At 36.3% G+C, this 72,089-nt stretch overlaps 2 protein-coding genes across 7 annotated transcripts in view; one reads left to right on the forward strand and one right to left on the reverse strand.

Moving 5' to 3' along the window:
- Positions 1–5,000: 5,000 nt before the first annotated feature.
- ODF2L (outer dense fiber of sperm tails 2 like) lies at positions 5,001–38,423 on the reverse strand. 6 transcript variants are annotated; one of them, XM_036890307.2, is made up of 17 exons: positions 38,240–38,423; positions 36,012–36,071; positions 31,226–31,398; positions 29,276–29,408; positions 27,089–27,148; positions 26,898–26,969; positions 26,275–26,391; positions 22,670–22,855; positions 20,143–20,252; positions 19,077–19,212; positions 15,087–15,197; positions 13,716–13,820; positions 11,601–11,759; positions 10,214–10,299; positions 9,969–10,131; positions 7,898–8,023; positions 5,001–5,569 (listed from the first exon to the last, which is right to left on the reverse strand). In XM_036890307.2, the coding sequence occupies exons 3-17, from the start codon at positions 31,336–31,338 to the stop codon at positions 5,441–5,443; spliced, it is 1,806 nt and encodes a 601-aa protein (XP_036746202.1). In that variant the 5' UTR covers positions 31,339–31,398; positions 36,012–36,071; positions 38,240–38,423; the 3' UTR covers positions 5,001–5,440. The 6 variants fall into 6 exon arrangements, with proteins under 6 accessions (XP_036746202.1, XP_036746200.1, XP_057356373.1 ...); XM_036890305.2 differs by lacking the exon at positions 36,012–36,071; XM_057500390.1 differs by lacking the exons at positions 36,012–36,071; positions 38,240–38,423 and adding an exon at positions 36,753–38,211.
- Positions 38,424–65,901: 27,478 nt separating this feature from the next.
- The window catches only part of CLCA2 (chloride channel accessory 2), a 47,615-nt gene continuing 41,427 nt past the window's right edge, over positions 65,902–72,089 (forward strand). Inside the window, exons 1-2 of the mRNA XM_036890299.2 lie at positions 65,902–66,205; positions 67,071–67,208. Coding sequence (XP_036746194.2) covers positions 66,020–66,205; positions 67,071–67,208 — 324 coding nt within the window. The 5' untranslated portion in view covers positions 65,902–66,019. The remainder of the gene's footprint in view (positions 66,206–67,070; positions 67,209–72,089) is intronic.

A 72,089-nucleotide genomic window follows, 5' to 3' on the forward strand; every position in this document is an offset into this window, starting at 1 on the left:
TAACTTGACTTTTAACAACAATTTTAACACAATCAAATAAATAGAGATGTAAGGGAACAGACACAAGCTTCAGGAATTACTTGCACTGTCATCAACTAAATATTAATAAGGAATAAAAACACAGCCCTTCTCAAATTGTGAACTGTTAATATTCACAACCTCAGAATTCCTTATAATCTTCAAAGCATGCTCACAGTCCTACTTCATAGTTATAACTAAAATTGACAGATGCCTTGGCCAAACTGATATTCATTTTTGATTGTCAAATGACAAGATTTACTTGTTCTTATAGGTGTCAAGCATTGGGTAGGCAATGGAATGGCATAATAGACATAGTTCCTACAAGCATTTAATTACTTTAGGATAAATACCTATGTTGCAAATTATTGTAACAAATGGCATGAATAATTCTGTGTTCCAAGAACCTTGAAATCTGTCATGGCATTTGATACAGTAATTTACATCTAGACATTTATCCTAAAGTAAATACTTAGATATGGATAAGAAATTGTACATGATATTCTATGCAAATATATTTATAATAGAAAACATGTTAATAACTATCCAACAATGGAGAAATAATTAATGTATTATCACGTATCCAAAGATAATGGAACAGTAAGTCCCTTTGGTAGTATGTGAGAATTCTCATTTTATCCTATCTTTCAATACTAGGAATCACCTCTTTAAAATTATTGTAGGAAGAAGAGAAATTAGTTTTAAGTTAAGACTTTTAGCATGGAAATAAAAATTTATTGTTTTAAGATAATTATGCTTATCTCTTAAAGTTAAAACAAATCTTTTAGAAATAAACAAGTTTTCAATAGTATTATATTCAGGTGACATTCAAGGAGTTTTTATCATTAATTATTGAAATGAAATTACTATTTTTTCTTAAAGATCAACACAAATGCACCTTACATTCTTGGGTTTTGATGATTTTTGATGACCTTTATATTTAGTTACATTTTTTAAATTGAGCTCTTTTTTTTAAATGATAAGAAAAGATACCTACTTCACAAAAAAGTTGCAAAAATAAACTTTAAGCTCACAAAATGCAGTGTGTAATTAAAATGTTTCTAATCAAATAATGTATGATAGTTAAACATAGGTTTAATTTTTAGCTTTAACCATAATTTGTTATCAATATTAACTTCATCTACTAACAGCAAACTAGAGATAGAATGCTCCTAACAGTTCTTTCTCCCTCCAAACCCATCCCAAACTATGCCAAAGGAGAAAACAAGATGCTTCAGTCATTTTTAGAAATAAGACTAAACCTCACAATTTTAAGGAAATATTAAATTTTAAGGAAAAAAGTTATGTTTAATATTTATTTTTCCTTTTGTGGAAGTGTTACCTGAAGCTTGTACAACTAGTTATGTTATATAAATTAAAAATGCTGAATTATACTTGGGATTTAAGCAACTTTTCCAATTCAATAGTATCAAAAGAAAAGACAACACATATAAGTTTTATTAATTCTTAGTCAAGAAAAAAAAAAGTAGGGAATTCCTCCTAAACTACCTGAAACAAGCAGCTATAAGGGCACCCATTCACCTCCCTGATTCACTCCCAGTGCCAACTCCTGCCAATTTTCCACTGTGGCTTCTAGAACATGTATGATGATAAACGAGGGTTCCTACACTGGGATCACCTCACTTTCCACCTCTTTCTGAAAGGAAACCTGACCCCTCACCCAGGAAACTGCTTCCCTTGAAGCCTTCAGGAGTAAAAGTCACTCATTGTTCCAGACTCAGTATAATTTCTCTTCTTTTTTAGACAATTCCTTCCTCCTATTTTGAAGCTCAGAACTAACAACAATATCACCATCCCTTCATCTACCTATGCATCCAGCAAGTATGTACTCAGTACCTACTGTGTGCCAGGTACTTTGGTGGATATAGGCTACAGGACAGCAAACCCTCAGAGTGGTTAAAATCTAGTGAGACACATATGAAACAATTCATCACACAAATAAATAACTGCCAATCATGAAAAAAAAGGAAGCTATTTGAAAGAATAGGATTTAGTCAGGCAGGAGTGGGGAAAGAGCATTTCAAGATGAGAGAAAGGAATGAATGAAATGACCTTGGTTTTCAAGGAAACCAAGTGCAATTGGGCACAGTGGGTGAGAATAGTGGTACAGAGGGTGAGAAGGTAGGCACGGCCTTCAGGCCATGAACATGAGGGCCAGAATGTGCAGGGCCTTGAGGATCATGCTGGGCTTTGGATTTTATTCTACATGTAATCAGAAACCATTGATAACAGTTTAAGAACTTCATTCCTTATCATAGTCACCTACTCATTGGCTCACATTTAGCCAAGACACTTGTTCTTCAGCTCTAAGTGCTTCCACATCCTAGACAGCTTCAACATCCAAGGCTTCTCAGTAACTCAGCATCCTGCACTCCAGTGACCTCCACCTCCACCTCAGGCAGACACCTCTTCACATTTTCCTTGTTCCAAACTACTCTGTCTCTGAAAATCCAGTTCCAATATTTAATTTTTAGGCTATGACCTCTCACCAGTCCTACTCTTCCACTCCTTAACACCTATCATTACTGTCCTCCTATCTTAACAATTTTTTATTATCTGATGAGGAAAAAATTGGAAGTAATACAATCTCATGAGAATAAGTGAAAAATTATTACTATTTCCTCCATCTCTACCAAGGCATGTAGGCTTCTCCATGATCAGATCAACATGTGTGAACTTACATGCACAAACAGAGACATACCAGTTTAGATTACAAAAAGTGAATCATACTGAACACATATTTGGTGACTTTTAACCTAAAAATAAAAATCATGAACAAATCTCAAGGCAGCAAATACAGATAGAATTCATTCCTTAAACTGCTGCACACTATTTCCCCGTACAGATGCCGTCTGTGGTTCGCTTCCAAAGACGACGTCACTTGCCTGCTGCAACAAACTTGTAGACCCCAGAGGACCTCAAAGCAGGCTCTTCAGTGGAGCTAAGTGCTTCTAATATTGGTAGTTGGAAAAGAACTGATGCTTGTGACTGAAAAAATCTGGGAACAGAACAGTTTCTCAGAGCACTTCAGCAGAACTCTCAGGTCCATGAGAACTGAAGCCATCGGCCTTGCAACTCTTGGCTTGCTACTGCCCAAGAAATGTGCGAGGCAGACGGCTGGCAGGTAGTGATGGGACCACAGCCAGGGGCAGGCCAAGGAAAACTCAGGCTTTCCCAGGGGACTCAGACAGAAAGGTGGTCCCCAGACAGAAATAGGAGAGGCCTTCTGAAGCAGGATCCATGGAAGAAGCAGAAGAGAATTTTAATGAAAATATAATGGAATTACAGCACTGAAAACAAAAAAGCAAATCCCAACACTTTCAGGAACTAAAAAATGTGATTTCTTAGTTAGAAATTCATATCCAACAGAAAAAGGGAATGACTGCCCTTCAGAACTATATTAGTGGTCAGAAAAATCAGGTGGAAGAAATACTTCACAAGAAACCCAGTGGGAAAAGGCAACTTGGGCAAAGTCAGACCCAGGAGACAAAACGAGGAAAAGGAACACGTGAAAAGGTAATAATCACACAAATAACGGAAGAAAACTTTCAGAACTTAACAAAGTCGTGAGGCCCTGCTATCAGGGATAAAGACAAAATTCTGCTAGACCGTTAGTGCCATGGGACAAGGGCTTTCTGGGGTGGTGGGAAGCTGCAGACAGAGACACTGCTTAGGGACCCCAGGGCACTGACTCCAGGCACCCCTGACACTTAGTGTGTTTCACACATCAGCTTCACATGGGAACAGTAAGCACACAGATGGTTAAAGTTCTAGGGTCTGGCAAATTTTCTTCGTTGTTCTGTGTCACTAGCATGTGAGTACCAACCTTAGGGACTTTGTGGTAGTCATTTCCTTCCAGTCTACCTTACACATAGCAGGTACTGATTTTAAATGCTATATGCACAAATTACTTTATTAAAAATAAAAAATATAAAAAAAGAACATATTCATAGATGAGGTAAATGCACAAGTGTCAAAAGAAACTCATCTTTATTTACGAAATGTACATAAAAGTAGTATGGTCATAGTTAAAAGTAGAGACTCTAGGTGCCTGACACCTACTAGCTGGGTGGCCTTGGGCAAATTACAGTAAATGGGATAAACAGCACCTATCCCATCAGGCACATGTGCCCGCACAGAACTCTGTCTGGCAGAAAGCAAGTTCTCAGTAAATAACAGCAGTGTCGCCTATGCCTGTGCTTTTAACGAGAAAACAACACTGTACACAGAACTTACATCATGGAATCAGGAGACTTAAGTTCAAATGCTGAGTTTAAAACTTAAGGAGCTTTATATAATAGCCCCAGTAGTTAATTCCCCTATGCTTACATTTTTTTATATCTAGAATAGAAATATGAATACCTGCCTCTTTCAACATCCATCCATCTATCCACAAACATCAACTGAGTATCTATTATATACCAGATATTGTGTTTGGCTAAAATAGAAATATGAATACAATACAGGTTTGTCCTTAAGGAGCTCATGGTCTAGTGAGCAACCCTCAAGACCCTTAGTTTCCTTTTGTGTGAATATTTCTTGAGGCTCCCTTTCCCATAGGAGACAAGACAGGACCACAAGCATCAAGCATATGTTTTAGTACCACATGCATTATCATTTTTTTACAAAGACAATGCTAATATTCTTAGAAATTGTTGAGCAAAAATTGGGGCCAGTTTCTGAAATAACTATATTTTGCTATTTTAAGAAAAATACTTTTAAGCAGTTGGGTCATTGGGAATATGCCCTTATAAAGAAACAATGCACGCCAACATGTTCTTTTTTTTTTTTACCTATTACTATCACTTGGCATTTAACAGCTATGACTTAAAATTCTGTATTTAAAACCTCACAGAAATTATAATGGCATCTGAGCATATACTTGCAACAATATTAAGTACATTGAGACATTTGGTATCTTTAGAAGGTATGTAATTATACCATTATTAAAAATTAATATGCAGAATATTTTCCTTTATTAAATATTATATGTATGTATGTATAAATGTAAAGCAATTATAAACATTATTTAAAAATCATGTATTTGGCTCATAACTGGCCTAAATTTATTATAAATTATCTTGAATGGTGGCTTACAGACAGTCATAAAGAATGGATCTGGTTTCTTTTGTGTGGGTGTGTGAAAAATATTCTAAAAACTGATACAACTTAAATAGGAATTAAATCAGAGCTAAGTGAAAATTATCCAGCAATATGGAATACTAACATCTATCTTCTTTGAAAGTTCAATTGTATAAAAAATTGTTTCGAATGTATTTACATAAAAACTCTAATACTACCACCCATAAATCATTTAATATAACAAATAATAGTTATTTTTTACCTAATAATTTTTTATACTCATAGTAAAAGCCTATTGCCTATAGCAAATAAAGACAATTTATCCAAACATTGTTACATAAGAAGTTTTAAGAAACTGTAAATAATTCTTAATACTCTCATTCTGATTCTCTGACTTTTCAAGACTATGTTGTATTTCTTTCAAACATACTTCCTGATGTTGTGCTTTCTAAATAAAAAAAAGAAAGAAAGACAATCAATAAGGACATTCATATCAAAGAGTAAAATAATAGAAAAATGTATATATATAATAAGTGAATATATGATTTTTAATTTTTTAAAAGAAAGAATCCTAATATCTGATGTGTTCATTAACTTACCTTAGAGCTCACTTTTCTTTAAAATCCACAATAGCTAAGGCATATAATGGTTGATCTCTACTATGATATGGTTTCTTATAATACACATTCACTTAGCACCACATTATATTTAGCATGATTAGCTTAATAAATTAGTTTTACTTAAAACTGTTATAATTAACTTCCATTATATTTAACATTCCATATTTTAATACTAGTTTACCATTTTTTCTGCCTAAAAATTTGTATTTTATGCCATAGGAATGACTTTTCCTGTCTTGAAAATTGACAAAATTCTAGTCTTGAAAATACGAACATTTTACATTTAGAATCCTGTAAAAAAAATAAACTCATACTATTAATAGAGCACTCTTAAGTAGGTGTTCTCTGAGGAAAAAAATTTTAAATCCAATATTTTTTAAAAATACTCAGCCACATATAAATTCCCAAGTAGATCTGTTCACTGAAAATACTTTAAATAGGCTGTAAATATCATCTAGCTTCCAGTTAAAATGTAGTAATGTTAAGAAAAAATATCTTATTTCCTTCCCATCAGGTGTTCAGTGGTATCTGATACCTTCTGAGACTGAGTGATGCCCCTCAGGGGAAGTGGAATGGTATGGAGCAATGTGGCAGGCTAGAGTACACAGTCACAGAATGGATATAGGGACTCTTTATGGAATTTCTTGCTCAACAATTTTGTACTCAATTTTACTCAACAATTTGGAGGGAAAAACATTAATACAAACACACTTGTAGGGTGGGATGCAAAATGTGCTTAGATTTTAGTATAATAGAGAAACTCCAAAGACATTCCAGGCTTTAGGAAGGTTGGCCTCGGTTAGCTGCTGAGGTCCCCTTGGATCTGTTCATCCATTCCACCCCACCACTGGAGCACCTAGGCAGAAAATCTAAAGAGGCCTGCTACTGTGGGCAGGGCACTCTGGAAGACATGGGGATACAGTCAAGTGGGAGACAGGCCCTCAGGACGCTTACAATTCAAATAGAGCTAAGGCATGAATTCAAAATAAATACTGAGCCACCCACTTAACTGTCCCCTGAAAGAGACAGAACACAAATTCATTTTTCAGCAATGTCTAAATCTATACTTAGAACTCTAGATTGTTACTACTGTAAAAATTATAAGGTTTAATAACACATCAAATCTTAACCCTATTTATTTTGGCAGCTCTAGCCAAGTATGGGAATATAATAGCAAAACTCATCTTGGTATACCCATTTAATTATTTCAGCAGCTTCAATTACACAAAGAATATCACAAATATGTTACAATACCAGAAACTCTTACGGTGAGTTAAAAAAAGTTTAGAATAATGGGAAAGTCTGTGCTTTTTAAATAAATCGCTCTGGAACTTTTGTTAGTGTGTTTTATTCTAACTAAATCAACCTGGAACTTTTGTTAGTGATAAAATTGAACTAAATCAATGCCTAAAATCAGTTCACTTTGGAAATTTTCAGGTTTTCAACTGTTTAGACACTTCAGAATGAAAAAATAGTTTTCATGGAGTCTCCAACTCCTGGAAAAAATTAACTATCATTATTTTCTATGTCACTGCTAAGTAGATAGTAGATAGTTTTCAAGTAATTTAATCATGACTAGTGCCAACATTTCATAGATATTTAGGAAAAAAAATTAAAAGACTAATTAAACAAAGCCAATTTGGTATTCTCATTTCATGGCCAAGCAGACCAAAGCATCCATCTTATATGCAGATGTAACAATGCTGAATATTTACTTACTGCCAACTTGTAACTTTCTAAAATTTAGTATTCATTATTCAAGACAGATATCAAAATCTAATTCATAATAACAGTTCAGAATATATATCTTGCAAGAATAAAAAATTTATACCAGAAAGAAAATAAGCAGATTATATCTTAAACTTTCTTTAAGCAGCTGTCATGCAAGAGCAATATGCAGGGGAAGAGCCCGATGAGACTTTGGGGGAAATGGTACAGAAACTACCAAGGACACAGAATAATAATTCTTTGGCATAATCCTGACATTTTTATTTTTTATGATTTACATTGTTATTTTAATATTATCAGTAAAGCAATAGGCCTGATTTCCCTCACTTAGTACTTTAACTGTTTAACTGTGTAACTGTTTAACATGGTAAAAATGTTAATTGCTAATTAATTTTTATGAAAACTTATTAAGCCATACTAATACTTACATTGTTCATTTTGCAAACAAGTTGATTTTGTTCTTCATTTTTCTTTCTAAGCTCAGTTTCCAGATCTAATATTTTAATCTGTAAAGCCCTTTCTCTAGATGACATTTTCTCTATTTCTTCAGAAACCTGTAATTTTCATTAAAAGAGCAAAATAATCAAATATGCATTCTTTAAAGTATGATTTAAAGCCTTGACATAGTTATACTATACCTCTTTTTTCAAGGAGATATTAATTAGATGTTAATTAGAAAATGTTTAAACATGTTCTACCTTGAAGCATACACAGCATAAATATGTATACTTTATTACACATATAAATATGTGAGTATCTGTAAAATTCACTTAAGATGAAGAGGTATCTGAGGGGTATTATGTTTAGTACACATGGTGTGGGGGATCACAGGAAGAACAGTGTATCACAGAGAAGGGACATAGTGGATCTCTGGCAACTTGCTGCACTGATGGACAGTTTTGGACACTTTTGAAAAGACATCTGGGAGCACCTGGCATTTCCAAAGTTCACTTAGGCTGTACCCAGGATAAAATCACTTTTTTTCCTCCCAAAGTTTGGTGGGGCTGAGAAATTTGGATTACATTTCTACCACTGGTAGTAGATTTTATTATACTATTTTGCTTTTGTTCAATGATGTGTTTTTAAAACTGAACTAAATTGGCTTCCCAAAGTTAAAAAAAAATTAAAAAAATAAAAGTCTAGACTGTAGATTTATATCTGAGAGTCATTAGTGAACAATTTGTTTTTAGCATCATTCAATTCTGTGAGGAAATTTATCATCCCCATTTTACCAATTAAGAAACTCAAGTTTAGAGAAGTCAGGATATAAAGTGTTAGTGCTAGAATTCAAATCTAGTTCTTGCTGGACTCCACAGGCCACCTCATATCCTTTCAATACATTTTCAAATCATTTGATAAATGCACCTCTTCTTTGAGATCTTCCTGAATCATTTCCCCTCACACTCAGGTGGAACTAACCATGCTCTTCAATGTATTTTGTACCCTCCCTCTATTGTAGCCCTTACAGCTGGATGGCATTTGTTTGTTCACACAAATCAAATTGAGAGGAAAATAAGTGATGATCTCCTACTGAACTGTGAGTGTCCTGAGAACAGAGGCCAAGTCTGTTGGAGGAGGTCATCAAAAAGACATGACTGCCAGGTGACCCATGAGCTGGACAAAGGCAACTGGAGGCTCCCCACCCCTCCCTTGTCCTTGCAATGTGCATTCTACTTAGCTTCCTCACTCCCAGAAGCTGCTGTGAGGATACAGCTGTGAGATAAAAATATGGTGTTGAGACCATCTGGACTGGGTATGTGGCTGAACCCCATTAAGGCCTCTATATAAACTTTTAAGATTTGGCAGGAGGGTGCAGAAATTTACCCATCTTACAGCTACCAAGACAAGCCTCATAAATATCCTTACTTATTAAACCTACCACTTACCAACCTGGAGTGGTCTGACTCTTTCTTGCTTCTTTCCCTGCCTTTTGCACATGGGGGCCAGTTTCAGAGTACACTAGGGAAGCTCCCAGAGAGGATGCACACCAACAAGGTCTTATTCATCTTTGCAGCTCAAGCACCAGCAGAGTGCCTGCTGCACAGTGAGACATTAAATGCTAACCAAGTGGATTTAACTGGAATTTAATTCTTGCATGTTTTTTTTTAATGCAACAGTATTTGCCAAAAGAGGGTTGAGCTTTACAGCTCAACAGATCCTGATCAAACCAAAATGTTTAATAATTTGCACGTTTGCTTTGGTTTTATTTTTTTTTAAGTGGGGGTAGGGGGATAAGTCCTGCAAACTGTTTTCCATCTCTACTCTTTACCCTGCCACATCATCATTTATTTAGAGAAGTAACTAACTCTGGACTAGCAATATATCTGTTTAGCTCCAAAAGGGAAAATAAGGTAAAAAACTAAAGGTAATTGCTCCCTTCATCCTGACATCAGAATGAAAACAGTAACTGTAGGTTTGGAAAGATGAGATATTGTCTGTTTAAAAAGACGACTCTTTGGTAAACTAATTAAAAAGTTTCTAAATAAAGGCCATCTGTACCTTTTGTCTTCCTTCTTCCAAAGCAGCTTCCAGCTGTCTGGCCAATGCTGTATATTCTGCAGATTTCTCTTTAAATTTAAGATTGCTATGCTTAAGACATTCTTCTTGGTTTGCCAGCTTCTTTTCAAGCTCTTTGTTTTCTGCATCCATCTGTTCTAATTTTCTTTTTACAGAAAACATATATTTTAAAATTATAGTGTGTGGAGAAAAATGCAACACCAATTTAAAGTCAATTTACTACATACTGTTTAAGGTTTTCACACTTCAACTGAATAAGATAATTTTCCTCTTCCAAAGAAAGCTTCATCAGAAGATTGTGATTTCCATCAACCTAAAAGAGAAAACAAAAAGTTTTTAAATTATTTTCTTTATAATTAACTTTCAAAGAAATCTATATACTTTGTTAGAACAATCACAGGTATACCAGATGGTATAAATATTATTACTACTCTTACATAGAAGGACACGTTCCATTATTAGAACACAAGTTCTTAAATTCCTAAGTTTTAAAAAGCTATGTTGCCTCGTGGAAAATCATCTACTAAAATTTTTTCTGAAAGATGGCAATTAAAAAATCCTGAACAGTGTTTTATTGAAAAAGGATATTTATTTTATTAAGTAAATGTTAAGATATTAAACAGATTAATCATCTATTGTTGGATACTTAGTTATTCTTATAGTTTTGTTTCACCTAAAGTGACTGATAACTATCTGTGAAGTTGTAACTATAAGTAAAAACCATATTTGTGAAAAGCAAAATAGAATAAACAAGCAAATCAACCAAAGACACACCTGTCCATGCCAAAACAGAATATTCTCCCCATTGCTTCAGAAGCTCTATTTGGTTTAAGAAGCTCTGAAATAAAATTTTTTCTCATAATTTCAATTAATAATTTAGGTTATCTATGCAATTTGGTTATTTTCTTAGAAATAACCTCTGCTCAGGAATTCGAATTCAGCAGTTTTGTTTGCATGTTTTTAAAAAACTAGATGTGTTTCAAAATTGAAATCCAGATTACTTTTGGAAGACAGGAAATCATTCCTAAAATTCTTTTGCAAATACAGAAAAAGACTTGCTACCATCCTTAGACATACTTCTTTTTAAGAAAAATTAATTTTTAAGTGTTTAATAAGTTTTTACTATGTGCTAGGAAATGAATTAGTAGATGTAGATGGCTATGTGGTGACTAACAGGGCACCTATGATCCTGTTCTGATGTAGCAAAAAGTTTATGTTGAAAAAAATAATAGAGAATAATACAAATAAACTTGATGCACAATTCTAGTTAAACTAAATTCTAAGTTTTGCAAGGTAAATTACAATAATTTACCTTATTCTGACATCAAAAAAATATATGTAAACATAGCATTGCTCTTTCTCTCATGCTATTACCATGTCCTCAAATGTCTAAATAAAGATTTGTACAAATAAACTAAATCAGCCATTTTTAGTTACCAATTTTTCACCATAAAATGCTGAAAGAATACCATGAAAAGTAATATTACAGTATCTGCAGGAAACTGAGATGGGAATAAAAAAATCAACCCCTGACATGAGTGCCCTCAACTGGTGAAATGGGTCTAAAGCGTTTCTTTAACACATCTAGCAAAAAGCAGAAAAACAGCTAGACACCTGGCCCTGAAGCTCCCTAATGGTGTGTGTCTGGTCTGCACATTTCCCCTTGTAGTGCTGCAGACTCTCCTGACACTTGTGAAGCCTCCGTTCCACCGCCGTCAAGGAATCGCGGGCGCATTCTAACTCCTTCAGATGAGACTCCATCTGGCCTCTCATCTGAGATGTAGCATTAGGGAAATAAGTGCAAGATCACACATTCAGCATTAATGTTTTTACTATTTAAATATTAGATATGCTTTTAATATAATAAATACTCGAGGTATGATGGTTTTAAACAAAAAGACCAACCAAATAAATGTGAATAAACATTTAGACTCTGCTAAGTAAGAATAAGACTCAAAATTGGGCTTGACTTTAATTGGTTTTCAAAATGTTTGTTGAGTAAATGAATATAGTAATATTAGCTTGAGGGGAGAAGGTTTAACCTACTTAGGAAAGCAAACTTTTTGAATCTTGTCATTTATATTCTAGCAGAATTATTACTAAGAATGCTAGCATGGTAGTTCTCTACTGTCCAGCCATCAGTCCAAAGTAATCGCCACTTTCTGTCATTCAATCTTGTATCCCAGATATTTCAATTAAAGCAGCCTTGGTGCACTTATTTGGTTCAAGTACGTGGGGAGTGCTGTATATTATTTCAAGATAGCTAATACCATCAGTCCTCAGTAGGCTGTAATTGTTCATTAATGTTACTATGAACAATAACTTTATCTATATTCTGTAATTTTAACTATATTCATAACTTTGGCTACTGCAGTTCCTCACTGTGGCACTTGTGGAGATGTGACAAAAAGCAACCCTAAGAAATGCTTGTACTGTTAATTAGGAAAAAATGGCAAGACATGGCATTTAGGACGCTCCTAAGGAAGAAAAACAAGGCGCTAGACTCTTCCTGAGGTAGGGAACGTCTAGAGCTACTGTGCAAAATCTGGCATTCTGAACCACAAAAGAGAAAATGGAAATAAAGCATACACCTCTGGGTCTCCAAACATCTGAGAGCCCATGAGAAAACCAAGAGACTTAGAACAGTGGGAAAAGAAAAGGAATTTCATTTTTAAAAATGACTTTTCTGGTTTAATACTACTTAGAAAACATTGTGACCTCACAATATTTCTGAAAATCACAGGCTCCTGCCCCATCTGCCTTTTGAACAGATTTTTTAATAGGCCTTGGTGTTTGTTTTTCTACAGTGCTAACAAAAGAAAAGACATTTGCATTGGTGTGTCTCATGACAAAAAGAGACCAAGACACACGAAATGATTTCTTCTCTGGTCTGCTTAAAATAGGTAAAAAGTAATTCTAAGAAAGCAGTTAAGTTGCACATTTGGTGGGCTATCTTTATTTCTCTTTAGCCAGCAGAAGCCTGCTCTGGCTGACCTTCTTTCACACTGGTGCCTCACTCTGCCTTCTCAATCCTAAAATAAGGGGCCAATCCAGAGACAGTCACCTTATTCCACTCAGTTGGAACTAACCAGTAATATCCCATGACCTCTCCAGCAGGGAGTCAACATCCGATGACTTTCACTGCTTTCTTACCAAAACAACATGAAAAGACCGAAAGAAGGATGCAGTTTCATTGAAAAACTTAAAAACATTCGCAAAAACACTGGAACTTGCCAATACCAGCCTTCCCCTCATTCTGTTGCAACAGGGTGAACAAAGGGGAAATGATGCTTTTTTTAAATGATATTATCTTTCTTCCCAAAAAGCATTTAGCAGAGAGAATATTTACTTCACTTTTTCAGAACCAAAAGATTTACTACCAGAAAAAAATATGAGATTAAAAACGAGATTCAAATTTGCATACTTAGTTAATGAAGCTCAGTATCAACTATTTTTTTCAAGCTATTCAAATCTGCTTTTGTATCAGAAAAATTAAACTTTATGCTATTTTCTGAATATTAAGGAAAAAGTGAAAAAACATTCACACAACCAAACATCTCAAGCCTGGGAGATACATTATTTTCTCAGAAAACAAACTCCTACAGAGATTGAGAACAGATACTCTTAGGTCTAAACTAGAGAAAATAACAAAAATGAGAGAATTTGTACAATATTTACATAGTATAAAATACATAAATGTTATTTTATTACTTATAATGTCACATTTACCTTCTCTAGTTTTTTATTTTTGTTTTTTGTTATTAGGTTATTTTCATGTAGCAAATTTTCACATCTACTTTTCACCATTTCAGCTGCTTCTTGCAACTCTTCTATCTGAAAGTAAAATGTGTTAAAGTAAGATGTATTACTTTATTATTAGGACCATAAAGTGAAATAAAAAGCTGAAAATCTTAATTTTCAACTTAAATCATTATTTTCCTAATACCCTCAGTATGTTTATTTAATGCTATTGCTTCTTTAAATATGGGAGTCACTCAGTGCTCTATGCCAATCCACAATCCTTTTATGATTCACCTGTCCTTTCCCATCAATACTTCCAGACTCTTCACCTGAGCTCTGATTATTAGAGAGATTTCCATATGCAGGTCAGTGTTATTACTTTGAAAAATCTCCTCTGGTCCAAAGTAGTTCCCATACCAATTATTTTACCCTCCAAATCAAAATCTACTCAAAAATATCTGAGTAGTTTATACAAGGCCCAGAACCTAGAACAGAGTAACTTATCCACAGTATTCTTACTGAGGGATGAAACAGAACAACTAGCTGGAAAATCCAGATGACAATCTCAATAACATGTCCCATAGTCCACCACAGCCCACATTCCGACCTCCGGCATGGATGACTGCAATATTCTATCTGGATGTCTCAATTCCATTTTCCCATCTAAACCACCTAGATGTAGCCTCTTCTTACTTACCTGTTCTATTGCCCCCCTCAAGCTTTTTCCTTTAGTTCATTATTCTCTAATTAAAATGCTCTCTTCCAATAAAATCAAGTTCTTTATTGACCAGTGTGTTGCCCATCATTTCAGGACCTGCTTAAGTCTCACCTTCCTCGTGAAGTTTTTCTTGAATACTACATTTGTGAAACATAAGCTTTTCTATAAATTACTGTTGAATACACCCTCTATTCCACATGTATGGTCATGTGTTCTTTTTTTGTCTTTCCTTTGAGTAAATCTGAATAACATTTTCTTTATTTGGAAAGAGGGCTACTGGACTTAAAGATCCTACAAGGGGGTTATCATCTTAAATCAATACCATTGAATATACAAAAATGACAAATATAACCAAGATTAACAAGATAAACATATTGTTTATGTTACACCTATGTAATTAATTTTAGATCTACTTTTAGAAATATCCAATACATATACAGTCAATGTTTGAATCAAGAATCAGTACAATTATCTATTTATAAAAGTATTTGGGACCATAAGAAATATTTGGAAGACAACATATTCTATCACAAAATAATAGCTCCACCTTTCTTCAGTTTGCTTGTTTAGATTGCAAACAAATGCAGTGTTTTAAATTGCCTACCAGTTTTAACAAAAATTAAAATAAATACAATGGTCACCTGAGTTTTATATACTTCAGTAAGGGTTTTCTGTTGTTTTTGTACTTCTTGCAATTCTAGGAGTTCATTTTCAACAGAAATAACCTCATCCTTCAAAGCAGCAAGTGTAGTCTAGCAAGGAACATATAAATGGTTTTATAAATCATTAGAATTCATTTGTACTCCAGTGCAATAGGATTATAAAAACATAACCCGTTTATCAACAAAATTAATAAAATAACTATTTTTGACTGCAGCATACAATTACCATCTAAAGTTAAGGAATTTAAAAATGAGTAATGCTTATGAGAACTTTAGTAAGGCTTACACAAAATATATATTTTTAAAACTTTTAAAATGTACTGACAAAAGAAGAATTGGAAGCTAGAAAGACCATGTTCCTGGACGGGAAGACTCAGTATTACTGATATATCAGTTTTTTCCAAATCAATAAAACTTTAATGCAATTTCAACTGGAAGTATAACAGTTGGGAGGGGGAATATGACAAAATTAATTCAAAAGTCTTATGGAAAAATAAAAAGACATAAAATTTTGAAAGTACTAAGTGGAGAATCTCAGTACTTATTAGATATTAAAATGTAGAAAGAACTAAAATTATTAAGATACATAAGAATTTGCAGGTCAATGGAATAAAAAAAGAAAAAACACTAAAATTACATTTAGTATATGACAAAGATTGTACATTTTTAACCAATGGGGAAAATATGGATCACTAAATAATGGTAGTAACTGTTTAACTATTAGGAAAAAAAAACAGGTGAACTATTTGACCTTATCCAACACTATTTTTTGTATTTATTTAATATAAAAATTAAAGCTTTAAAGTTTTTCACAGAAGATTCAGGTAAAATTTTATTTGATTTTAGGATGGATAAAACCCTATAAGTATAAAATCAAAAGAAGACATCAAGAACTGCAAGGGTCTAAGATTTTACCCTCCAAGTTTACAAGTTAGCCAAGCACAGTTTGTGGATGCTCACAGAAGGCACGAGCCTGCTGGTCAGAGATGCAGGACATTATTACTTACAGCAATAGCAGTAGATATCAGCATTTGTGTTAGTTTCCTCAGCCCCAATTCCCATAGGGCAACATAAAGAGGCCCGGATGACAACTGTACATGCAGTGGGATGCAACAAAGAGGAGCAACCCTGCATTTTAGGGAACCCAATTCTCTTATAACAGGTAGTAAGCATGCTTACCCTTTAAAAAAATAGTGTAGCTCATAGGCAGTCAGTGTCTCTGCTTGCAAGATGTGCAGAAATGTGAGACACACCCAAGAGGAACCAAAAAGAAAAACAAATTATAACAAAAGAAGGCCCATGTGGAGCAAGGGAGAAAACAGGGGAGTGGATAGAGAGGAGGTCAGAGAAGTATCTGAAAGTCGGATGTTTACTCTAGCAACCAAGGTATCATTGGAGGGTTTTGCGCAGAGCAGTGACATGGTCTGACTGACATTTTTATAGGAACCACTCTACTGCGACACTGAATGTTAACTGCAGGAATAAGGGCAAAATCAAGGAAAAGAGGAAGTCACTGTAACAACAAGAGTCAATGATGGCTTGACCCAGGAATTAATGACAGTGGTGCTAGTGAGAAGTCAAATTCTAGATATATTTGAAGTAGATTTACTGACAGACTGGAAGCAGGTGTGAGAGAAAGAAGTCAAAGATGACACCAAGTAATATAAAGAATGATTTCCATTAACTGCGATGAGGAAACTGTAGAACAAATTATTTAGGGGCATACGGGACTTCTGTTTTTGACATGATAACTCTGAGACATCTATTAAGTATCCAAGTGGATATTTCAAGTAGGCAACAGAATTCAGAGGCAAGGTCTAGGTGAGAAATAGAAACTTGACTGCCCCCAGTATATTTATGTTATTTAATGCCCCAACATTATATGAGCTCCCCATCAAATGTGGAGAGATTTATTTTAAAACTGAATAATACTGGAAAGGTATAGGGACCAAGTTATGCTGGGTAATTTGGAAATATATAACACCAACATTAAAAATAGCCTCTCTTTTGATTGTATAATTCCACTTCTAGAAATTTATCCTAAGAAAACAGATATACAAAAAGACTCCAAGAAACTATCCACATTTTTATTTATAATAGCAAATAACTGGAAGTAGTCCAAAATTCCAAAAACCATATATACACCTAAACTATAACTTTAGTTATCTTTCAGTCATGAGATTACAGGTGATTTAAAAATTTTTTCCTTTTGTGCTTCTCTGTATTTCCAACTTGCTATAATGAACAAATAGGACTTTATAAACCTCCAGATAAACTTCTGGTTTTTTTATAGAGGAAGTCATTAGGCCTCAGAAGCAGGATCAGCAAGCTTCTTTTTCATTTGAAACTTTGAAATCTAAAATTATTCTAAAGTAATTAAAAGTAACAAAATACAACATCTAGACAATGTTACATTGTAAATAACATGCCAACCATGCCTAGATTTTCTCCTTTAAAAAAATCCAGAGAATGTTAAAAATACATGTTTCTGAATTATTAATAGAATGTAAGTTGTAAACTTTTAACTCATTGCTTTTATACCTATGTAAATTAATTCCACTACCATGTGATTAAAAAATACATTTATAATTAATGGAATATACTTCTAAACCTTTCTTTCTGCAGTGTATCAAGGGAATTCAGAAAATAAGCATAATAAATAAATTTGCTTCCTCTTCCCAGATAAAACATTGTAAGTATTAATTCAAGAAATATTCATTAAGAGCTAAGTAGTCACACCTTCTCTGGGTACCCTGTGCATACAAAGATGGGAGTTTATGAAGAGAGATTCATCCTAATTGTAAAGATTTGAGGGGGCAGTAGCATTTGAGCTGAACTTTAAAGGAAAGACAGGATTCAGATAATGAGAAGAATAGCATTCCAAACTGTTGGACTAGTAAAACTATATGGATAGATGCAGGAAAACATGAGCAAATTGCAGGAAATAATGAGTATTCATATTTGGCCAGAGCTCAGGATAACTAGAAAACCATATTCCCTCGTCTCCCTTGCAGCTAGGTGGGGTAGAGTTGAATGGTATGGAACTTTCAGGAAGTCCCCTTAAAGGGGAAGAGATGGGGGAGAAAAGGGAGATAATTTGTCTTTGTTCCCTCCATCCTATTACTTGAAAGTTGTCTAAAACGACTGGAGCGCCAGCAGCCATTTTTGATCATGAGGATGAGGGTCACAACCTAGGAACAGCAGAGTTGACAGCTAAAAGAGGCTACATCCTCTGATGCCATAGCACCTTTGAACAGCCAACTCTGGCCTTCTTTTATATAAACAGATTTTCTTCTATTTACTATCTTCCAAAAATAGTATTATGGAACTGCAAATGATGGCATCATCTTTAGTAAAGTGTCATCTGATTAGATGTATCTTTGATTCAGAACTCAAGTATCTTTTTTCTCAGAAAGTATAAAATCTTCTTTCCCATCTTTTCTCTGATACAAATACAAACCAATCACCGCTTGGATTTGATGAAGTTGGGAAGTTCTTCCCAGTTATAAAGCAGCCAAGAACATACTTTCTGGTTTCAAACAAACCAGGCCTGAAGTTATATTCTATTGTAACCATGATACCTAGAAATAATCTTATGCATTAAAGTTAATATAATTTTAGATGTTCACTTAACTGTTGAAACTAGAGAGTAAAATTTTTTAAGTTAGACAAAGAGACAGAGACAGTTATTCAACTTCATAAATCTTAATACTACTGGTACCAATTTTAACATGTATCTGTGCATATAACCATAAACTTAAAAATTTATATACAAATGTGTGCATACATGTATATATACAGATATATAGATATGGTTTTAGGAGTAATCTATTATAATAGATAACATGAAGATAAAGGACGAAATGATACAAGAGTACTATTTTAAACATCCTATTATTTCAAGCTACTTCCACTAAATGAACTAAGTTGTCATTACACAATACATAGACACACACAAACACATAGTACCTTTAACTTTGCATTTTCAAGATTCAGAGTTTCATTTTCATATTCAGTTGAATGAACTTTTCTAAGAATTTCTTCACATGCATTTTTTCCATGGTCTTCCACTTTCTTCAGGTCTTCCAAAAGATTAATGATTTGCCTTTAAAAAATAAATTATATGGTTTACAGAAGTCATAGAAGTTTTTACTCAAATAATAAATTTTTAGTGTGTTCCTGATGTTATTTTGGTAGGGTGCACTGTTTCAAAAGTTAACCGAATCATAGAAGAGGGAAATAGGAAGAGTAATATAAGGTTACTATCTGAGTACTCTTGATTAGAAATAACATTGATGATGATGCCAATGAAAAACTGCACAGCATTCTCTTTGCTATTCAATAAAACATCTAAACTATCAGCTACAGGTATGTCTGTCTGTCTGTCTCTCATTCACACATATCCACACACATATACACAATTTCAGGGACATGGTTAAACAAAAGGATTAAGGGAGGCAATAACTAATCTTCAGAAGCAAATTATATATGTGAGTTTTCAATGATAAAATGGAAGAGAATATGTGAAAATAAAATATTTAAAAGCAAATATTCAGGGTTATTGTTAGCTTATAAATAATAAATTTCAAAGCATAAAATGTATGTACATTTACTCACTGATTATCTTTGATATGCATTTAAGGCACTTTAAGGAACAATAATTTTGAAAACATCTATGCTTTTATTACAAACTGTTATATAGTCTTACACATTCTTATTAGTATAGAAATATCACTTCTATTTTAAAACATAGTCAGTGTGAACATTTACTGAAAATAAAAGATGACACACAAACACCAAATACTAACCTGTAAGTTCAAATTTTCAAAATGTGAACAAACACCAATGCACTTTTAATGGGTCATCATTTTTAGAGTAAGAAAAGTTTATGGAATTATAAGTAGAAAAATATCAAATCATACAGATGACACCTTTTCTACATATAATCTGTAAGAACCAAAATACAAACCACTCAAAAAGGAAAGAAATGAAAATACTTCTCATTAAACAGTGAAAAGATTCTAATTTTTCTTACTTTTTCATTGTTTCAATCTGAACTTCCAATTCAGTTTTTTCTATTACAATTTTCTCATAATGACTTTTCCAGGCATTGGAAGCTGAAATTGTTTCAGACAACTTGGCTTCCTAAAAAATACATAAAGTACTCATCTTGTGATTTAATGACACTTTGGTTTTGTTCAGGGCCCTAAACAGATTGTAAACAAGGAAACACTCATCCTATAAAATATGGAACTTTTATTACTGAAAATTTCAGTGCACAACTCTGACATAGGAAAGTTTTAAAGTAAACTTTAATAGTATCTTTACATTATTTTATGCCACATATTAGCAGTTCCAACTTAACATTTTAAGGATGTTGATATAACTATTTTGAAACAAAATTTCATAATTAATGAAGATCATTTCCTTTCTACTTACTGAACTTTTCATTTTGCTTTCTATATACAGATGCTAACAATCACATAAGCATCCGAGGAGAAAGAAGCCCTCTATGGTGTACACAGTAGAAACTACCTTCAACTCCATAATCCCACAGCACTTAATAATGCAGCCTTACTTATTTTTGTTATGATGCCAAGTCATTTTGTAGAGGTCAACCCACTGGCCTTCAAAGGGGTGCTGCTGTTAATAGTCAGAAAAAGAGACTGAAGTGGCAGCTTATCCACTTTGAATGTGAGCTCCCAGGGGTAGAGACTTCTGTCTGTTTTTTTCATTGCTAGGGCCTTGAATTGTACCTGGCAGACAGAAGGCTCTCAATAAATGTCAAATAAATCTACTCTTTACAATTTCACCTAGTGAGCTGTAGCCACTGTGCCTCTTTCTGCATTCTACAAAAAAAACTCACTGGAATGACAACAGTGTCAATAATTACTAATCAGATGACTCAGAAGCAGTATTGATAACAGCAAACATTTATTGGTTGCTTCCTTCTTTCCTTCCACCATCATCCAGTCACTGAACATGTATTTTTTGAGCATTTACTACATGCAAGATATTTTCTGTTTACATTTATAGGAATATTGTTGATATACTGAAGACTAATATTCTATTTCCACATTTTATGTACAATGAATTTTAATATGCACTACGAACTGTAAGTTGGGCAATTATAAAGGTATTGAGAAAATTTACATATAAAATGCTATGAAGAAAATTTAAAAATTTATGATATGAAGTGGAACTACTTCAAAGGAATGATCAAGAAAGGTCCCTCTGAACTGATGTCTATTAAAAAGAAACCTGAATGATTAAAAAAAGAACCAGCTACTATGAACCTGAGAAGAGCATTCAGCCAGAGGCAACAGCAAACAAAACAAGGAAATAAATTCCATGCATTAGAGGAATAGAAATGAGGTCAAAATGGAAAAAATGTCATATGGCCAGACACTGTGTTTTAACATATATTTTCTCATCTATTTCTCCCTACAATCATATGGGATAGGCAGTATTATTAGCCCCTCTTTACAGACAAGGAAACCGAAGCTTAGAGAAGTGCCTTACCCAAAGTTAGAAAGTGAACAAGTGGAGGAGCCTTCCTATACTATGGTTGGGGGATGCGTGGCATGATGTAACACTATTTAAATAGGAAAATCCCAAGAAGGTTAATGATTCAACTAGCTTTTACCACTCAAGAATATTTCAGGCACTCAACTAGGTCTACAACCTTCTATATTTTGAACTTGTCTTCATTTCTTTTATCTGGTTAAATCCTTCTGAATGTAGGTTAAATATTAGAGTCTTAAGATGTTAACACTTGAGCTTATAATATATTGTTTTGTTTAACAAGCATTTATGGAAGTCTGTTTTCATTTCTAAAACCTCTAATAATTCTATGAACCTTAACATAAGTACTTAACAGGTGGGATACTAGAGAGACATTAAAAAGATAAAATATTTTATTAATTGGTAGTTAAATAAACATAGTAATTCATCAAAACAACAAAGCACAAGTCCATTTTTCAACTTTGTACTACACCCAGAGATAACTTTCACATGGTGCGTTTACGTCAGTGACTGGTTTTAAGTGGTTACAGAGCTTAAATGAAGTGAATTATTGAATAAAGTCATATGGTCTAATAACATAAATCAGCATTTCCCAAACTGGTGCTCCTCAGAACCAGTTCCAAGAGTTGCTTTGTGGGTAAAAGAGCTCTGTGGTTTAATTAAGTGATGGGAAACTCTGAGTTCAATACTCTTCACTACACTGCTTTTTTACTGAAGGCCTTCTCAGGGCCTTTAATATGTTAATGACACTGTAAATTTCCAAGGGGGACTATGTATGAAGTGTTACCCTTAGTTGGCCTTAGATACAGTGGAATACACTTATCATATCCTTCAAGTAAAGTTCCAAAGAAATGTTGATATAATATGCAAAGTTGACATTTTACATAATCTTTCAAAATAAAGACTAAAGCAAAAAAGTTATGAGTAAAGTTTTTCTATCATTAGCATTGAGAATAAATTATATTAAACATTTTGATGTTATTTACATGAACTAAGAACACAAAATAGGTCTTTCAGAAAGAATATTATATACTTACCTGATCTCTAATTTGGGAAGTAAGATTTTCCATGTCTCCAGTAAAATATTCAAGCCTTTGTTTGTAAATTTTAGATGCCTTTTTTAGAGCTATAGTTTTTTGCCTGTTTAATTCTTTCATTGCTACAGCCTCATCCTTATTCTTTCTCAATTGCAAGTTCCATTCAGCTCTCTCACTTTCTAATCTCTAGAAAAATATTAGAAGTAAATATTTTAGAATTCCAATGTTTATACAAATATTGTAAAAATATGTAATCTTCCACACAGATTTCATCAAAAGGGTTAATCATAAAATTAATAAAAGCAAAACAATGAAAAAGGTGATTTCACCAAAGTTCATTCGTAACCATTTATAGAATGACAATTTAAAAATATAAGCCTGCATGAAACTGGTGCTACTCTTATTAAATATACTAATATTGCTGAGTATGGTACAAACACTAGTTTCCTTAAAACTTCTGTAATTAATTAGAATTTTAAAAAATTTCACATTTAGAATACTATACGTAGTACGAGTTATCATGAATCAAAAAAACTAATTGAGCTAGACACAATTCAAACAACAGGTACACAAAGCTCAAAGGAACTAGGTAGCTCTCCAAATATATTAGGACTCTAGTTTGAATGATACAGGTCTAAAGGATATATGATTAAAATCAATAGGTCATGAATGGGCTAGATGAGATCAACAGACATACTTACCCAAATTTAGCTTACTAGAATTAAGGGGCATGCCTTGACACTTGAAAGAATTACATCAAGGACAATAAATAAAAGTACTGCTTCATCCAATGAGTATTAAGTTTAAGGAAGTTAGTATTCTAAGACCAAATAGGTTTCAATAAAGAAATGACCACCAGATCCCTAAGAGTTAGTAAGGGTAAAAAGATGTTTGAGGGCATATTTACAACCATTGAGTTTAATGGTGTTAATTGGCGTGACTGTTTTCTTACATATCTCTTGGTAACATAACCAAAGACAAAATATTAATTAAGCTTAGTAGATAATGGATATAATTAAGTGTGTTAACTCTTATGTTTCATTTCAAATTACTTTAAAACTCTGTATTTAAAATTTGAGTACTAAATATGTAAGAATTTAAAGACAAGATTTTAATGCTTTTACTTTTTTTGGAAGTTGTATAATAATGGAAAAGAATGTAAAATTATTACAGCATTTACATTTTAGTATCCTATTCCTTTAATAGTCACTTAAAAAGAATAATCAAAGGAGTCACAGTAAAAGATGGGGCTTTTCTACTTAACCCTATAATCAACAAAAACTGTGCTTAACTTCCAGTAAAACTGAGATTAAGAAATACATAAGAAAAAAGATTTGGAACACTGAAAAAGTGGCTAGGTAGACTAAGAAACAAAATACTATTAAACTGTCTTTAGAAACCTGTTTAAACAAAAAAATCCCATGAAACATTTTAGTTAAATAGCTGTGGAGAAACAAATAAGAGCAGTCTAAGTGTACTTAAGAGCAACAGACCACACACACACACACACACACACACACACACCAGTCATTCCTCTAAGAAAACACACACACACACACACACACACACACACACACACACACACACACACACACACACACACACACACACACACACACACACACACACACACACACACACACACACACACACACACACACACCAGTCATTCCACTAAGAAACCACAGGGTGTCGTCATCATACCGTGAATAATTGCCACACACTTAAAAAACTTTTTCATTACCAAAGGTAAAGTAAGATTGTTTTGAACAGGGCTCCAGTCAAGACTTTCTCACTAGATTAATCAAATCCCACAGTTGAGAGTGCATTGAAACTGTCAAATTGTTTTTATAGTTTCAAAATAACCACTCCACAGTGATTTGCCAAATAAATGGACACATATTTAGTTAACTATTTGACCTTTTCCTATCTCCAAAGTAAATAGTAAATACACATACTGCATATTATAAAGATAATTATTCTCTCTTCTAAAATGTGAAAATATTCCTACTCTAATTGCTATAAACATCTAGAAAAAATGGGTTCAAAGTATCTATGAGGTAGTTCTCAGAGAACTATAATTCAAAATTTTTAAAGACACAATACAATGAATTGACTCAAAAATACTACAAAACTGAAGTTTATGTTGTCAAGCTGATTTCATTGTGTTTACACTTAAAAAAAAACCCAGAACTTGTTAAACCTACAGCAAAGAACTAAATTCTGACTCCCAATTACTTAATACCTTAAATTCCAAACGTATGCATGTTAAAGGAATGTAGAAAAATCAGTAACCTAACACACTTCTTCTAATCATTTCTAAACAGTAGCATTTTTGTAAACTCAAGAGTGTTAGGCATGGGAATGCAATGGCAAAACTCTTAGGTTTTTAGCCTATTTATATTCTTGGTCTCTAAATTATCACAGATATATTACAAGTAACTGTTCCGCTCACTTTGAAAAATAATTTAGTATTTCATTTTTAAATTAAAGAACACTTTCAAAAACTTCCCCAACTGCTGTTTGAGGACATAATTAAAATTGTGTATATAAGAGAAATTGTAGTTGGTGATCATCTGAAATGTTAAATCACACATAATCTCCTATTTACCATGACAGAGGAATGGAGTACCAAGTCTAGTTCATCTGTAGTGTCCTAGGTGGTTGATGCAAATACACAAGGAATCTACAAGGGAAAAGTGTTAAAGTACATGTAGGAAAACACAGGACATCTGCATAAGCCTCTTAATGTCCCCTTGATGGGCAAAAGCTTTTTGTCATTAAAAAAAACAAATCCAAGTACAGCCTTGAAACATGTGACACAGATTGCAGACATCTGCCATGACTCAAGAGTGCAAAGGAAAACAGAAATTTAACACAGACGTCCTCACATTCACTTTGTACACTTCCCTTGTGAAAGTGGTAACACAGCTTCTTTCTTTTGGCAAAAATAATGACATTAGATCCAGTTCGCTTGTGTCATATCATACATAGCAAACTCAAATTCTTATCTCAAAGTGACCATGAACCTTCCAAAAGAATAGTTAACCAAACAACTTACACCAAAAAAATTCCCCTTGATTATACTGCTAAAAATCTTCACAAGGAGGTTAACCAATTTTAAAGTTATTACCATTAGAAACAAAAACAAAAATGATAAACATTTATTGACTGCTTACTAAATGTATGTGAGAGTATATATTTATGTAGAGAAGTAGAAAAAAAACTGGAATATTGTATACATAAATGTTAAAAAGTTTCAATGTCTTAAAAACAGTTTCGATGTCTTATTTTCTCTTTTACTTTTACAAAATCTCCACAATAAACATAAACTACATAATAAGAAAGATTTTTGAGTAATTCAAGCTATACAAATCCTTCCTAGATAGGTACTAAAGACACAGCATTTTATATTGGGATTTGGAGCCAAATCTTTAGAAGGGCCAGGTAACTTAAGATTCAAATTTGCCTCACATATGTATTTCCAATGGCAACACTTAAATTGAATCATTTCAAAACCACTATATTCCAAAATTAAGGAAATGTTTTATATTCATATGTTAGCTTTATCACTTTAGCTATAAAAATGGATGAATATTTATAACCTTTATATATTCTTTTAATTTATCATTCTCTGCTTCTTTTTTTTGAATTTGGAGCTGTAGTCGTTCATGCACTACTTTTACTGATTGTGAAAAACGGTTTGCTTTCAAAGCATTTGCCTGTAACAGAAAAAACAAAAAAAAATCTGTTATTTAATATATTTCTTCACAATCTTTAGCTCCACCCACATTTAGACATAATCTAAAAAGTTGATAGTAAGCGAAATACCACTTCACAAAAAAATAACCTTCCACCCCATTACAAATGTAGTTTATATAAAACTACTTAACAGGTCCTAACAATTACCTCTTTTAAAAAATCCCTATAAACATCAAAATTGCTTAACTTGTACTAAAATCAAAATACAAATTTATACACAGTTCCTAATATACAGTGATTTACACCAAGTACAAAGTACCCTGACTGAAACACCATAAAAATCTAAAGAAAAAAAAACCCTTTAAAAAATGAAGATGCTATATTTGACGCATAAAAACTTGTAAACTATCCAAATAATCTAAAAAACTATTTCTGAGGATACGGGGGCCAGGATAGAAAGAAACAAAGAGGTAGTCGATATTAGAAATTAAGAAAATATGATGAATTAAGCTCAAAATTTGCTTACCTTTTCATTCTGAAACAAACAAGACAGTTCTTGGATATACGCCTCCTTCTCAAAGACCTTCTTCTTAAGATTCTTCAGCAAATATAAGAGTTAGAAATATCACAACTTGGATAATGGTGCTAACTTTATAAAGCCAAACAGCATAGAAAAAAATGTCAGAAGAATAGACATAAAAATCTAAAAAGACTTACAATATTCTCACTTTCATTATCAGTTAGCTTCTCTAACATGCTGGATGAACTGTCCTCTGTCTGTGAAAAAAAGATGTTATAAATCAGTGGTCATGAACTATACTTTTCTACATAAAAAAGTAGAAATTGGATTAAGCATCACTCAAGAAATTAATATGGACAACTACTATGCAGTTCAGATTTTTTAAAAAGCTAACCATCAAAAGGATTTTTGCCTAAGTGCCCCAAATCATTTTTTGTCCAAATGCATGAAATTAGTTCATTTACTAATCACTAAATATTTCAGTAACTACAATTAACACAAAAAATCTTATATGCAAACAAAGCTCACAGTGGTATTTATAAGTAGGTAAAAATTATAAACAACTTGCCTTCTAACAATAAGAAAATCTTTAAAGAATTACAGCAAATTAGTAACAGAATTCTATGTAGACATTTAAAATGAAAACAAAGAAGAATGTTTGAGGGTCATACTCCTGATTTAGAATGTGAAAAAGCTATGAATTCCTTTCACCCAAAAGCACATATGCACATATATATAATGCAAAATTTACACACAATTTCAGAGGTTCAAGGCTGCATGAAGTCAATCCTTGGACTCTGTAAATATACATGGTGGAACTACTTGGCATACATGTATCTTTTAGTTTCCTTTGTGTATATATGACTTGTAAATGAATGTTCACAGCAGCTTTATTGGTAACAGCCAAAAAGCAGAAGCAACCCAAATGTCCACCAACTGAAATACAGATCAATACGACTGATATACCCATAAAACAAAATATTATTCAGCAATAAGGAGAAACAAAGCACTGATACATACTGTAAAATATTATGTTGCATAAAAGATGGCACAGTTAGGAACATTATACATGATTCCATTTATACGAAATGTCCAAAATCAGCGAATCCATAGAGACAAAAGTAGACAATAGGCTAATGAGGGTAGGTGGAATTAGGAGGTGAACTTCTAAGGAGCATGGGGTTTCTTTTGTAATGATGAAAATGCTTTAAAATTGTAGTGAGGGCTACACAACTGTGTGAATATAATAAAAATCACGGCACTGTACACTTTAAATGGCTGAATTGTGTGGGATACAAATTAAATCTCAACAAAACAGTTACCAAAATAAGGATACATGAATGTATGAATATAAGATACACATAAGCTTAAGTTTTAAGAGTATTTCATTTTAATCGGCTGAAATGAATATAACAAATGACTACATTTTCTATAAAAATATGCTGCTTTCATATAGAAATATTTATGAAACAGTAGTGGAGGTTTGGTGATTGCCATTTCAAACAAAAATTTGAGAATTATTTTTTTAAATATACCAATATTTTAATTTCCCTAGTTTGAGAAATAATATATCCTTCTAGCAAGCAATGTCATTATTAAATTGGTGCTTAGTGTTTCTTACTTGTTGGTATTGTTTCTCTAAGAAGATTTTCTAAAGCTTGTTTTACATATTTAAAAGTGTCTAATTTTTTTGTTAACATTTCCTTCTGTTTAGAAAATGTCCTCAAATTGGATACAGAAAGATTAGCCTGACAAGATATAAAAACCACACATACATTATAAGACAGAGTATTATGATACTCTAAAATATAATTTGACTATTATCAAAGAATACTTTTGTTTCTGACAAGTCATTCTTTTGCACATAGTAATAGTAAACTTTGCCAGGTTTATTAATAGTAAATAGGATCTATTACATAGTACATTAAAGTAAAATGAAATCAAAATAAGGATTTAAACCCTAAAGTATTCCAGGCATTTATTTTAATAAAAACTAATAGAACAAAATCTATTTTTCCCTAACTCAAACTTTAGTTTGAAATTTCAGAGTAGAGACTTCTATTCTATAAAACACTATAGAAAACAGATATATTTCATCTCTCAGAATATTTTAGTTTTAAATTCACTTGAGAAAAGTTGACTCTCAACTCCAGGTAAGTCAAGCACCAAGGCATAGTTTCTAGCTTAGCCTCTTATCAAGTCCATGTCTGAGATCATCTCTGAGGAAAAGAATTGCAATTAATGACACAGGAATAAAGAACACTGATAAATCAAATACCAGTATGTGAGTATAAGTACTTTAAAGATATAAGTCCTCAGCTAATGCATTCTGAGTACTATGCAAACTTTTCATTTTATTAGATGTTCACAAGTTAAGTACTCACATTTTCAAAATTAATCTTTTCAACGGTGTCCTTAAATAATGGCATAAGTAACTCTATAGAACTGGTTGCCTCCTCAGCTTCCTTAAATGTTGCTTCCAATTCAGTCTTTCCATATAGAATGTCCTGGTTTTGACTAATTAGATAGGCACAAATAAAATTTAAGTTTAATCTATCACTTAAACTAGTTACTTTTTGTGCACATACAGCCTAACTACTACAGTTCCATAAATTGCTCTGCAAAATGTAACAGTAAGTGTTGAAATTTTGTCTGTATTTCCTTATTTTTTACTACACTTATACACAGAAAGAGTTATTAAAATGTTAAGATATGTAAAACACAAATACCACCAACAGCCCTGTTTCATTCACTGTGTTGTCTGACAAATTATTCAACATCCCTTTTCTGGTTTGCAAAATCATTTGGATGCATGTGTTTGACTTTTTTTTCCTCCCTTTCTTCTCCCTTACTCCAAAAAGATGTTTTTCTAGGCCTTATTCACAAACTCTTTCTTGAAGCTTATTGTTCTTCGCAAAAAAATCTCTTCCAGAAGAATGAATGGGCTAAACACAATGGAGCACAAAAAACTAAACCTCTCCACATTCTTCACATTTGGCTTTATATCATTTTCATTCAAAACACAACTGGTAGTATTTACCTTTTGATTATGTTTTACTTAGACATTACTGTGTATCACTGTAAGATATATATTTGGACACAATTTTTACATCCTGAAATCAGGACACTTCTTACAATCTTTGCCTGTCAGGAGGTAGTCTTGAGCTTTCCTGCACACGCCCAAAACTTACAGAATAAGTATTCAATTCTTTGGAGAATATCTCAGAGATGGGGTGCAGATCTTTTTTAACCCCTAAGAACTAAGGGTCATAGAGAGGGGTTGAGGCAGCTGGTGAATAGGAATGTTTAGTGACATCCCAGAATCAAAACTCCAATGAAGGCTTACTATATAGCATAATTAAGAGCCCAGTGCAAAATTACACTTTATTTCAGTTAAGATGGTCCAAAGAAATGCTTTATCATCAATGCTCTTAAAAGCAAGGACAAAATTCGTTGAAATGAAAAGTGACTCAGAAGAGCTGGACTTTGAGCATGAAGAAGTTTTGAAAATACCTGACCACACTTACATTTTAGTTTTATACAAACAGTTATTTGGATTAAAAGTTGATGTATAATTAAGCTTGAAGAAGCTTTTCAATATTTAGAAATAAAATTCTAAGTGACAAGAAAGCATTACATTTTTTCTTATTGGCAACAGTTTTCTTTTTTTATGGAAAAAACATAATGGTTTATCAATAATTAATGGAAGCTTAGAGGCTATGTCAAAATGTAGAGTGTTCTTAAGCACCACTAACCTAAAGTGATGGGCCTAAAGTGTGGCTCTAAATAACAACTGTCCATTATTAAAAACCTTAGGAAGAAAAATCAAGAATTATTATATATGACCAAATATCATCTCATTTATAACAAGCTAAACTAGAAGAAGCTGGACTATACTATCATAGTGATAATAATGTTATTTTAAGATTGTCATTTTGAGCAGCAGTGAGTCATATAAATAACAAGTATATTATACATTCCAAAGAGACAAAATATGACAGGTACTTGTTATATAATAATATTCCAAATGACAGTGAATTAGTACTCATTAACTACATTTCCAATATTCCATAGTACTGATATTTTCATTTACCTTCATGAAAGAAGCTTTATACTTCACAAATTCTTAATAGAAGCCATCAAGTTACTAAAAAACTAGCCAAATTCTGCTAAATTAGTACATTTGTAATCAGATTAAACAACTATATGCATTACTAAATTGAAGAAGTTATTCTTGAAAGAATACCGTATTTGATCTAAGTCATTTACAATATGGACAAAACATGAAACCCTGAAATCAGAAACTTAGATATCCCCACAATTGTTGAGAATACCAGCTAAGATGACATTCACTGTCACGCTGTGGCAAATGTTCCCTTTCTGGTCTGCTCTGAAAATGGTGAAATGGTTCTTCTGAATGACTTCCACCATTTGCAGGCTTTTCCATAAATTCAGTAAATGGATTTATAGGTGGCTTCCACAGTAACTTCTCCACATAAGCTGAAAACTAAGAAATATTTTAATTATTAAATAATTTCAGTAGATTCTTTTTTTCTGTCATTACCTTATTAGCTAAAAATCATGAAGATGCGTAAAACAATAACACTGCACAGTCAAAACTTAAATTATAATTCTTATTCATTGGGATACTAATTCAAAATAATATCATAACTGCATGGTACAGCCATTGAGCAATTGCCAGTTTCCATACCCAGTTTCTGAAAGTTTCCACTATTCTCTAAATAACTACAAGAATATAGAAATTTCTATTAGTTTAGTTCTTAAAGCATTACAATAATCTTAATCCACTCAGACTAGAAAACAGATATAAAAACCATGGACTAAGCACGGTCCTGTTTCATTAGATCCATCCAGTAGGAAATGTATGTTATTTATGCCTTAAACAGCAGAAATTTAACATGCTTTTGAAAGTATCTGGCAACAACAGCTGCAAAAAAAGATGTTATTCTTTTGAAAACAGACCTTTCCAAATTAAATTCATTTATTCCTATTCCCAGCTCAACCTAGGATAGTCTTTGGTGATAATGAATAGACAGATTACATTACTTCTGTGTTTTACCAAAGAATCCAATAGTTTTCACTCAAACTTGGAGATGTCATTCTTTAAATGTGAATATTTATGAAATTCTTCCAAGCTGTTCTATTTTAAATAATGAGTTAGTGCTTTAGAAATCATTAAAACTGTGTTTTCACAATGCTAACATATGGTAATACGTCTCCCTGACTTCATTTTATACTTTCATAAAATCAATGTTATAAAGTCTTCTGCATTTTTTAAAAAATAATTTACCTCTTTGTAACTCATTTTTATATAGTATTATAAAACATATGTTCAGGAATTTTTAATACTTTAATACTATAGGTTGAAAATTATTCACAATATTTAGTTAGCAATTCAAAAACCTTCCAAAGTGTCTGTAAAAGCCTTTTATCTATTTTTGATGAAGGTTCTATATACCACAGAGACAAATATTTAGGTCCTAGGTCAATTTAATGTTCATATTTTTTAAATAACAGCAACTCATGCCCAAATGGAATTGCAGAATAACCTACAGATAGTCTAAGATGACTTACTAGAAGGCTACAAACACACAACCTTTGTACTAGAGCATAATAATATTTGAGCTGTCTGTGGTCTAGAATAATTAAAAACATACAGATACACAAAATCAAATGAAAACCCAAACATAAGGGTACAGAAGAATATGCTCTGGGTAAGTCACTGCAATAAAGAGAACTATCATCTACTAATTTGTGATTGCCACCCCACTCAGAGAGGAACTGGGATTCATCTTTCATCCATTCACTTCTTGGAGTATTTGTTTTTCTGCACACTGGAATCTCAAGAAAGAACGTCTTATTTATATTTGAATCCTCTGCACCTGTAAGCCTTGTAAAAACTAAGCTATAATTAAAGGAGAGGACTCAAGTCACAGAGCAATTAATGAATGTAATGCATAAAGACTTCCTTTTACTTATTCACCCCTTTTTTTCATCTTTTTTGGGATCATTAAAAAAAAAAGATTCCTATATTTGGAATAAAAGTTTAAAAATCAATATAAGAGGATATGGATGACCCCAAAAATGAACTAAGATACGATATGAAAAAGAACTTCCAACATCAGCACCCTCGGGAAAACTCATGACAGAAGATGATCAGAAAAAAAAAAAAACCCCAACAAAGATCCACGCACTGCCACAGGTGTAGATGCACTCATCCCACCAGTTCCTGGACTTGCCATGGGAATGAGGAAGGAGATATCTAAGCTGGCCTGTGCATACAGTAAAACAACAAATTTGACTGGATCTATACTGTTGGAACTCAAACAAGAATTAGGAGAAGTGCAAATTGTAGCACTCCAAAATCTTACAACCACAGACTATTTACTGTTAAAAGAACATATGGGATGTGAACATTCCCCAGGAATGGGTTGTTTTAATTTGTCTGATTTCTCTCAGACTGTTCAAGTTCAGTTGGACAATATCCACCATATCATAGATAAGTTTTCACAAATGCCTAAGGTGCCTAACTGGTTTTCTTGGTTTCACTGGAGATGGCTGGTAATTACAGGTATGCGTTGGTTATGTAACTATATTCCTATTATGTTAATGTGTGCGCACAATTTAATTAGTAGTTTAAAACCTACCCATGCTGAAGTTACTCTACAAGAAGATATGTCAAAGAAATAATCAATCTTCCCAGGTTTTCTTCTGCCTGCTACTTCTATAGCTTTTCTTCTTCCTACCTAATCACAACCTTTAAATAGAACTCATGCCACATGTCGAATTTACCGAGTATCATAATTCTTCCAAGTGGTAAAGACACCGCAAGACAAATGCTGGGCATAGAATCCACAGGGCATAAATATGCAAAGAAGTAAAAAGCTAACCTTTTCAAACAATAAGGCTTCTCTCTCACTTACCAACTTAACATTTCCCTGTATGGCCCCGGAAGATGACTGGTTAGCCAGAGACGGGTAAGATTCCTCAAGGGAGGAACAACCTAAGACAGGCACAGTCGCAGGGGGCCATCTGGTGAGAAAATGGGGAGCAGCAGAGGTGAGGCTTAGAACCTCCCCCCTCATGTTCTGAGAGAAATCTTCTGCATACATGGATGTTTATTGCCCTTGTCTAGCTTGGATTAACACATAGTCTACAGGCACACACCTGATCATCTACATTTGCTCTCTTACAACACTAAACTCTGTTTTCCACCTTTATCTCGTATCTACCTACCACTTCAGTATTTTATTAAAAATAATAATAATAAAGAGAGAAATGTGGTATCCACATATAAATCAAGTTTAAAAATCAAATGAATATTCATATTTGAACTGTTTATAGTTCATAATGCATGAACAAAACCGAAAGCTTCTGTGATGACTGCCCTCGCACTGTTCACCATGTAACTTATTCACTATGTAAGAATTTGTACTCCATGTAAGAACTTGTTCGTTATGCATCAGAAGATTGGAGACTGACGAAAATTAGGCTTGGGGTGGATTAATGATTGTGCATTGAGTATTGACCCCCCTATACAGAATTTTATTGTTGTTAACAACTATTTGATCAATAAATATGAGAGATGCCCTCACAAAAAAAAAATATATATATATAAACACACTTCCAATTGTAAAATAAATAAGTAACCGGGATGTAATGTATAGCATAAGGTATATAGTCAAAATATTGTAACAACTTGGTATGGTGATAACTGGTACCTAGAATTATCATGTATATAAATGTTGAATCACTGTGTTGTACACCTGAAACTAATGTAATGTAATACTGTGTGTCAACTACCCTTCAATAAAAAATAAAAATAAAAAATAAATAAATAAATAAATAAAATAAAAAAGAGGATATGGATGGCTTTGTGGGCTACTGGCAGCTGTTTATAGTTTTTCTAGAGGTTTTATCACCAAATAAAATTTTTTTGCTTCAACACCTATCATAGGTAACTGTCTTAACAGTAAACAAATTAACACATTGTAAAAATAGAGATTTTAGAATGACTAAACATTCTCAGATGTTATCTTCATTACTGATTTCTCCAAACACAAAGCAGAGAAGTGTGTAAGTCAAGTCTCAGGTATTTCCTAGAAATTAAGACAATCATATTTTTACAAGCTAGAAATATTTTGCAGGATAAAAATTGTTCAGAAGTTCTAAGGTACTCCACTATTTCTGTGTTATGACAGTAGCATAACTGAAAACATGTGCTGAACAACAATGTAATAATAGTCTTTAGAATACAATCCTACCTATATAAAAAATGCTACCATTTTAGTGAACTGAACATATTCCTGTATAGAAAAGCAGGTATTTTACAAGAAACTGTTTTCAATTATATAGAACATACTGCCAACTGACAAATAAATTATAGTTTGTACAACTTGTTAATGGTGAAATGGACACATTCCGCATAGAATTTCATGATCAAATCCCTAAAGATTAGCAATTTTATATTTAATGTACAAAGAATGAAAGAACTGCTTATACAGAGATGACTTTACCAATCCTCCACTGCTAAGAAAAAGGCATGTATTTAATGCGTTTTTTAGGCCTGGTCATAGTATATCCTGATCCAGCCACACTCACTCAACTATATTCCATTTTGACCAACAAGCATTTGAGGGATGGTTCTTCAGGAACCATGAGGCTGGCAAGGGTCAGAGAAAAGAAAGACCACAGTCTACAGCCTTCCTTAGCATCTGGATGGTTCTAAGTAAACTAACCAGCTGCAGACAAATATTTATTTAAATCTAATCTCTGAAGAGAAAAGCATATGAATCTTGCAGATTTCAATCTGTTTTGCCATACATTAACTCTCGGAAAACTAGTTCCCAATGACTTCAAACAAAAGCACATCGCTTGTGAAAAATCTACTATGAAATCTTCAGCAAGGAACACAAAGTGGACATAAGAATGCTGATCTCACTCTTCTAGGCACTAGTCAAACGTTTACAAGAGAAGTTAGTGAAGGGCTTTTAAGACTCCTTAACGTCCACAAGGAGAGCAGAGAGTGAGCAGACCACTAAAATCAAGCGTGCTTAAGTCTATGATATACGGGACTCATGAGAACATAGAGAAGGATACCTGAAACAACTGGCAGAATCCTGGGAGACATCCCAGAAGATGTGGAACCTCAGTAGAATCCTGCAGAACAAGTCTGAGTTTGGCAAAAGGAAACAGAAAAAGGCATTCCAGACAAAGGGTAAAGTAACAGCAAGAGCAAGCTACCATGTGGGAACCTGTCTTGCAAGAGTAAGTGGCAAAAGATGAGACTGATACACTGAACGTGGTCGCTGTATGCCAAGCTAAAGAGCTTGATCATTAAATAATTTTAAGCAAGGAAATGACAAGTCAGCAGTGCATCTTTAAAAGATAAATCCAGTGGTATTTAGGCAAATGGAGGACAGAAAAATAAAAGCAGTGAAACTGGTTATTAGGGTCCCAGAGAGATGAAATTCCAACATTCTTTTCCTATCCAAATTTTTGAAGAAATAAAAAGTTGTTTCCATTGGTGATAAAAACATGAAAAACAATTAAAGGGTTAGAATTACAATGCCAAAATAGCATGAGATCAGTACATAAAGAAGTGATCAAATGTAACACCTCAGTTACCCATGACAATTTAGATGGACTAATATACATATAAATTCCAGAACATGACAGCTTATCCCTTTAAGTTTCAAAATTAACTTAGACCACTTTGAAGACTATCTTTGGAAAGTATTATTTCAAACAGAGTACAGGTAGACTAGCACAGTTTAACCATTCCTTGATGACCCACCCATGGCAACATACTGCAATGGAAGAATACTGGACTAGACTTACCAGTTTTTAGTCCTCTGAGCGACCTGACATGGGACAATCCTTGGCCACAGTGGGCCTGGGTTTTCTCTTCTACAAAATGAGAATAATCTTTGCCAGCCAAAGCTGTGGTGAGGTTTGAACAGTGTAAAATAGAAGCACTTAAAGGTGGGGGTTTTGTTGCCTAAGGACTCTTTGGCTACTCTTTCAAGCTGCTTTCCTACCAGGTCTTCTCTTTAAACATTTTCATCTTAAAAAACAAAAATCACCTTGAGTCAGCCACTATTATTGAATTATCTGTCTAGAATCAACTCTTCAAAACAATTCCTTCCAGGTCTATTCTTTGCAGAATTACTACAAATAACTCACGGTAGTTCATAAATTGAGTACTACTAAGCCAGAGTAGCAGGGAAAACAATTATTAACTTCCCACAGAATTGTGCCTAGGAGGTAGATGTCAACCTCACTGCTATAAGCAGCTCCTTGATTCCCATTCATTTGTACAGACCAGGCACAACGATTAACATCAACATAAAAAAGCCATTTTCTCATACCTTTGGGTGTTTGGGATACAAAAACTGTACCGTAATATACATCTACTGTAAGATTAGAAGGGTAAGCAAAAAGGATTTCTATGGTTTGTTCCTTTAACCACAACTAACCAAGTGGTGCTTATAACTACTCCAGGACTCCATTGATTCAAAACATCTTAAGTTCTACTATAAGTGAGGTGATCGGGAAACTTGTGACCGCCATAGACTTTATCCCCAGCACTAGCCTCAATCTGTCTATGGTTTTCTCAGTAAATTCCACTTAACTGACCACCTATACTGAAAACCTGCCACTGACTGACTTAATCTCTTTATTACCACCACACCAAAGTGATTATTGTTCCCATTTTACAGATAAGGAAAACTGAAGCCAGCAACGTTGAGACCTGCTCAAGGCCACACACTTCATTGAAGGGGTTTCCTGGAACCTAGAAGGACCTTGGAGAAGGAATTATTTCCTGAAGCGTCCAGTATTCTCAAGAAGCTCCAGGGCCTACCTCTGATGGTATAATTTATGGTGGGCGCTTAAAAGCCAGCAGAATGAGTAAGAGAACACTATTTAGGAACGAAACGCCCACAAGCCTGAGCCGGGCCGGCCAGAGGACAAGCCCACCTCGGCTAATCTACCCTGCTGTCCCAGGAACCACACCATTCCTGAGAAGAGGAGCCTAGCTGCTTTTTTCTCAGCCCAGGCAGTAGGTCGGAGGGAAGTGCGGGATACGGACAAAAGTGGGCCGAGGTCTAGCTCTGGCTAGTTCACCTCCGGTAACCACTACCGCAGTCCCAACATGCCCAAGGACCGCTGGAGGAAACAGCCGGGCGACCACGCAAGCCCATGCCTCTCCCTCCCGGAAGCGCGCCTACGCCACACCTCTGCGTCAGTACGTCGCCGTGACGTCAGCCCGCGGGGTCGCCGAGGCAAACGGTCCCTAACGTTAGTGTAAACCCCAGCAAGCTTACCTGTGCCCTCCTACCCTGGATCGGCGGGGAGTCAGCGGGATGCAGAAGGCAGGGCAGTGGGTGAAAAGATGCGAGGCGCAAAGTAGGCGAATTCTTAGAACTGCTGCCTTGGAAGAGTGCCCGCCCAAGAGCAAGCGGGACAAAAGCGGGGCTGGCAACCAGCGAGCGGCTTCTGTGGCAACGGCCACCCGCCCTCCCATTGGCGGCAGCCGGGCAGCCAGTGGCTGCGTCAGGGAAGCGAGCGCCAGCGTCTGTTGCTATTGGAGAACGGGAGAGGCGGGATGCGGGAGAGGCGGTTTGCTTCTCCCGTGGGGCTTTGTTTTTTTTTTTATTTAATATAAACCTTTCATTATACAAAAAGGGCCGTAGTTGTATGTAGTTACCAAAAATCTTAAACTGAACTGAGCCGGAAAGGTAAACAGGTCTGACAGATTCCGGATTTTCTGACACTTGGCCTGCAAGTGTCCCGCTTTTGCTTTTTAAAGGGGAGATTTGAAAAAGTCAAGGCAACAGCGACCGGAAGAAACCTCGTTTTAAATGTATGATATTGTTCAGCTGAGATCCTTCCCTGGCCCTCTGTTTTCTTCTGTTAAATGAGAGCTGGGTAATGATCTGCAATACACCTTTCAGGTCTCAAATTCTTTGTGCTACAGCCAACTGCTACGGTTTACACACTTCTGAACCAGGGCCAGATTTTATTTGGAAAGTAAACTTTACCCAATGCATCAACTTAACGTTCATGTTAAAAATCTTACATTATCATATCAAATTTACAAATAGAGCAACTATCAACCATGGGGTACCTCATTACTGTTTTTACCAAGGAATGTTTTCCATTGATGATTCCGGCAGTGCTTTTTTTTTTTTCTCCAGCACTGGCTGTCCAGCAAAAAGTTGATGAGAGTTAAAAGTTCATTCGTGACACATAACTGTTTCATATGTGCAAATGCGAGAAGCACTGGGGACTTGGGATTTAAGTACCTAGTGTCGCTGATAAATCATGAACTTTTTGCAAGTCAACTAACTTTTCTGGGCCAGTCTTCTCATTGCTTAAAAAAGAGAAGGGAGACCTGTGGAGTTGGAGCAAGAAACATAATTCCGAGGCTTTCCAGCACTAACACTATTAAGAAAAAGAATTGTACACAGAAATTAGGCTCCTCATGAAAAAAAGTACTTGTTTTAATTAAACTGCTTTGGCATTAGATATAACTACCTTTATTAGACATTCAAGAGGAAACTCACAAAATGCCAAAATGACTACATTAGATTCTCAAACGGAAATTTTAACTGAATTGGCTGGTAAGACTATTCCTGATTTCTGGTTGGATAGTGAATTTTTACACAGAAAGATGCTTTATTCTATTATTATTTAAATGGGAAAAAATAATGCATTCTATCTCAAGCAAAAACCCCAGTTTCCTCCAAATATCATTAAGCATTTGACCACCTGTGAAACAATGCATGAAGAATTTCATACTTTTTCTGTAAAGGACCATGCAGTAAATATTTTAGATATTATGGGTTGTACTGTCTCTGTGATATTTAACTCTGCCATTGTTGCATAAAAGAAGCAATCAGGCTACATAAACACATGGCTGGACTGTGTTTCAGTAAAATTTGATTTACAAATATAGGAACCAGGATAGAGTTGGCCCACAGGATGTAGTATGCAGACCTCTGATATAAAGCATTTAAAACATCAAGTGTCTAGTAAACTGAACTCATTAGTGATGCTCCTAGAGTACAGATAAATAACTCTGGCAAATGCCTTTTACTCATCCTGATATGTGTGGAACAATGGAAGCTGTTCACTTTCATCAGGAAGTGAGAAAATGTGAGAGAATGTATTTCTTGCCATAAGGACTATGTTAATTCTCTAATTCTCTGCCATACTTTAGTATGCAGGGCCCATGGTCATGAATTTTATCACCTTATGGGACATCACTTTTATCTGCTTCATTTATGATATTGTGCTGGAAGGACCTGATGATCAGGCAATAGCACATACCGTAGATGCCTTGTGTAGTAAATTGTCTTTCCATAGATGCAATGTGACCTTGACACTTTCTCATCAAAAGGTGGAGTATTTTACTTTTATTTGGGCTGGCTGTGTGATATATTTTGGAATACAAAATGCAGCAGGATTTTGTAAGATGCACCAACACAGTGTTGGATGGTAAGTGAGTTTTCCTTCCTTGCAGCAACAAATATATACCATAATGAAAAAATAGCAAACAATGAAATACTAAGTTAAAGATACCTGATGAATACAAATAGTACTTAGAAAAATAAAAAAGCAATTTAATAAAAAAATGGTGTGGTGGTGTAGTTAACTTTCCAAAGATGGCCTCCAAACAATTCTTCTCACTCCTATACACACATCACAAAAGGAGTCTATTTCCCTCCTTTTGAAATTGAATGACAGAATGTAGTGAAAGTGAGTCCAGACCTAGGCCTCAAGACACCTAGCAGGTTCTGCTTTCCTCTACTGGAAGTCAGGTGCCATATAAGAAATTCAATTACCCTGCCACAGAGCGAAATTCAGTAAGATCCCAGCAGTTCCAGCCACCTACCTGATGTGCCAGGCACGTGAGCCACTGACTTTGAAGAGCCAGTCATGTTCCAGCTAAATGCAGCTGTGTGAGTAACCCTAGTTAACACCATGACCCAAGGGGATGCAAGGGGGGATCTTTCATTTTGAGGGGTTAACCTAATATTTCCCCGACCACTAGACCCAGGACAATTTGCTGAGATAACAGAACCCTGAACTTTCATAGGGTTTATCCCCCATTCTCTGAATTGCTTTTGTTCTTTCCAGTGTGTTTTGGTTTTCTTTTGCTACTTTAACCAATTCAGTGGTTTAAAACAATGATTTTATTTGTTCATGATTCTGTGGGTCAGAAATTCAGACAGGGTTCAGCTGGGTGGCTTTTCTCTCCACATGGCCAAAGCCAGGATCTCTCATCTCATCAAGTTGTAACCAGACTGCTGCAGAGGCTGGAACATTCAAGATGACTTTCCCTCTAGTCTGGTGACTTGGTGGGCTCAGTTAGAAGGCTAGGACCTCTCCTACTCTATCCATGTGGCTCTACATGTGGCCATCTTGATCTTTTTTTCATGGAATCTACATCCAAATGAGTGTCCCAAGCAATACAGGCAGAAGCTGCAGATCTAAGGCTACATAAGTTGTACAGAATCCCTTCTGCTGCATTTTATTATCCAAAATATATCACACAGTCAGACCAAAGAAGAGTAAAATACTCCACCTTTGATGAGAAAGGGTCAAGGTCACATTGCATCTATGGAAAGACAATTTACTACACAAGGCATCTATGGTATGTGCTATTACCTGATCATCAGGTCCTCCCAGCACAATATCATAAGTGAAGTAGATAAAAGTGATGTCCCATAATGTGATGACATTCATGACGATGGTCCCTGAATACTAAGTTATGGCAAAGAATTAAAGAATTAACATAATCCTTATGTAAAGAAATACATTCTCTCACATTTTCTCACTTCCAGATGAAAGTGAACAACTTCCATTGTTCCACACATACCAGGATGAGTAAAAGGCATTTGCCAGTTATTTATCTGTACTCTAGGAGCTATTTCATCTGATAAGAAAACTACACCAGGATCAACATTTTAGTTGACCCATGTATCTTCTACAAAGGCCAAATGGAAGGTTCACTGAGAGGGAGGTGAGAATCACCACTTCTGCATCTTTCAAGTCTTTGGTGGTGGCACTAATCACTAGAATTGCTGTAGGAATGCTGTATTGCTTTTGACTTACTCTTCTGTTAGAAAAGGACAGTTTCAGGAGCTACCAATTGCTCTTATAATACCCATGAGTTAAAGCCAATGCCAAGACATAAATCTCTATTAAGGTGATGAAGTTCAGGTCTCTCTTCATCAGAGCTAGCAACTTTTCATTATACAGATCAAGCAGGATTTTAGTAGGCTTTCCATCCATTTCAATTCTAGAAAAACGCACTGCTAAAGATCCTTCCTCATCAAGCAACTATGATTAATCCCAAGCAACACAAGCAGAAGCTGCAGATGTGCGTTAGCAGCATCCTTGGCCTCTATCAACTAGTTGCCGTTAGTGGTTGATCTATAACGGCCTATTACTGGCCCTGCTGCCTATTTCAGTAATCACAGCTACTTCACCTCTGATGGTTACATGTTGTCATGTGGCTTCTGCCACTTTGAGATCTTACTATTTCTATCAGGGAATTAAAATCCCATTAGATCAAGTGAGCATCTCCTTATTTCATCCCTGGACTTAAAGGACAGCAACTACAGTGCTTTCAAAGGAGTCTGGCATTCTTCTTCCCAATATTTTCTCAATGCATTAAAGAAGAGAAAGTGCTCTGGGACCTCTCAAGACACATTTGGAGAGAGGTGATTGGGTCATGATATATCTGTTTCAACTGTCGTATTTCTGTAAGTCTTTTAAATCAATCCTCTAAAATATATAGAGATTTCTAGAATCTTAACTTTATTTAGTGCAGGCTACCTTTGAACTAAGATTTCAAACAACTGAGAAAACTTTTAGAATCACTTAAAGATGCTCAGTTAAGCACAATAAATCCAGGACGTCTGGTAAGTATATACATATTGATAATTTTGATCTCATCAAAAATTGCATTCTTTCATCTCTGGTCTAACACCCTTAGATGTCATTGTCATACTACATAAGTTTTATGCCAATATAAATAAACAAAATCTAGCACATCTTTTAGTATGAAAGCCTTCTCCTGGGTCACACCTTTTACTTGTGCCCTGGAATACATTGAGACCTAACTATAGATCAACTACTACTGGCAACTAGATACAGGCAGGGATGTTGCTAACGCACAGGACAGCCCTCACAACAAAAAATGTATTCAGCCCAAACATCAACAATGCTGATGTTAAGAAACCCTGGTCCAATACAGGGAATACAGAAGCCACTAGCCACCTATGGCTACTGAACATTTTAAAATGGGACTAATCTTAAATGAGATATGTTGTAAGTGCAAAATATGTCCTGATTTTGCATATGAAGAAAGAATGTAAAATATCCTAATTTTTTATATTAACTACATGTCGAAATGATAATATTTAGAATATGTTGAGTTAAAAAGATATTAAAATGTAAAGCATTTCTTTTTACTGTTTTTAATGTGGATACTGGAAAATTTTAAATTACATATGCACTTCACATTATATTTCTACTGGATGGTGCTGGTTTAAAGGTATAAAGAAGTGATAACAGTGAATTATGAGGAAAATCAGGGACTCCTCACAAGGTAAATCCCTTAGATGAAGTTACTTCAGAATTCTCAAAGAAAAGACTAGCTCTATAACAGAGAAGGAGGTTCTTCAGAAAGCAAAGAGTTCTGTAGGGTCTGTCTATCCAGATGACAGAATTACCCAGTACACCCAAAGAGCCCCATTATGATTCTCAAGATCCAATTTTCAATCAATGCCTTAATTTTTTACATAAAAAATTTGGTGAGCCTATTTTCAACTTACCTTGTTATTCAGCTCTTCAGAGCATTTATACTTAGTTTGGATATATCACCCAGCAAAAGCCACAGAGATACACTTACAGCAATCACAGAAGATCATGGGACCTCTGAGCTTATCACATTTCCTTTAAGCATCTTAGTGCAATTATAAATGGCAAACCCACTCCTCAATCTTGTCATTCTTCATTTCTACCATTCCCATCAAAGACTTGCTTTCAATTACAGATAACTACAGGCCACTTTTAAATTGAGGTCTAATTTCCATTCATTAAGGTACACAGATACTAAATTGTTCATAATGAGTTTTATAATATGAGTTCTGACAATTATATAAACCCATGACGCCACGAAGTAAAACAAGATGTAGAACATTCACATCAACCCAGTGAGTTTACTTGTATTCCCTTTCAATCCATTAACCAAAACTACCTTCACCCCCTCACATACACACATACCAAGACAACCCCTCTCTAATTTCTGTCCCTGAAGGCTAATTTAGCCTGTTCTTAATCTTCATATAAATGCAATCATATATATTCTTTTACATCTGCTTCCTTTCACTTAATATATATATTTTTTCTTAGGTCCATTATTGTTGCAAATTTTATTCCTTCTTATTGCTGAGTAGTATTCAGTTATATATATACATATATTTAGTTGTTTGCAGTTTTTGGTTACTATGAATAGGTCTGCTATGACCATTCTTGTAAATGCACACTTTGGTAGTTTATTCCTTCTTATTGCTGAGTAATATTCATATATATATATATATATATGTATATATATATATATATATGAATATGAATATATATATATCTATCACAATTATCAGTTCTCCTGTTCATAGATATTTTGTTGCTTGCAGTTTTGGGTTATTATGAATAGGTCTGCTATGACCAATCTTGTAAAGGCATTTTATGAACATATGTTTTCATTTTCTTACCTAGGAGTGGAATTGCTAAGTGATGGGACATGCATACCTTTAATTTGCTAAGAAAATGCTATCTTACCCTTGAACTTTTGGAAATCATGAATTTAAAGCCTGCAATGGCAATAAATATATATCTATGAATAATTACCCTAAATGTAAATGGACTGAATGCACCAATCAAAAGACATAGAGTTACTGAATGGATAAAAAAACAAAACCTGTCTATATGCTGCCTACAAGAGACTCACTTCAAACCCAAAGACATATAGACTAAAAGTGAAAGGATGGAAAGAGATATTCATGCAAATAATAGGGAGAAAAAGGCAGGAGTTGCAGTACTAGTATCAGACAAAATAAATTTCAAAACAAAGAAGGTAACAAGAGACAAAGAACAGAGACATTACATAATTATAAAGGGGTCATCCCAACAAGAGGATATAACCATTATAAATATCTATGCACCCAACATAGCAGCACCTACATATGTGAAACAAATACTAACAGAATTAAAGGAGGAAATAGAAAGCAATGCATTCATTTTGGGAGACTTCAACACTCCACTCACTCCAAAGGAACAGAACAAAGAGACAGAAAATAAGGAGGACACAGAGGCACTGAATAACACATTAGAACAGATGGACCTAACACACACTTACAGAACACTCCACCCAAAAACTGCAGGATATACATTCTGCTCAAGTGCACATGGAACATTTTCAAGAATAGATCATAGACTAGGCAACAAAAAGAGCCTTGGTAAATTCAAAAAGATTGAAATTGTACCAACCAGCTTCTCAGACCACAAAGGTATGAAACTAAAAATAAATTATGCAAAGAAAACTAAAAAACCCACAAATATGTAGAGGCTTAACAACACACTTCTAAATAATCAATGGTAAAAACAGAAATCAAGCAATATATGGAGACAAATAACAACAATAACTCAACACTGCAAAATCTGTGGGATGCAGTGAAGGCTGTGCTAAGAGGTAAGTATATTGCAATACAGGCTTACCTCAGAAAAGAAGAACAATTCCAAATGAACAGTCTAAACTCACAATTAATGAAACTAGAAAAGAAAGAACAAATGAGGCCAAAAGTCAGTAGAAGGAGGGACATAATAAAGATCAGAGCAGAAATAAATAAAATTGAGAGGAATAAAACAATAGAAAGAATCAATAACAGCAGGAGCTGGTTCTTCAAGAAAATAAACAAAATAGATAAAACCCTAGTCAGACATAACAAGAAAAAAAGAGTCTACACACATAAACAGAATCAGAAATGAGAAAGGAAAAATCACCACAGACACCACAGAAGTACAAAACATTATCAGAGAATACTATGAAAAATTATATGCTAACAAAATTGGGAAACCTAGAAGAAATAAATGGATAACTTTCTAGAAAAATACAACCATCCAAGACTGACCTGGGAAGAAACAGAAAATCTGAACAGATCAATTACCAGCAAAGAAATTGAATTGGTAATCAAAAAACAACCTAAGAACAAAATACCCATACCAGATGGCTCCACCACTGAATTTTATCAAACATTTAGAGAAGATCTAATACCCATCCTCCTTAAAGTTTTCCAAAACTAAAAGAGGAGGGAATACTTCCAAATTCATTTCATGAAGCTAGCATCACCCTAATACCAAAACCAGGCAAAGAAACCACACAAAAAAAGAAAATTACAGACCAATATCCCTGATGAACATAGATGCAAAAATATTCAACAAAGTATTAGCAAGCCGAGTTCAAAAACATATCAAAAAAGATCATCCATCATGATCAAGTAGGATTTATTTTAGGGATGCAAGGACCATACAATATTTAAAAATCCATCAACATCATCCACCAACAAAAAGGACGACAAAAACCACCTAATCATCTCCAAAGATGCTGAAAAAGCATTTGACAGAATTCGACATCCATTCATGATAAAAACTCTCAACAAAATGGGTACAGAGGGCAAGTACCTCAACATAATAAAGGCCATATATGACAAACCCACAGACAACATCATACTTAACAGCAAAAAGCTGAAAGCTTTTCCTCAGAATCAGGAATAAGACAAGAATGTGCACTCTCCCCACTTTTATTCAACATAGTACTGGAGGGCCTAGCCACAGCAATCAAACAACACAAAGAAATTAAAGGCATCCAGATTGGTAAGGAAGAAGGTAAACTGTCACTGTTTACAGATGACATATTGTACATAAAAAACCCTTAAAAATCCACCCCAAAACTACTAAAACTAATATCTGAATTCAGCAAAGTTGCAGGATACAAAATTAATAAACAGAAATCTGTTGCATTCCTATATACTAACAATGAAATCAGGAAAACAATTCCATGCACAACAGCATCAAAAAGAATAAAACACCTAGGAATAAACCTAACCAAGGAGGTAAAAGACCTAAACTCTGAAAACTACAAGACACCCATGAGAGAAATTAAAGGAGACACCAATAAATGGAAATACATCACCTTTTATTGATAGGAAGAATTAATATTGTCAAAGTGTCCATCCTGCCTAAAGCAATCTGCAGATTCAATGCAATCCCTATCAAAATACCAACAGCATTATTCAATGAACTAGAATAAATAGTTCTAAAATTCATATGGAACCACAAAAGACCCTGAATAGCCAAAGCAATTCTGAGAAGGAAGAATAAAGGTGGGGGGATTATGCTCTCTAACTTCAAGCTCTACTACAAAGCCACAGTAATCAAAATAACTTGGTACTGGCACAAGAACAGACCTATAGATCAATGGAACAGAATAGAGAGCCCAGATATAAACACAAGCATATATGGTCAATTAATATACGATAAAGGAGCCATGGATATACAATGGGGAGATGATAGCAAATTCAACAACTGGTGTTGGCAAAACTGGACAGCTACATGTCAGAGAATTAAACTGGATTATTGTCTAAATGTATACACAAAAGTAAACTCAAAATTGATCAAAAGACATGAAATTAAGTCATGAAACCATAAAACTCTTAGAAGAAAACATAGGCAAAACTCTCTTGAATATAAATATGAGCATCTTTTTTCTGAACACATCTTCTTGGGAAAGGTAAACAAAAGCAAAAATGAACAAATGGGACTACTTCAAACTAAAAAGCCTCTGTACCGCAAAAGAAATAATCAGTAGAACAAAAAGGCATCCTACAGTATGGGAGAATATATTCATAAATGACATATCCTCCAAAGGGTTAACATCCAAAATATATAAAGAATTTACATGCCTCAACACCCAAAAAGCAAACAACCTGTTTAAAAAATGGGCAAAGTATCCAAACAGACACTTCTCCAAAGAAGAAATTCAGATGTCCAACAGCCACATGAAAAGATGCTGCACATCACTAATCATCAAAAAAATGCAAATTAAAACCACAATGAGATATCACTTCACATCAGTTAGGATAGCCAACATCCAAAAGACAAGGAACAACAAATGCTGTTGAGGATGTGAACGGGGAACCCTCCTACACTGCTGGTGGATATGTAAATTAATTCAACCATTATGGAAAACAATATGAAGGTTCCTCAAAAAACTAAAAATAGAAATACCATGTGACCCAGGAATTCTACTCCTGGGAATTTACCCAAAGAAAACAAGATCCCAGATTCAAAAAGACATATGCACCCTTATGTTTTATCACGGCACTATTTACAATAGCCAAGATATGGAAGCATCCTAAGTGTCCATCAGTAGATGAATGGATAAAGAGGTGGTACATATATACAATGGAATATTATTCAGCCATAAGAAGAAAACAAATCCTACCATTTGCAACAACATGGATGGAGTTAGAGGGTATTATGCTCAGTGAAATAAGCCAGGCAGAGAAAGACAAGTACCAAATGATTTCCCTCATTTGTGGAGTATAACAACAAAGCAAAACTAAAGGCAAAAAAAAGCAGTAGACTCATAGACTCCAAGAAGGGACTAGTGGTTACCAAAGACAAGGTGTCAGGGAGGGAGGGGGAAGGGGATTTAAGGGCATTATGATTGGTACACATGGTGTGTGGGGAGGTCATGAGGAAGACAGTATAGCACAGAGAAGACAAGTAGTGACTCTGTGGCATTTTACTATCCTGATGGACAGTGACAGCAATGGGGTGTGGGGTGAATGTAGTAACCACAATGTAGATCATGTGAAACCTTCATAAGAGTATGTATCATTGACACTTTAATAAAGAAATAAATTTTAAAAAAAAGAAAATGCTATCTCCATCTTCAAAGTGATTGTACCAGCCAGCAATGTATGAGAGATCCAACTGCTACATACCCTTGCCAACCTTTATTATAGCCAAATTTTTTATTTTAGCTGTTGTAGTGGCTGTGAAGTGGCATCTCATTGTGATATTATTTGTATTTCCCTGATAAGTAATGATGTCAACGACCTTTTCAATAGTTAGGAACCATATGTATATATTTTAAGAAGTGTTATTCAAAGCTTTAGAAAATTTTTGTGTTGAGTTAACCTTTTATTATTGATTTGTAGGAGTTCTTTATATTTTTTGAAAAAGTCTTTTGTCAAATATATATAATGAATACCTTCTTCCAGTTTGTATCTTGTATATTGGTTTTCTTGATGTGTCTGTCCTTTGATAGTAGAAATTTTTAATTTTGATACAATACAGTTCATCAACATTTTTCCTTCAATAGTTTTGTGCTTCACAATTCCACATTTGTTTTTTCTAGAAGTTTTATGATCCTAACTTTTACATTTTCATGTATGATCCATCTTGAATTCATTTTTTTGTAAGGAATCAAGTAGAGTTTAAGGCTTACTTTTTATATACAGATATCCAACTGTCCCACCATCATTTATTTAAAGAGATTTCTCTTCCACATTGAATCAACTTACTGTTTTTGTTGAAAATTATGAGACCATGTATATGTGGGTGTACTTCTGGACTTCCTATTCTATTCTATTCACTATGAGGGTGCTTGTCCATAGGGTAAGTCAAATGAGGGCTGAGCTAAGCCTTGGGAACAGACAGGCATCACTTTTACTAAATAGAGTGTTAGTGCATGTCTTAGTTTGAGCTGCTATAACAAAAACGCCATTGACTGGGTGGTTTAAACAACAGAAAGTTATTGCTCACAGTTCTGAAGGCTGAGAAGTCCAAGATTAAGATGCCAGCTGACTCGGTTCCTGGTGAGAGCCCTCTTCCTGGTTTTCAAATGGATACCTTTTTGCTAAATCCTCACACAGGAGAAAGAGAGAGAGGAAGGAAGCTCTCTCACGTCTCTTCTTATAAGGGCACTAATCCCATAATGAGGGCTCCACTCTCAACCTAATAACTCTCCAAAGGCCCCTTCTCCAATTATCAACACAATGGTGATTAGAAATTTAATATATGAATTTTTGGAGAGCACAGGTATTTAATCAACAGCAGTGGGCAACATGCTGAGTGTTGTTGAAAGGTGATCCTTACCAGAAATCCTCCAGAAAGGCAACCACCTCAGTTCTGCACTAACTAAACCATTGGAGGTCAGGCTCAGGTGTGGCAGAAGCATGCAGTGAGGTTGAAATAGGTTGTTACAATCACACAGTGGTCAGCAGCAAGTGCTTTGGGACCCCACCAGCCAGAGTTAATATTTTCTAGCCCAGGTCTTGGGCAAGTTATTCCTTTAAGCCTTGTTTTTATTTTACAAAAATTAAAAAATCATTCTACCTATCTTATAAGAATGTTGGATGGTCGGGGTCATATTAGTAGAACACAGCCTTGTCTGATTAAATCATTAAGGTCCTGTAAGTGGTAGATATTAGTAACTAATTATTGTTTTTAGGTACAAAAGCACATGATATAAAAATCAAGAATGATTCTCTCTCTCCTTTTTAAGACTTTTTTTAGAGCAGTTTTAGGTTCACAGCAAAATTGAGAGGAAGGTACAGAGATCTTACATATACCCTTGCACTTACACATGCCTTGCCTCCTCCATTATCAACATCTGCCACCAAATGGAGCATCTGTTACAACTGATGACCCTAGACTGACACAACATTATCACCCAGAATCCATAGTTTACATTCAGTTCACCCTTGGTGTTGTGCATTCTATGGATCTGACAAATGTATAAACACATGTATTCACTACTGTGGTACCATACAGGGTATTTTCACTGCCCTAAAAAAAAACCCTGTGCTCTGCCTATTCATCTCCCCCTCTCCTCAAACTCTCACAACCACTGATTTTTTAATTATCTTCATATTTTTCCTTTTCCAGCATATTTTATAATGGGAATCATACTGTAAGTGGCCTTTTCGGATCAGTCTCTTTATCTTGGTAATATGTAGTTAAGTTTTCTCCAGTTTTTTTCATGGCTTGACAGCTCATTTCTTTTTAGCTTTGAACAATATTCCACTGTACTGAAGAACATCTCAGTTTCTTCCAAGTTTTTGGCAGTTATGAGTAAAGATGCTACTAACATCTGCACGCAGTCTTTAATGCAGACATGTATGTCTTTAGGTAAGTACCAAGCAGTGGTATTGCTGGATACGATGATCTCTTATCTTCTAGATATTTTCCACAAAAGTTGGAAGCTTCAGATTTAAGCTTTAAAAAGAAGTTAATGGCATATGTGAATCTACTTTTCTATCTAAACTATGAACGATTCCAGTAATTGTCATAGCCTACAAAAGTCCAGAACGTTTGACCAGTTAAGTAAAGTGTCAAACTTAGCCCAAGTTGTAACATATGTTCACTATTTGCATTTAAGAAAATTAGCTCATATATGGAACATTTAATATATTATTTTATACTGCCATTTTTGAATCAGAACTTTACCTTAAGATACACAGAAAATAACACTGTTTATTGTAAGTTTATAATTGTAAACTCAATAGTCTATCCTCTGGACATAAGCATTTCTTTGGCTGACCAAGGGAAAAGGAAGCATGAATATGGATTTTCCTTTTTAAAGTACATTGTTATTTGGCTCTGATTATGTATTAAAAGCTTTAAGAATAAATGTAAGCAATTGAAGTCTCCTGGCATAAAGATGCTGTGTGATTGTTGAGAGAATAGACACTGCTTTATTATTCTTGTATCATTTAAAAATCTACTAACAGAGCTAGAAATTACTTTGAGTTAGTTAACTATTTAAAGAACACTCAGAAAATGATGGACTCCCAAGTGTCAAATGTGAAGGAAAGTATTCATATGTATTCACATGAAGATAGAATGTGGTTGTTTGCAGACAGAAAATTAATTATGCAGGGATACAAATATGAAATTTTCATAATTAGCAAATTATGGTCTAGTTTACACTTTAAGAAAAGCTTAAGAAAGCTAAAGGATTAGCTTTGTTGTTATTGTTTTTATTATTATTTTATTTTAGGCTTGTCTGCTTTGGATAGGCATTTTTCAAAAGGTCTTTTCCTCCCTAGCTTATTGAAGCTAAACATGATCATTTTACATAGAAATAAAATTGCTTGGTCAAAATTTTTCTAGGAGGTGAAAATAATAATTTGCTCATCAAAATATCATACATTTTGCATATTTAACTACTTTATGTATGTTTCCAAACACTGATTAGCACTCTTTAGAAACATCAGTGCTATTTTCTGAAGCGCCTTCATCAGTTTGAACAGTTTTGGCAGAAGTCACAGGATGCCTGACTAATGATGGCATTAAGAATTGGGACCCTCATGACTTCACTCTACGAATTCTGGGGTTAGGCCCTCCCGGGTTGTCTCAGCTGTCACCAGGTCATCAGGCACACAGGCTCTCTCCACCTTTCAGCTCTGCTACCCTGTGCTTTTGGCTGCCCTCCTCACCTTCCACCTAATGGCCACAGAGGCTGCCTCAGCTTCTGGCACCCTTATGAGGAAGAAGGGTGGAGCTTTCATAGACATTTGTCTGTTTTTCAGGGAGGAAAATCTTTTCTATAATGATCCCAACACTACCACCTCTTTCTCCACCTCCCTCCTGCTAGCAGCCTACTCCTCAGATTACTGGCTGGGGTCAGGTCATATAGCTATGCCGCAGTATGAGGGAGGCTTGGAAAAATAAGCATCAGACAGTTTTCACCTCTGTCGTGGAAGACTGGTTCTGCCGCGGAAGACTGGTTCTGCTGCAAGAAAGAAGTGGAGGCTGACTGTTAAGCAGGTAACAGTGCCACCCACTCCAGAGGAAGGCCATGAATTAGTACAGATTCATATTTATTAAACTCTTACTCTGACCTAGACATGGTTTTAACCATTACATGTACTATTCAAATTTTATACCAATTTTACATATGTAGAAACTAAGCAAGGAGATATTTAATAACTTACCTAAAGCCATACAACCAGTAAAAGGCAGGGCTGGAATTTCAATCCAGGCAGTCTAACTTCAAAGCCCAATTACTTAACCACTTACCTGCTTGTACATGATTATTGCAACATAGGATTAAAGATGAACACTAATAAAAATTTATGTAATTCTGGAAACAAAAGGGCAAAAAGTTTAACATATTCTTAGACTCCAGAATTTCAATATTTTGGTTTTATCCCCTGCTTAGTAATTTAAGTGTGCGATTCATTGCTACAATCTATGTTATGATAACTCCTCTAAGTGCTTTCAAACATACATATGACATAATTACATTTAGGATAAATTATGGCACTGAAGAAAATTTCATTCCTTTATTCTTGATTGAAAAAGACAAAATGCTTCCTGAAGTTTCTTGTAAAAAATTTGTCACTTGCTTTTAAACATTGCTTTTTAAAATATTCTCAGTATTTTTATATGAAATTTGATTTTAGCTAAAATATATCAGTCATTATACACTTTTGATTTTTAAAATTATTGTATTTTTAGTAACCAATTATAACATTATATTGAAAATTTGATTTTTCCTTTTTCCTAGTTATGAGACTCTAAAGACATCATATTACTTTCTAATAGAGGGAAAAATACAAACACTATGAAGTAAAAGATGCATACTGTACTAATACTCTTTTTAAGTTGCTCCATAGCCTTTTTGGAGGAGGATAGAAAAAGGCAGAGGAGAAATACTTATATAACAGACATTAAAAGGAATTGGTGAGTAATAAGAAAAAAGAAAGGAGACCAGAGATAGTCTCAGTTTAAGCTGGACCTTCATTGGAATTTTCAAGCAAGCCACAGCCAAAACTCTTGACACAAATATGAAAATCATTCAAGAAAATGAACCAAGGTAGGGTATTAGACACTGTGGGATACGGGAAGAGCTCAGACCTTAGCAACACCAGCTCATAAAAGAAAAGTAGCAATGTTAGGGGATAGAAATGACATATGTCATAAGAAAAAGAATGGCAGGGGAATAAATATTTTGACTTTGAATTTAGAGGAGAAGAAATAGAAATGAGCTGGAATAGCTTTTGAAGTGCCTAAGCCATTGGAGTCCTAAAATCTCATGGGCCACAAGCCCTCCTAGGGAGAACACTTCATAAATGTCTGGGGTTGAGCCAGAGCCCTTCTCATCCTCCCACCCTGCCTGGTTTCTGAGTGGTGCTGTGGGTCAGAGGAGCAGGACACTGGCTCTATGTGACGCCAGGCAGGGATCTGGGTGGTGGTGGCTAGTTGGTTACTTGAAAGTAAGGGAAAAAAGACAAAGGAGGAGAGATGAAGATCCCTCGAGACAGAAAGAGGCTGAGGCAATTGGGGGGCCAGGGGAACTCCACATTTGTGGGAAATTATTTAAAGAATGTAGATGTCTTCAGTGACTGGTAAAGGTTTTTTTTTTTTCTTTTTCTGTGACATAAATGCCTCTTTAGCTTCCTCTAGGAATTCCTCAATAAAATCTAAATTGCTGACAGATTGCTCAAATATATATTTACTTTGAAAAATTTAAAACACTAGATTTAAAATAATGTAGTGAAGCACAGAAGGAGCATTTGTAGATCTAGAAAACAGGAACTCAGAAAGTCAATTGTCCGGGTAGTTACAGAAATTCAGGAGACGCCTTTGGTCTTCCACAGACCATGGTGGTGACATAGATGACAACTTCTTGCACATGGGTCTCTGAGGAACAGGGGACTCCAGCTGACAGTGACTGATAATGAAGTTAGTGACAATGATTCCCAGTATCAGAGCACCTCTGGAGGAGACATCAAGAACCACAGCCTATGTTACAACCTTGGACTATATTCTTATGTCCTTTGACTACAGATAACTACAGATCTCAGATTATTTTCATGCCGTGGTTTCTCCCCTTGCCTCTTCTTCTGGCCATCAGCATCATGCTAGGCTCTTCTGGGCAGGCAAAGAAGTATCCCTTGATCCTTGATTCTTCTCTTAGTAAGTTCACCTGCTGAAGAGCTTTTATTTCACAATCACAGTGTAAATATTTAATGGAGAGAGGAAAAGAAACTCCTAGAAAGCGGAAAGAAAGTTAAAAGGTAAAAAAAGTAGACAACCAAAATGGTTCTCTGAAGTCTGCCTGACTCCCCAGTCTCACCTGCAGTTAGCAATAACCACGCTGACCCCTGCTTCTGCCCTTGGCCTCCTCACAAAATGTAAGACAGAAAGTTAGATTATGTCCCTCCTCCACATCCACCATTGATTTCCGGGTTCATGGGAAAACTCCAGTCTTTCCCTCCATCCCCAGTAACCTGTCCCGCCTCTCTCACTGCTTTCTCCTGTACTCACTTCACTCCGGGCGTCGTCCACATCTGGGCCTTCCAACTTGCCCTCCTTTCTGCCTGCTCTATTTCTCTTTCAGGTATTCGCATGGTCCTTCCCTCACTCCAGACAATCTTGTATCTGTGAGGCCTTCCCTCAGCACCTAATACAAAACAGCAGATCCCAACTTCACTCTCTCATTGTCTCTTTCCCCTTACCTGATTTCTAATTCTCCGTAACACTTTTATTAGCTATCCCATTATATTTGTTGTCTCTCTCCCTTCTCTGAATGTAAACTCCATCAGGAAGGGAGCTGGTCCATTTCATGCACTCTTATAGCCAATACTTAGAATAGTGCCTGGCATTGGGCAACAACACAGTTTTATGCTTTTGACAACCTTCTAGAAGTATATTTGACACAATGTTATTTTTTAATGAATGGTGAAATGAGAGAAATAAAATTAAGGAAGCAGTGCCCTGTTTGAATAAGGTATGTCCTTGGGAATTACTCACTTAAGGCTACATATTGGAGATCATTAAAACAATTTTAATCATGGCTCATATAATGATCAGTAAGAAAAAGGAACTCAAATTCAAGGCAGGGGCTTTAATAATAGAGAGGTGATTGTAACTTTTGAGAATCTGAAACCTATATATCTGTGTTGTTGTGTTTGTTTCCTTACAAATAATATGTCAAATAATATTTCAACAATTGTGTCACAATCAACATGCATAATTAAAGCAATGTTTTACTCTTGAGTTCTGAAGAAAACACAGGATTTTCCCATAAGAAAGTGAAAAGTGTGTTTAAAGACTGCACACTGCCACTTCCTGGTGTAACAGCTGTCACCGTGAAGTAAATCCCTCTTCTCTGGGAGCTCTTCTGACACAGAGACTGCTCCAGGTGTGGAGCCTCAGCATCCCCTGGGAGCTTGGTAAACAAGGCAGATTGACCTCACCTTGACCTTCAGTGGGAATCTGCATCTCAGCAGGTGATTCTTAGCTATTAAAGTTTGGAAAACATTACTCTAGCTGTTGGTGTGCTCTGGAAGGGAGGTCTGTGCAGGTTGATGCTGTTTGTTAAGAGTTCTGTTGGGAGATTCAGAGCTCCACGTACCTGTTCCCCAAGAACAGAGACGGGAGCCCAAACCCCCAACTGCCAGATTTTTCAACTGGTTGGAGTTGCTTTCTGCTCTTTGCAGGGCTGGAGGGCTGAAAGGTGGATTAGAATCAGCAGCTGGAGAAGAAGGAAAACCAAAAGACTTGGTGCCCTTAGTGGGGCTGGGAGCAGCAGGGACATCTGGCAGACCCCTGGAGCATCAGAGATGTACTGAGGACGGGATCAGAAAAGAAGAAAACAGAAGGAGACTGTAGGAAAGAACAGAGTCAAAATTTTGTACTTCTACTTCTATTTATTGTTCTTTGAGTCTCCTTGGTTATTTCTCATTATTTAAAAATATTTCCCCTATATTTCTCTGTTCTATTTTTTTCTTCTTTGGAAAACAATGATTGTAATGTTAGGCAGTGTCTTGCCAATGGGTTTCATCCCTGGGCAATTTCACTATGGATTCAGTGTGACCAAAGAAAATGACAGCAAATCGTTCTTGGGGTGAAAGGGTTATACCCAACTTTATTCTCACAGTGGCAGGTCAGTCACTAAAATCCCATTCATTTAGAGTGAGTCTGTATGCAGCAAGCCCGTCTCTGCCTCTGGGCCCCTCTGTCTGCACAGTCGTCCCACACAGCCATCCTCTGGGCCTCTTGTCCTTGGTGCTGCCACTGCTCCAGCCTCTGCTCTGCTTTCCTGTAGCCTTGCAGTCCTGCCAACATGTCATGCCCAGAGCACTGGGCGGAGCTCTTTATAGAGAGTCAACAGCCATGTACTGCCCACAGGTGTGCAGTGAGCTAGTCAACCAGGGTCAGGTGAGAATCCTGGCCACAGGAACTCTCATTTTATCCACAGTCCACCCCTCCAGGATTCTCTCCTCTCAATCTATGTGCCCTTAGTCCTCTGCAATGATCCCTGTGCAAGGAAGCTCGAACATTATTCTCCAGCCTCTCTAGCAAAAAAGTCTTTCAGACACACAGGCTGGACTCGTGGCTCTGTCTCTGACCTCTGCCTCTTTGGTCTTAATGGCTGGAACTGCTGCCATGGTTTCAGCTGTTGCCATAGCTCCAGGAAGATCCTATTTGGCTTCCTGTCTAATTTCCTTCCATCTACTCTTGCCCGTATCAAATCAACCCACATCTGGGTCCTCATGACCCTCATGGGTCCCATCAAATTCCTCCTGTGAGTAACAGGTCTTATTTCTTTCCAGGTTCTCATTGTTTCAACTACTGTATGTGTCACATCGCATTTTGTAATCACTGCATCAAGGTGGGCTGCACTGTCAGGGAAGACAGCTTTCCCATCTCTGATCTCGACAGAACAATTCCATCCACCCCCAAGTCCCACAGCCAATGGCTCTGCCTGAGTATAGGGGCAGACTATAGAGTGCTCCACGACCTGGGGAGAGGGCTGCTCCTCTCCTTGGGGAACTTTCAGCTGCTGGGTCTTTATTTTCTTTACAACCACTGGGCATGCTTTCAATATAGGAGGGGCCAGTGCCTCCAGCACCACCCCTTCATCCTTCCCCAGCTCCTCCATTTCTGGGGCTGATGGCACCTTTCTCTCCCCTCCCCCAAGTGCCTCCTCTGCTACAGTGCCTCACAACAATGCCAGCTCAGTCTTCAGAAGGTCTCTTACCTTCAGTTCAATGTTTTGCAGCTGACGTTCTCATGCCACCTCCGTCTGTGCTTCCCTCAGGAGTTTGTCTTTTTCCTTGATGGCCTCTTCCTCCTTCAGAACACCTGGCAGCACTGCTGTCTCGTCTCCAATGGCATCTTGCTGCCAGCGCTCTCGTGGTGCCTCCTCCTGCATCAATGCCATCTCCTTCCTCAGGGAATCCACAGAAGTTTGCAGCTCACATTCTTGTGCTGCCATTTCTTGGGTCTCCTCTGTAGACCTTTTTAAGACTGTGAAAAGCAGCCAACCCACAGTCCCCACTGCCTCACAAGCACTCTGCTTCTCAAAGGATCTGCTTACTATACCAAGGGCCACCCCTACAGCACCTCCACTTGCCTCCAGTCCTGGGGTGGGGCCCAGTCCTCTAAGAGGCAAGCCACCTCAGACCTCATACCCTGTTGGGGACAATCCACTGTCTCCCCATTCACAGGGGCAGCCTGCTGAAGCACCCCTCCCATCAGGGCAGCCTGTCTTTTTCCTTGGTCAACAATGAACCCTGCCGACTTTTGCCAATTGTCTTGCCAATGGGTTTCAGCCCTGGGCAAGTCACTATGGATTCAGTGTGACCAAAGAAAATGACAGCAAAATGTTATTGGGGTGAAAGGGTTATACTCAACTTTATCCTCACAATGGCAGGTCAGTCACTAAAATCCCATTCACTGAGAGTGAGTCTGCATGCAGCAAGCCAGTCTCTGCCTCTGGGCCCCTGTCTGCACAGCCGTCCCACACAGCCATCCTCTGGGCCTCTCTTGACAGTCATCCCACACAGCTGTCCTCCAGGCCTCTGTCCTAGGCACTGCCACCACACCAGCCTCTGCTCTGCTCTCCTGTAGCCTTGCAGCCCTGCCCCCATGTTGCGCCCAGAGTGCATATAGAGTCAACAGCCATGTATTGCCCACAGGTGTGTAGTGAGCTAGTCAACCAGGGCCAGGTGAGAATCCTGGCCACAGGAACTCTCATTTTATCCACAGGCAGGAATATAGATGTGAGTTGGGTGAAGAGAGAGATAAGGCCAGTGAAGCCCACTACAAGGGACTCAGAATTGACCAGTTGAAACTAGAGACTCAGAAAAGACCCAGAGTTGATTAATTCATCAGTTGAGGCTCAGAAGACCAGGAGCAGCTTGGCCTGGAATGTTTGAATATTCCCCAGATAAGGAAAAGGGTCTGAGCACAGCCCATGCCTTCACTGTGTCAACTGGATCATGCCACTGTAGGACTTACTTCAGCCTGCTAAAAGGCTGAGGTATAAACAGCATAATAAAGACAGGAAAGATTCCACCTTAAAGCTAAAATTGCATTTTAAAACTCAAGAAGTCAAGAAGTTAAGAAGTAACTTAACATACTCTTTACCAAACAGACAATAACTCAGCCCACCTTGGAAGCAGGGCAGACAGTCTTAATTGATATGCTCCCAGAACAGGAAGCTACTATCCTGGGATGTAATCAGAGCAGTAAATTTCTTGGGTTAAGGTAATTTTACAGAATTACCTGGAGGACTGATAAGAAACTTAATGTCTCATCAAAGATAAATATCTTGAGACCACTTAACAGGTCCACACCCCTAGCCCTTTGTCACATTCCTGAAGGGTCTTTGGAAGGGGGAACCCCAGTCTTTCATTTCACACCTCTCTCTGAGGTTGCCCACACTTTTTAAGTGCATAGACTTTCTCTCTGACCTTTCAGGGTGCCTCTCCTGCCTGGGGTCACCTGTGCTTCTCTGTCTTTGGGTAACTTTGAATAGACCTTTTGCTTTGCTTCACTGCTGTGTCTCTGCCCTTCAGTTCCTTTTTCGTGGCAGGGACAGGAGCCAAGGAAGATACACAACACCCCCCTAACAATAATAATGATATTTTACATCCACATGATCCCATATCCTGGGTGCATGATAGATACTGATATTTTATAAAAAGCAATGTTATGCCTGTTTTGCCAATAAGGAATATTCCATACCTTTCTTCCATTTTCTTTATTGGGTTATCCTTTGTAAGTCCGGGGAGAGGAAATCCTGGGGTAAAATACCTCTAAAATTGAAATCAGTCAAAGGGAGAAATAAAGTTTAAAACCTGTTTATTGCTTACAAACTGCAGTCCAGGGCTGTCTCTCTTTCCTGCTATGGCTGAAGCTAGTCAGCACTCCCCCTCACTTCTCAGGTTCAGATAAGCCCTCCAGTTGCCCAGGTAATTACCCATTGATATGGAGATGAACGTCTCTCCACCCCTGAGGAATGCCTATTGATATGCAAATGCACTAAAGCCATACTTCTCTCCACCCCTGAGGATGCAGATACACTAAGGCCAGGTGACATATTCTGGAAATATCACAATTTTACCCACATCCTTAAAAGTACTTCTTGCTTTCTATTCATTTCAACAAATTTTGGAGTTTTTTTTTAATGTACAAAGTCATCTGCAGAGTTACTGCCACAGTGAGGGTCAGAGGAAGTTTCATAGCAAAAGCCTGGAGGTGTAAGACCACATGGGGAGAATTCAAGAAACTGGAAATGAAGTGTAAGAGCTCCATGCTTTGGCATGGTGGCGACTCAACAAACACAAAGGACTTTCCAGACCCTAAATGGACAATCCACTTAACTCCTTTGCTTTGAAAATGAGTGTAACTTTGAAGAAAATGGGGTAAGGGAGTGTGGGTAAAACTGCAAAATTTCCAGAATCCTGGCTTTAGTGCATCTTCATACAATGGGTTTTTCCAGAGGGTGGAAAGGAGTAGTCCATCTCCATGTCCACAGGTAATTACAGGGGCGAGGGAGGGCTTATCTGGACCCGAGAGGTTGGGTGGGGGCTTCTGCAGCCTGGTCACAAGAGACCTTGGGGAGCAGAAGTGGACGACTGCTTGTAAAAAATAAACTTTATTTCTCCCTTTGACTGATTTTGGTTTCAAAAGTATTTGTCTGGGATTTTCTCCCCAGAGTTACAGGGAGGTGAAATGTGCCATTTGGGTCCTTGGAAATGTCATGTTTTATTCAAATTCCTAGTCTTTGTAATTTGTCTCATTTCTATTTTGATTTATTTTATAAATGTTGCAAAACTAAAATTTTGCCCATTTGATTTGAAGCTGTGGGTAAAATTGAAACATTTCCAGAATTTCTAACCTGGCTTTGTTGCATCTGTATATCAACAGGCGTTCAGAGGACAAGCTTTGAACTTAATCTGCATGGGACTTTGAACCTAGCTGAATCCTCTGGCTTGAAAATTATGATTGTGTTGCTATTGTCAAGAAAATAATGCTTAAAGAGAGGCTTGACTTTGTCTAATGTTTGGTAAAAGTTTTCTGAGCAATCTAGCATGATTGTTAGGAATGAGTAAACAAGTGTAGAAACGTATTTTGTGCTTAGTGAGAGATTGTGCTGTAAAGTACATTTACTTAATCTGCATAGGCTGAATCCTCTGGCTTGAGGATTATCAAGATTTTATTGCTGTTGCTATTGCATGTTACTAGATTGGTCAGAAGAGGGGGATTGAGTAAATTGTACGGTGAGATTTCTGGAGGGGTGGACTGTGGGTAAAACTGAAACATTTCCAGAATTTCTCACCTGGCTTTGGTGCATCTGCATATCAACAGGCCTTCAGAGGTAAATAAGTAGGCTTTAGTGCATTTGCATCTTTCCTCAGGGGTGGAGAAGTTCATCTCCATATCAATGGGTAATTACCTGGGCAACAGAGGGCTTATCTGTACCTGAGAGGTAAGGGGGAGGGTGGGTGTGGTTGCTGCTTGAGCAGAAAAGAAAGACAGCCTGGGACTGCAGTTTGTGAGCAATAAACGGGTTTTAAACTTTATTTCTCCCTTTGACTGATTTTGGTTTTTAGGGGTATTTTGCTCCAGGATTTCCTTTATCCAGGCTTACAGAAGCCAGCCACAAAGTTAACTATGCTTTCCTATTCTAAATGGGATTGCTGAAGAACTGAAACAGAAGCCTGGGAGGTAATAATCCAAAACTTTCCTGGACTCCACCAGAACTCATATCTCCTTGACTTCTCTGACACCAACTTCATGTTTTATTCACTTTCATGGTGGGTCTCTATCTGCAGACTAAATGAAAATAAATACACAGAGGAGACTTTGGGGGCCATGGTGAATGAACAAAGATGTGCTTTAGTTACTGAAATTGAAAAACTTATTTTCTTGAAAGCAGATAAAAGCAGAGCAGATTCCTAGAATTTATATGGCATTGAAATAAATGCTTGAGCAGTGTACTCCCATTTTCTCTCATTTTGGGTATATTCCATTTCTCAAATACCATAAAATCTATAGAAATGAGCAGTGATACTTATTTTTTGAATGAAAGGATACATTATTCTTTTTGTTGATAAAGTTACTTAGCCAAGTCAGTTTCCCCCAGCTTTTCATTTTGTCTCCTGTAGGGTCAGCCTGGTCAGGAGAATGAAGTATGAAGAGATCTTCAACTGGCATGGCCCCAGGCCTGGTTTCTGAGAGCAAAACGGGGTCTGAGGGTAGGTCAGAACAGAGGCAGTAGTAAAAGACTTTTAGGAGTGAATGTGACTCCCAACACAGGATCAGAGAACAGCTCAGTGACCAGGAATCTTGTAGGGACAGACGATAAAAGTGGAGTCCAGTCAAGTGACCAGACCTGGGGATTAGGTTCCAGAAGGAAGGAAGCACAAAGCAGATAGACAGGAGTGGACGTCAGTACCTGGATCTCAGCCCAGGGTGAGCAAAGCCTGCTTGTTCAGCGTTAACTCAGGGGCAGTTGGACAAGATTGTTCAATGAAAGCTGTTCATTACAAACCTATACACACTCTCTAGCCAACATTCTCTACCCCACTTTCTGCAGGAGCTACTGTCACTTTTGGTGGGAACAAGTGGAGAGAGAGCTCGATGTCAGCCCTGCGTGGCCCTCTCACCAGTGAACAACTTACAAGGTGTACATGGTGGCAAAAGGAGACTGCCCTAATAGTGAAAAGCTACTCTCAAAGTATGGTTTATGAGTTTAATTTTTGAGCATATTGCTTTGCTGGTGGGAATAATGTTTTTCTTAAAAACACAAGATTGGTGTAAGAAAATAAACTGCCTAGGAAGGTTGAAAATAAAATGCAGTTTTAACCAGCAAGTCTCAGTTACAGGCAAAGCTATGGAGTTCCCACACTCGGGGTTTTCACTCTAGATACAATGTGAGTGAGGGGAAAAAACCCACAGCTGGGCATCAGCCCCAGAAGACAAGACAGCAAAGCTGACCTCTGAGCTGTAGAGTGAGCAGCTTTGGCAGTCCATGGTCACCAGCAACATTCCATTCTCCTACCAACCCAGGGGGCATCAATGCCCAAGGGCCTTTTGTCAGGAGGGAGCTAGGAAGAACCTGCTCCAGAACAGAAGAGGTACCTTCTAGAAGAGATACTTTCAAAGTGGGGTTTTTTTTTTTTTGTTATTTTCACACTATAATCCAGGGTTCCTTCATAATTTGGCTTTTACTTACTTCTCCTGACTCCATTCAATCATTCATTCAACAAACATTTAACAAGAGTTTACTGAGCTAGGTGCTGAAGAGGCAGTAATAAAAACAGATAGGGCCCCTTCTCTTACATGCCTTTCAGTGCGAAGCAGACAACCAATTATACAATATGAATGTGACCTTCTAACCATGATCATGATTCAAAGGAGAGGTTATCTGATGCTATGAAAGCATAAAAGAGGGACCTAGTTAAGGACCCTCAGCTCAGCCTCCAAGCCCAGATGGATTTAAGAAAAAGCAGATGAGAAGTGGTGAGAGAAGAGGTTCCAAGCAGACAGATAACAAGAGAAAAATTGGCCCTCGGTGCAGCAGCTCTTGACACTTCTTGTCTAATTTCTTGAGAACATGAAAAAGCATGTGCACTGGTGTATTTTTTATATATATATATATATATATATATATATATATATATATAAAACAATACCAATATTATACAGAGCAGTAATAGTAGTAAAACTCCATTCGGGTTCCCAGACCCAATTCCAATGTGTTTAAATATGTAGGAGGGGGTCTTCCCACACATACTAACACCAAGCAATTCTCAAAAACCATCAGGGTGTTGGAGAACTCAACTCAATTCAATTCTGATGCTCTCTGCCCAGAGACAGCACCAGATTCCCCAGCTAAGGGCTTCATCTTGCAAGACTGCTCTCCACCCACCACTCCAGACGTCGGTTGCAAGCTGCAGGCAGTTTACCTGTGCTTCTGATTGGAGGTTCTAGACGACCTCCCCCTTAGGTTCGATTAATTTGCTAGGGCAGCTCACAGAATTCAGGAAAGCACTTTGGTATACCAGTTTAATAAAGGATTCCGTTAAGGATAAAAGTCAATAGCCAGATGAAGAGAGACATAGGGCATGGTCCCAAATAAAGGAGCTTCTATCCTCATGCAGCTTGGGGCCTGGCTTGGTGGCACATGGAGGTATTTTGGTTCCCCAAGCTTAAAGGCTTCTCCAACTGAGAAGCAGGATCCAACCCGGCAGAGCAGAGAGAGCAATAAGCTTTCTCAGGGTTTTTTGTGAGGACTTCATTGCATAGTCATGATTGACTAAATTACTGGCCATTGGCTGCTTCAGCCTCCAGCCCAGTGCCCTTGGGTGGGGTCCAAAAGTCTCTCATTAACATGACAAAACACCTTTTCACCTTTAAGACTGCAGTGTTTTCAGGAACCATGGATGAAGACCAAATACATCTGGGAAATACAGGTTTAATCAATTAAATGACCAAATATGTGTTTATGACTAAAATATCACAGCATGACATAATGAAAAACAAGAGAATTTGGAGTTTCATTTTAGCACTAGGGTCTCATTCTAGCACTACAAAAATACTTGCACAACCTTGACCTAATTGCTAAGATTTTCTGAGCCTTAGTGTTTTTAACCCATAAAATAGGCTTGATAAAAACCATCACACAATAATAGTTCCTTTCCCCAATGGCTAATTTTCTTAATCTTTCTGAGACTCAATGATTTCATTGAAAAATAGAAGTCAAAATGTTACCTGGATCAGGGAACTGACATTTAAATGGGCTCATTTGCAGACTCTAAAGCATTACCTAACTATCAGGTATTATTCATCACTTACAACATATTTGTGAAGTCTGCTATAGACCAGATCCTGTGATAAGTCCTGGGGAGATGGGAGGGTGATTGAGGCACAGCCTTGTGCTCAGGAAAGAGTTGCTGAAAGAGAAACATATTCTTTTCCCTGGTCCAGAAAGAAAAGGCAGTGAGGGCAGAGGAAAGGCCTCTGTGGGCTGCACAGGCATCTGTGTTCCTAGCACATGGCCCTCCCTGGGGGATATCTGACACCATCCCCCAGTAGTCAGCTGAGAACTTGCCCAGATTACGTGATCTGAGGGCCCCAGGGACAGAGCTGTAAGACAGATTTCCAAATATTCAAAATAAGCAGACAAGGGAATCTGACAACAAACAAAAAATGACTTTTGGTTGGAAAAGTTGGCCACTCCTCACCTGCCCCACCTGCAGTAGGGCAGTGGCTGTGCTGACTGATGGAGGAGGTTGTCAAGGATGAGACAAGGAAAATCACTATCGATTTCTGTGTTTTTACTGAAAGTGGATTGAACAATCCAGATCCTCTGATTTCCAGCCCAGCCAGTCAGGCTTCTTCTTTCAAGCTCCTGCCTTATTTCCCTCCTCCTTCAGAGATGTAAAATGACTAAGGGATGGAAGATTTCTTGCCCAACTCTGATTCACGAGGAAGTTCAGCCCCAGAACAGCCAAGTGTGGCATGGCCCAGAGGAAAAGGACTTGTAGAGGCAGGTCTCAGAAAGATCCACCCACATTTTTCAAAGGAGGTAACTCCTTTATCACAAGTTCCAGGACCTTCCAAGTTCAGGAAGAAACTAACTGCCTCCGCATTAACATCTTGGCACAATGGACCCAGCAGGATCACTGTGAGTAAATCGGAGGCTCATTGACATCATGACACACAGGGACCATGTGGGTCCTATTTGCAGCCTGAAGTTTATGGTTCTCCTGGTGGCCCTGAGTCCAGAGCTCCTATTCTTGGGAGTCGGAGTGCAGCTTCAAGACAATGGCTATGATGGGTTACTTGTTGCAATCCATCCTCGGGTGTCCGAGGATCAGAACCTCATATCCAACATTAAGGTGAGTGGCAAGCAGAAGTCAATACCATTATCCCATTAGAACAGGAATGCAGCTGCTTTGAAGGGCTAACCACCCTGCCTGGGTCATATCTGAGCTGTGAAGAGGGCAGTGTTTCTTAAAGACAGCACAAAAAAGTATAATTATGGCCAAACCAGTTTGTTCACCTAATTCTTTGCAGTCTCAGATCACAGTGTTGATTTAGCCCCCTATGATTTTTTGTTGCTGGTTACAACTAATTTTAGCTTTTTTGTTTCCTACATGACTGTTTTTGGGGTAGCAGCTTAAAAAATAACCCATTGTGGCAATAAAGACCAGATGTTAGTTGAATAAGCATGACTGTGCTTATTAAAATTGTGCTGTCAGATTCCATCCTGAGGGTGAGAATTCTCATACTGAAAGAGTGAGAGCCTGCATGGTGTGCCAAAGAGCAAAATTCTTTCTTTTCTTCTGAATGTTCTGTGAAGTGAAGTAATGGCTCCATTACTTAGGTGGTGCCTTGTGGTATTGCTTCAGTGAAATCAGTTTCGTCAGAAGGTGTGGTGCTGAACATGCCCACAGTTGTGACAGGAAAGGGATTTGTTTGGTAAAAGCTTAAAAGCCTTTCACAAAATTGGGAAAGTTATATAGGCAAGCCCAGACTCACAATTAGTGTCCTAAAATCTCTTCTAGATAACCATTTGAAATGTATTTATTTTGCTCCAAAGTTTTCCCAAAGTTTAAGGCCATACTTGTAAGTTCAGCCTTAAATGGAATGGGTTCTTCAAACCACTTTCACTGTTTTTCATTGCTACTTATCCAAGTATAAACAGAAAACTGAAACATAAGGAATTAACAAGTAATAAAATAAACTTTTATTTGCTTATAGGAAATGATAACTGAAGCTTCTTTTTACCTATTCAATGCTACCAAGAGAAGAGTGTTTTTCAGAAATATAAAGATTTTAATACCTGTCACATGGAAAGCTAATAATTACAGCAAAGTAAAACAAGAGTCATATGAAAAGGTAAGAATTCAGGATTTCATTAAATGAGCTTAACTCAAGGGGAAACAAACAAATAAATATACTGTGTTCAAATTTTAAAAGTGAGAACTTAAGCAAAAACAAATCTTCGATATTAATATACAAATATTATTTTTGGAAAAATTATACTCCACAAAATATATGGGAATATAATAAATTAGTGCAAATTATGGAATAAAAACATGAAAAATCCCATTGCCCAAGATCATCTTCTCAGAAGATCTCTTTACTTGGGATTCACAAGGTCCTTTCTGAAATTTCTAGTAAAGGGCCAAAAAATGAGTTTTATATACTGAGTATGAGCTGTGAAGGAACAGTCCCAATTATGACTATCTTCATTTCCCACCCTGTCAGGGGCATAAACATGCATGTCCAGACAGAAACATAAGCCACCCACACATATATAAATATGACTGTCATCTCCTGCCAGGGGGTAAATTAGCAGAATTTCACATGAGCCCAAGTCCAGGATGTTGTTTTTGAGGAGCATATTAATAATCAGGAAGACTGGAAGTGGGGCAGGTGAGGAGTGGCCAACTTTTCTAACCAAAAAAGAACTTAACTTTGGAAGGACTCTTATAAACTGTAGATCATAGCTAAACATCCATGGCAATGCCTGGTACATACTGGTATGCATGCTCTAAACAAATGTTAAATAAATTTGGCAAATGACTATGTGAACTTGCTGTGAACAAGAGGCCTGGCAGCTACCAGAAGGGTCAGGAGCAGAGGCGTTGAGAACTTAGCTCAGGGCTTCAGCAGTGGAGCAGGTCTGAGGTCTATAATTAAAGCTCAAACAGAAGGGCTGGGACACATAGTACATTTTCCCCTTTTCTTTATTTGTGTCATTTGGTATGAAATTTCCCAAGATCCTTTTAGTTCTCCTTTGAAGTCACTCTCTCAATCTAGATAGCACCCCACTGTCCTGAAGAAGTTAAAGAAGCTCTTAAAAGGGTTTGATTTTTGACCAAAGGAAAGCATCTGACAATACTTGGGCATGGAGATAGGAGAGACAGAGGAACTGGGATAGACTGGGAAAAGAGTGTTTAATAAGCTTCCACTATCTCCAGGGATCTACATATACTGTTAAATTCTCTCACACCCTAAAAATAGTTGCTGTTAGAAATTAGAAAACTGAGGCTCCAATAAGATAAAGATTTGTCCCAAGTCAAAGAACTAATAAATTACAGAGCCAAAGTTGAATCTATGTCTACTCGATTCCAAAGCACATGCTCTTTGAACTAAGCCATATTGTCTCTAGCTATCTATATAGATGGCATTTACATTGGCCTTCAGTAAACAAAGAAACATTGCAGACAATTTATAACAAAACCAGGTAGCTCCTGATCCTAAAGAAGGGAAGAGAAATAAATAGCTAAAACAAAAATGACAATACTACTGAACCAAAAGATTAGAGGAAAATTAGTCACTGAATGCTGCTTATATATCTGTTGATACTAATTCCTTTAACTTCATAATGTTAGACAGTGAATGATCACTTATTTCAGGGGCTACATGAGGCACTGCAGAAGACACAAGGATAAGCAGAGTAGTCCCTGTCCTTGTAAATCTACAGTCTAATATAGGTACGAAGTAGGGGAAGTGAGGGAGGGTCAGGAAAAGTGGGTAAGAGCTATGACCTATCAGGTAGGATGCACCCCCAAACAGCCTCTGAGTATTCCATCCCAGGCAGAGCACTCGCTTCCTTTTAGCTTCAGAACAAATTTCCAGACATAGGAATGAGGTTTTGTGCAAGTGAAGACTACCCAAGACTATCCAGACTATGATGTTTGCAGTCCTTTTTGTAGGTATTGGCTTGAATTCTCATCTTTCTAAACATAAATGTTAATTATTATAAAAGTAATTCATCCTAATTGTAAAAAAATCATTGTGGAAATAATGCAGAATAAAAATGAAAATATTACCTTCCTCTGTTCCTCAGTGACACACGTGCATACACACACACACAAATAAAACATTACACATCAAGTATCTACAGTGATAATTTCATATGTGCTTATAGGATCACATTAGATCCATTACTACAGAATCAGCTTTTTAAATAACTTAACAGTATACTTAATTTCTAAAAGCAAGTCCTAAGACATATAATCTCATTAAATATAAAAGAAATAATAATCTATATAAAATTTAATTCTCTAGAAGGTTATTTGAATAGATTTTTAGTTTTGGACTTAAAATATTGTGTTTCACCAATAATTATTGAAATGGTCAGGGTACAAGATGAAATATAACCTCATTAGAATGATTGTTTTGCTGATATAATTGATTATGAATTTATCACCCTATTGCCTTGTACTGATGAAGTAACCCACAAAAAGTTGTTCACAAAAAGCTGTAATCTTTTTTTACTGATTTTTTTATGAAGGTATCATTGATATGCAATCTTATAAAGGTTTCACATGAGCAACATTGTGGTTATTACATTCACCCATATTATAAAGTCCCCCATAAACACCACACTGCAGTCACTATCTATCAGCATAGTAAGATGGTATAGTCACCACTTGAATTCTCTGTGCTTTACTGCCTTCCCTGTGAACCTCCAACATTATGTGTGCTGATGACAATGCCACTCAATCCCCATCTCCCTATCTCCCCACCCACCCAAAGTCCTCCCCTTTGGTAACTGCTAGTGCCTTCTTGGAGTCTGAGTCTGCTGCTGATTTGTTGCTTGGTTTGCTTTGTTGTTATACTCCACAAATGAATGAAATCGTTTGGTACTTGTCTTCCTCTGCCTGGCTTATTTCATCTAAGCATAATACCCTCTGGCTCCATCCATGCTGTTGCAAATGGCAGGATTTGTTTCCTTTTTAAGGCTGAATAATATTCCATTGTGTATATGTACCACTTCTTCTTTATCCATTCGTCTCCTGATGGACACTTAGGTTGCTTCCTTATCTTGGCTATTGTAAAAAGTGCTGCAATAAACATAGGGATGCATATGTCTTTTTGAATCTGGGATCTTGTTTTCTTTGGGTAAATTCCTAGGAGTGGAATACCTGAGTCAAATGGTATTTCTATTTTTAGTTTTCTGAGGAAACTTCATATTGTTTTCCATAATTGTTGAACTAATTTACATATCCACCAGCAGTGTAGGAGGGTTCTGCTTTCTCTGCATCCTCATCAGAATTTGTTGTCTTTTGGATGTTGGCCATCCTAACTGGTGTGAGGTGATATCTCATTGTGGTTTTAATTTGCATTTCCATGATAATTAGCGATGTGGAGCATCTTTTCATGTGCCTGTTGATCACATGAATTTCTTGTTTAGAAAAGGGTCTGTTTAGATCCTATGCTCATATTTTAATCAGGTTATTTGCTTTTTGGGTGTTGAGGAATGTGAGTTCTTTATATATTTTGGGTGTTAACCCCTTGTCGGATATGTTGTTTACAAATATATTCTCCCGTACTGTAGGATACCTTTTTATTCTACTGATGGTGTCCTTTGCTGTACAGAAAGTTTTTTGTTTGATGTAGACCCATTTGTTCATTTTGCTTTTGTTTCCCTTCCCTGAGGAGATGTGTTCAGGAAAAAACTGCTCATATTTATATTCAGGAAATTTTTGCCTGTTTTCTTCTAAGACTTTTATGGTTTCATGACTTATATTCAAGTCTTTGATCCAATTCAAGTTTACTTTTGTGTATGGAGTTACACAATAATCCAGTTTCATTCTCTGACATGTAGCAGTCCAGTTTGGCCAATATCAGTTGTTGAATTTGCTATCTTTTCCCCATTGTATTTCCATGGCTCCTTTATCATATATTAATTGGATGTATATGCTTGGGTTTATATCTGGGCTCTCTATTCTGTTCCATTGATCTATGGGTCTGTTCTGGTGCCAGTACCAAATTGTTTTGATTACTGTAACTTTGTAGTAGAGCTCAAAATTAGGAAGGGTAATTCTCCCAGCTTTATTCTTCCTTCTCAGGATTGCTTTGGCTATTTGCAGTCTTTGTGTTTCTACATGAATTTTAGAATGATTTGTTCTAGTTCGTTGAAGAATGCTGTTGGTATTTTGATAGGGATTGCACTGACTCTGTAGATTGCTTTAGGCAGGATGGCCATTTTGACAATATTAATTCTTCCTATCCATAAGCATGGGTTGTATTTCCATTTATTGATGACTTCTTTAATTTCTCTCATGAAGGTTTGTAGTTTTCAGGGTATAATTCTTTCACTTCCTTGGCTAGGTTTATTCCTAGCTATTTTATTCTTTTTGATGCAGTCATAAATGGAGTTGTTTTCCTGATTTCTCTTTCTGTTAGTTCATCATTAGTATATAGGAATGCAACAGATTTCTGTGTATTAATTTTGTATCCTATTACTTTGCTGAATTCAGTTATTAGGTCTAGTAGTTTTTGGGTGGATTCTTTAGTGTTTTTTATGTACAATACAATGTCATCTGCAAACAGTGACAGTTTACCTTCTCCCTTACCAATCTGGATGCCTTTTATTTCTTTGTGTTGTCTGATTGCCGTGGCTAAGATTTCAGTACTATGTTGAATGAAAGTGAGAGAGTGGGCATCCTTGTACTGTTCCCAATCATAAATGAAAAGCTTTTAGCTTTTTGCTGTTAAGTATGATGTTGGCTGTGGGTTTGTCATATATGGCCTTTATTACGTTGAGGTATTTGCCCTCCATACCCATTTTGTTGAGAGTTTTTATAATGAATACATGTCGAATTTTTTCAAATGCTTTTTTAGCATCTATGGAGATGATCATGTGACCTTTGTCCTTCTTTTTGTTGATGTGGTGTACTATGCTGATGGTTTTTCAACAATCGTATGATCCTTGCATCCATGGAATAAATCCTCTATTTCATCATTATTGATGATCTTTTT

Source organism: Manis pentadactyla, chromosome 4, assembly GCF_030020395.1.
Source record: "Manis pentadactyla isolate mManPen7 chromosome 4, mManPen7.hap1, whole genome shotgun sequence".
NCBI lineage: Eukaryota > Metazoa > Chordata > Mammalia > Pholidota > Manidae > Manis > Manis pentadactyla.

What these genes read in the sequence shown, in the direction of transcription:
- ODF2L (XM_036890305.2), bottom strand. Translation starts at nt 31,338, where the DNA reads ATGGAAAAGCCTGCAAATGGTGGAAGTCATTCAGAAGAACCATTTCAC. An exon ending in GTTTGTTTCAGAATGAAAAG is followed by an intron (nt 26,392 to 26,897) that starts GTAAGCAAATTT and finishes TTTCTGTTACAG; the next exon opens with GCAAATGCTTTGAAAGCAAA. An exon ending in TTGAAAATGCAAAGTTAAAG is followed by an intron (nt 15,198 to 19,076) that starts GTACTATGTGTT and finishes GTTCCTTGCTAG; the next exon opens with ACTACACTTGCTGCTTTGAA.